Below are 72,089 nucleotides of genomic sequence, written 5' to 3'. Positions count from 1 at the left end.
TATTGAAAAGGTAAAAAACAGAGGCCCACATCTAAAATGCTAAATCGCAAGTTGTGCATTCATCAATCTTTTTCTTATTTTGAAAGTACTTAGTCAAAATAGCCTTTGTAATCTTTTAATGAATTTAATTTTACATCAAATTAAAATAGTCATTCAAAAGTACATTAAAATTAATTTTATATATATATATATATATATATATATATATATATATATTATTTAATTTTTATTTTTTTATTTGTCAAATTCAATATTTATCAATTTAAAATGGTCAAATATTTTAATATATGATGTGAATTTTCTTTATTAAATAAAACTAATGCAGATTGTTTCTATTTTTATATTGTATTTTGCTACTCGCTACTTGAGATGAATAATCATAATATTTTTGTAGTTAATATATATAATATTAAGTTTTTTTTTAGGATTGATTAGGTTCCTTTTTTTGGGTTGAATTTTCTTTCTCCAAATTTTTTTTTTGGCAACTTTTTTTTTCCTTAGCTTCTTTATGTTTGTATATATACTTGTTACATTGTCACGCTATAAAAATTGCGCTCGAATTTAGAGACCAACGGAGTTAGTAGTGAATTTTTCGATAATTATGAGTGAAAATACGTGTTTAAAATAAATTATCATTAAATTTAAAATTTTGTAACTAAATCTAACTGTAAATAGAGGCACAAAAATAAATTTTATTAGCGTCAAATTTAGTATGAAAAATTTTCGACGGTAACATACATAAATTAGTGAAACACGGCATTTAGCCAATAATAAATGTCTTACCTTTAGATGTTTTTGCTAATAAATCCAACCGTAAATTTGAGATAAAATCTATCAATGAAAAAATTTGTTGCGTCACCATCCATCGTTGCCGTTTAGCTCCATCATTGTCGCGATCAGCACGTCACTGTCATTACTACTAGAGTCTCCGTGGAAAGCCTCCGCCACCGCTGACGGTGTCCCTTGTTGTCGGAGGTTGTCCTCACGTACGTTGCCGTCATCACCGCCGATGGTGTCCCTTGTTGTCGATGGTATTTTAGTTAATTACTAATTTTTTGAGTTAATTGTTATCTAAGTTAATTTGTATTGATTATTATTAATTTTTGAGTTAATCTTAATTTATTAATTTTTTAAATTAATTTTTAATTTATTGTTGATTATTATTAGTTTTTTTGAGTTTGTTAATAATTTATTAACCACCTGTTTTTTTTTTCATGGTTGCAAATTGTTAACCTTTAGTTGCTGTTACTTTGGGGAATGAAAGACTTGGAAATTGGAATAGGGGTTACTCGATAGAAGTGTGTGTTAAATGCCATATATTTTGTTGAGTTTGATTGTAGTTAGATTAAGGCACTCAATTTGAAAACTTCAAAAGTTACTTTTTTTTTTTTTATTTATAAAAAATTATATTAATAATTTTTAGTATAATTTTTTAGATATATTTTTAATTTTTTTAAAAGTTGTTCTATTGTTTATTTTTTTATATATTGGTATAATTTTAGTGTAATACTCAATTATTAAATTTTATGATATTTTTTAAAATTGTTGGAGTAGGACAATACGACTCCTTTGTATTGACAATATACTCCATGTAAACCCCGCTAAATTAATAAATAAATAGATAATAAATTAAGTTTTAATAAAAAAAATTAGAAATGTAAATCTTATACTAAAATAAAATAGAGCTCATTAAAACAAGAATTTTAACACTAATTTAAAAAAAATGGCCTAAAATTGAGCCGAACTAATTAAACCAAACCTAAATCGGACCCATAAGTCCAACCAATCCACTCAATTAAGTGAGCCGAGCTCACTTATCCCTCCTCTGCATGCAAAGAACGCTGAAGTTCAGCACAAGGAGAAGAAGGAAATCAAATTCACAAAAATCCTTGATTTCATTTAAATTCATATAACTTTTGATTCGGAGCTCCGATTGCCGCACCGTTTGCGGCTACGCGTTCGCGTTGTCGAGCTCTACAAAGCCCGGAACCTTGTGAGGTAAGGAAGCCACGTTTTCTTCCTCAATTTCTTCACTTTCAGTTTCGAAATCTATGAACAAAGAAAATTGTTAAATTTTTTCGGTATTTAGGTTCAAATTAGTTCGAGAAAAATATTCACTCTTGCTTATATGGTGTTTGGGTAAGGTGAGAATTCTAGAACCTTAGATAATTCTTTAATTGTGTATGTTAGGTATTGAATTTTGAGTATGTATGTGTCATATATGTGAATTAGGTTTGTGTATATGTAAATTGGAGTTTGATTGTATACATTGGAGACATGGTGGAGGTTTGGTGACAATGCTTAGGTGACTTTGGACCTTTGGGGCTATGTTTGGTGCCTTTGGTGGTGCCTTGGGAAAGATACGTGGAAATCAACCAAGGTATTGTTTAGGTTTCGCATATTTAATATATAATGTTCTGTGAAAACTTAGGCTAGATGACCATAGGATAGGTTGAATGCATGATTGTACTTAATGCTTAGTAAAACTTATGAAGGAATTTGAATGAGTATGAGAATGGATTGATGGTTATTACTTGTTGTTGATGTTGGTGATAAAATGCTATATGGAGAATTGATGATGTTTGCTAAGGTATGAGGGTGAATATATATTTTGTGATGGATTGTTGATGAAACTTGTTAATTTAAGTGATGAAATTAGGGATGAGAATGTGTATATAGGATTATAATTGATTGAGGTAGGATTTGGAAGTTTTGGTATTTTAATTGGTATGTTGTTATATATATATATATATATATATATATATATATATATATAGAAAGTGGGATTTGAGTTTAGTTTTAATGAAAATGAGGTTTTGAACTTTTTGACCGAACTTCGGTGAGCCATAACTTGGCTTTCGGATCTCCAAATGATTTCAAATTTATTTTGTATGAAAATTGGGTCCGTGAAATTTATGCCGTTCGAAGAACGGATGAAAAATGTTTTAAGATGAAAAAGTTATGTGCGTCGGCAGTTTGGGGTTTAAAATGGTGAATCTGTAGATTTCAGACTTAGTAAAATTTTTGGTAAAACGTACGCCCACGCGTACGCGTGACATGAGAATTTTGCGTACGCGGAACCCTCATTCGCATGTGGTGGCTACTGCCTCCCATGCATGCGTACGCGAACAAGCCAATGCGTACGCGTCAAGGGCCAAACTTACACGCCCACGCGTACGCGTGCGAGTGGCCTCTGTTTTTTGCAAAACTGGTTTTTTTTGTTTTTAAACGGAATTTCAAATTTCTAAACTTCTATTTTTATTCTTTTAGTTATAAAATATAATAAGAAGCCTAGTAGTTAGTTGAAGTTAGGAAATAGAGGTAACTTGGGGATGAAGTAAAGGTTAAAAGTGATGAGTTGTATGAGAAAGATGTGTATGTATGACAACTATATGATGCCATGGCTATCATGGATGTTATGTAATGAATATGAATGGTTATGAATATTATGCGGCTTATGAATTTAATGTCATCTGAGATACGAGTTTTCTTGGGTACAGAGCCGTGACTTGCTACAACGTGTTCCAGGTTGAGACTCGATACTCTGTTGACCCTACGTCGTAAGGGTGACCGGGCACGTATAAATTTCCGGGAATGAATATCCCCCATTGAGTAAGTTATATATGAATGTATGAATGAAATGAGAAAAAGCTATGCATAGACTCATGGGGATGTTCGACGAGAGACAGTCTAAGGGTTTCGGACTTGTCGGGTTGGCTGGATAACCGACAGATTAGCCTCATCAGCCATAGGACATGTATACATCATGTGCATTATGTTTGTTTGTTTGCTATGCATTATTTGGAAGTGCCTAATTATATATATATATATATATATATATATATATATATATATATATATATATATATATATATATATATATATATATTGTTAATTGCTATATTTGTTACTTGCACTACTTGTCTCCTACATGTGCTTGCAATTGTCTGTTTGACTGTCTGTGCAAACTCACTGGAGACGGAGGAACGGAGAAAAGGTGGTTAGGGTAAGGTTAAGATTAAGTTAAGCTGAGTTTAGATTTTCCTTAGAACACCTACCCCTTTGTTGTTTCTGTTTAGTACTTAAGCTGTATAATCTGAGTGTCGGCGTTTTAGGATTGCCTTTGCCATTCCCAAGACCTTATATATTATATGTGTGACACATTTACCATGCTGAGAACCTCCGATTCTCACCCCATAATGTGTTGTTGTTTTTCAGATGCAGGTCGGGAGGCTCCTCGGTAGGCATCTGGACTTCTGAAGCGAAGTGGTTTCTGAGTTTCTTTTGCTATTTGGTTTATGTATATATATACCTCGCTTTCTCTCCAACTAACTTGTTTATTTTGTTCCTCTTAGAGGTTTAAGGAGAGTTAAAGTTTTATCTTTGTATTTTGGGTATTTTGGGATATGTATATAAGTATGTATATATTCTCCGGCCAACCTTGGTTTCGCAGGCTGAGTTAGGAGCTAGTTATTCTGTATCCTTGACTCTTTATTCTCTCTTTTGTCTATTTATACCTAGAGTAAAGTATCGTTTTTGTCCCCAACGTTTGGGGTAAGTCTCAAAGTTGTCCCTAACGTTTCAATCGTTCTATTTAAATCCCTAACGTTTCAAAATTGACTCAATGTTGTCCTGCCATTAGGGATCCGTTAACAGAATTGACGGCGGGACAAAATTGAGACGATTTTGAAATGTTAGGGACTTAAATCGGACGAAAACGTTAGGGACAAAAACGATACATAAAAATAAATTTTAATTTAATTTTATCTTTCAATAATATTATTTTTTACTGTACGTAGTATTCAATTATTTTTTAATTACATCTAAATAAATTATACTTAATCACATTACTTTTATTTTAAATAAATTTATTTTTTATAATTTTAAAGAATTTTGATATATTAGAGACAAAACGTATAATTTATATTTTATTGTATATATATTATTTTTTTCTGCAAGTTTATATACTAGTCATTTTACAAATATTTTATGATAACTAAAAATTTTTAAGAGTAAAATAAAAAAAATAATTTATTTAAATGAAAGTAATATGATTAAGTGTAATTTACTTAGATGTGATTAAAAAATAATCGAATACTATGTATAGTAAAAAATTGATATTATTGAAGGATAAAATTAAATTTTATTTCTATGTATCATTTTTGTCCCCAACGTTTTTGTCCTATTTAAGTCTCTAACGTTTCAAAATAGTCTCAATTTTGTCCCGACGTCAATTCTGTTAACGGATCCCTAACGGCAGGACAACATTGAGTCAGTTTTAAAACGTTATGGACTTAAATAGAACGATTGAAATGTTAGGGACAACTTTGAGACTTACCCCAAATGTTGGGGACAAAAACGATGCTTTACTCTTATACCTATGATCTTCAGGTTTCTTGGCACGCAAGAAATCTCGTTTCCGGAGCGTTGTGCTTTTTATTTTGCGATTTTGTTTTACCTTTTTTTCAAGACTCCTAGTTTATTATATTCTTTCTGCTATTATATGTATGTATTTTATTTTAGAGATCGTAGCGCCTCGCCACCTCTATTTTACATCCTAAGTGTAAAATTCTGTGTGGTATGGTGTTATACCCCACTTGTATTGTATATTTTAATTAAAATATACAATATAAGGAGGCTTATTATCAATACAAGGGAGGCGTATTGTCTTACTCCCATAATTTTAAAAAATATCATAAAATCCAAGGATTGAGTATTAAACCAAAATTTTTTTAATATACAAAAAAAATTAGTCATTTTCTATTTTTTAAAAATTATTTTATCACGCTTATTTATTACACAACTTTAAAACAAGTGCTTCTATAATAAGTTATAACTTTTTAAATACAAAATAATTTATTTATAATCTACTTTTAATATAAATTCTTATATTTTAAACTTTTTTTTAAAAGAATTTAATTAAATTGTTTATCCAAACTAATTCTAATTATGTAATATCTGTAAATAGTTTTTACTTTTTATTTTTGTTTTTTATTTTATTTTATTTTTTGCTTATACTAGGTAGTATGAATAATCAGATCCTCCACAAAGGAACTATTAAATCAAATATATCATGCATGTTGCACAACCTTTCATTCCAACTTTAGCGAATGTTAAGTCTATGCTGCTTGTTGGTGGGGTTGAAGTGAAATCAGACATGAAGAAGTTAGAGAAAGAAGGCGCTAACATACTAGTTGGCACACCTAGGCGGTTCTATCACATGAATCGGATGGAGTTCCGGAATTTCAAAAACTTTGAGGTACATATATTTTTCGGTTTTACAGTTAGTTTTCAAGGATGATTATTGCATGTTAATTCACAATTTTAGCAACAAACTCTTTTGTTTATATTTATAAAATTATCAAACATCTCTTACAACGAGCCCCTTAAAATTTACACTCTTCTATTTTTTAATGCATCATATAATATAACCTCTTAATTTATATTCTGCATATTAATATTTAGGTTAGAGAGACAACACGTAAATTTAGGACAAATATTTATTTGTAAACTGTAAATTCTACAAGATTAAGGAGTTTATGTACATTAAGGTAGTGCCGGAGCCACATGATAAGAAAAGGGGCCATGTCCCTCTAATTTTAATTTTTTATATATAAATTATATATAAATTTTATTTTTTTTAAAATTTTATTTTAGTATTATTTTATTGTATAAATACTTTTAATTTTATCTAATATTTTATCTAACTCATTAAGAATGTACGTGTGAAAAATAACTATTTTTGATGAGATGTTTGTTATAAATTTGTTATGTACTAAAATAAAAATACAAATATATGAATTTGTAATTCTAAAAAGAGAATAATTAACAAAATTACAGGAAATATATATTCACACTTCTATTTTGACAATATCATTTTTTTTATAAATTTATACAAACATATAATTTAAAAAATTATGTATAGAGAAATATTATAAAAGCTAGGTGACAATATTGTTACCCAAATTATTTAACGTGCAATAATCATATTGTCAATTTATATTCCAACAAAATATACTAAAATTTAGTTTTTCTAATCGTGAGTTATTTTTACATAATATTGAATATTAGAATATATTAGGATCAATTAGTTTTTATTAGAATTATTTAATATATTTAAATATTTATGATAAGATATTACGTTTTTATTATTTTAATTCTCTTAACATTTATAAATACTCTTTTATATTATATCATTCTACTTAACTTGAATACACATATTTTTTCTTTAGGGTTAAGTACGATTTTAGTTCTTAAGGTAGGGGTTAAAAATTTTTTTCGTCCCCAACCTTTTTTGCTTATAAAATCATCCCTAAAGTTTAATTTAGTTTTAAAAAATCGTCATTCGAACCAAAATAATTGTTCTGAAAATCGAATCGAATCGACCGATTCAACCAGATTAACCAAAAACCAATTACCAGATCGATCCGGCTAGACCTATAAATTGTTTGGTAAAAAATCGATCATAGAACTAGTCGAATCGGTGGTTAACCGATAAACCAATAGAATTGGCCGATTTTTTGAAGGATTTTCGGTTCGAAAAATTTTTTTTAAATGGCGCCGTTTTATCTTTAGAAAGAAACAAAAGAAAAAAAAAAAGAAAACCCTAAAATCCTAAATCCTCTTCGCGACTGACTACACTCACAGTCTCACACAGTCCTCTCTTCTCTTCTCTTCTCTGAACCAAACTTTGAAATTGAGAGAAGAACCCTAGTCCTCAATCACGCACCCACTAGAAAAAAAAGATAATATCAATCTTAAAATATTATTAAACTAATTTTTTTAAATAACAAAAAATAAAATAATATAACATATATAAATAATAATTATTAATTGAAATAAAACATAAAAATAACATATATATTATTTATTTATTATTTAATATGGATATACAAATCAAATATGTGGATATAGATCTGATATACATGATCTGATTCAATTAGATTATAGATTCTATTAAATTATGTTGTTGATCGGATTATATATGCAAATTACGGATCGAATATAGATAAATACTATAGATTTATGGATATGATTCAATCCATCAACACCTTACACCACATTTCTTTAATTGTCTTTCAACAAATGAGGGTTGTTGCTTTGTTTCACTCAGAAAGAAACAGCACCTCAGGAAAATGAGAAATTTGCATCCCTTTGATGATGTTGTGAACTATCAGGTTTCTCAAAACCCCGGTAGTTCCATGTGTACATCTTCATGACTGTTGGGGTGCCCATCTTGGGATGACACCCTGCTCCCCTTCAGCAAGATTTGTGTTCTGAAATTCTTTTACGGCCGAATCTAACAAATAGTCTCTCTCTTGCTTCCTCGTTTCTTGTTAGATGTTTTAGTTTTAACCTTTTTCTACTTCCTCCTTTCATATTATTGCTACCGCCCAATGTGAGTTCAACATTTGAGACAATTTGCATTCCTCCATGGTCTTGTTTCACTGCTGGAATTGGTTCGGGTAAGGCATAATTAGTGTAATATCGTGTATTGGTGGGAGGTAGGACGTGGTGGTTGTGTGAGGGGTCTGGTTCTGTATTTTGGTTTAAGTTTTGATGTTATTGCTTAGTATATTGAAATGTGTGGTGGTCAAGATGAGGTTCAATATGGACCAGGGTTAATTGGTTTTGGGGGTTTAGTGGGACTTTATTTGTCTCATTACCTGCAAGGTTTGAAAAACTTTTTAGGAGGTTTACAGATGTTGTTTTCATAGAAGGCTTGTGTTGAATTGATTCACGTTTGGTGTTCTTTTGGTTTGAGTTTTTTTTTGGTCTTTAAGTCTCCATCCTATTTAAGTGGCTCTCAACTCTGAGCTCCATGCCTCTTTTACCCCTTGATCTGTTGCAGCAGCTTCAATAAATTTAAAGCAATTTCTGCTTTCATGTCCTATGTATTCGCAATAGTAGCAGTAAAGTCCTATTTTCTCAGCTGGATTTTAAAGATGGATTTATAGGGACTAGAGATTTTGATTGATTGTCTAAGGTTTTGGTAATATCTAGGTTCACCCTTACTTTCATTATTCTATCTTCCTTCCCTTTCATACTAAAAGTGTTAGCATCAATAATCTCTCCTAGTCTTTCTCCGATTTTTCTTGCTGCATCCTTAGTCTTGCAATATTCTGATAGTCCTCACATTTGCACCCACATTGGAATCCGTGTGAAGTCTTCTTCTTCTATTTTGACAGTTGCACTCCATCGTTTTTCTTGAATCACAAACTGTTTAAAGAGTCAAGGGGATCCCTTTTCTATCTTTATGCCGTCAGATTCGCGTTCGAAAAAGAACTGAAATACATTGTCACCATGAGCTTTGACTCGAAAGCCATCGGGAGGGTTTCAGATTGCACTAAGTGCTGCCTCCATTATGCCCCCACTAAAGCCTCTATCCGCCATGAGTCTTCCTATTAGACTTCTTGAGCAATTTTCAATTCCTTCACGTACATCTTGCTCTTCCATGTATACTATCTCCTCTTCTCCTAATATGAATTTTGTGTTTGCCTTACTTCCTCTGGTGCCATTTATTGGTTAAATAAGATGTCTTTTTGTGATGAAGAACGAAGTGAAACTCTTCCACAATTTTCTTATTGTGATGCAGATTAATGGAATCCTCAATTGAAGAGAAAACAAATAGGATCTCTCCCGCAATCTTCAGTTGAGATGCAGTAGAATTATGCCTCACTAATAAACCAATGTGGCATAAAGGTGAACGTGTGTTCACAAATTAGGATTCTCCAAAGAATAGCCCTAGCACAGCACAACTAGCCCTAGCACAGCACAACTAATATACAGACAATTTTTAAGATATAATAAAATATAATTAATTTATATTTAAAGTGTAATTATTGTTCGAATTTTTTATTTTAATAAATAAAATAAATATGATAATTACGGAAATAAATATTTTAAAAAATAATTATTGAAATAAATTTTTCTCTCTTATTTTGTTTATAAGACATGTGAACGTGACAAGTGTATATCTCGTTTACAGATACGTGCAAGCCTATCTCGTTTACACTGTAAACGAGATATGACTGGGAGACGTCTTTAAATAGATGTTGTTCACCGTCTTTGATCGGGTCCTGTTTGAACTTTTCAACGACTTTCTCGTCTCTTTTATCCCTTTCTAACCATATTATCGATACATACGACGATAGCGCGCGCAATTGGTAACGATGGAGACATCAACAGGTTGAACGAGACTTCGCATTATATCGGGACAGCCGACTTTGAGGTTAGTTTTGTGTTGAATTTTGTGCAATCCTGTACAGACATTTTTGTATGTAGCCATGGTTAGGATAGTCGCGAATAGAAATAGGTTGCTTGTAGAAATTGAAACTCTATTTAATTGTGGAAGGTTATTACTACTACATAAATATTAGTTTAGAACTCTATTTTACCTATGGTAGGTTGTTACCACTTATTATAATATTTTAGTTAGGTTTTTTTTAGTACTAAATATATTAAAATCAACAGAATAATATTTGTTTAAAAACAAGTAATTAAAGATGTAAATATGTTCTTAATTAGAAATATCTTTAACTTAAAAAAATATTTATTTAACTTTAATATTTTTTATACTAAAAATATCATATTACAAAAGTTTTAAAAAACTTAAAAATAATATAAAAATTTAATAAAAAAATATAGAAACTTATTTAAAAGTTTTAAAATATGAGGACTGTTAAACATCGAAGACCCAATTAAAGTTTTAAAAATATTTCTTTATAATTCTAAATTTTTTTCTTTAGAGGTCTCGCCTTCTACTCCCCCGACGAGTGAGTCATACCCTTCTCCACCGGAAGCTATCGTTCTGTATCTGGTTGAGGCTGGATTTGGCGACACGGTGCCTCTCAGAGATTTCACATTTGACAAGTTTCTGATTATGGCACTCGTGGAGTGATGACATCCGGAGACCCACACGTTTCATCTCCTGTGGGGTGAGGTCACTATCACCCTGCAGGACGTGGCGTACCACCTAGGACTACGCGCACACGGGCTCCAATCGAGGGATGCCTCCGTGACTTCGGTAGGTGGTACTAGACGGAGACGTGGCAATTGGTGGAGCGGCTGCTGGGTGCTAGGCCTCCGGTGACTCTACAGCAGGCCGCACAAAGGAAGGAGTCGTTCACGCTAAAGCTTGTTTGGCTGTAGGACCAGGATGCTGACGGAGGGGTTGGACTATATCAACAGCAGTATGACCTTATAGATGAAACTGCTATCCAACTGCTAAACAACTATGCGCTCCACCAACCCTTTGGACCTCCCTAACGCAATAGAAAAGCATTGGTTTAGCCATATTTGAAAACTACTAAATATATTGCACAGAAGTACTCAAAAGCTCAATTAAATTTGAACTCATCAGTATCAGAGGTTCTATCGAAGGGCAATACAGAGACTCCATTGACACCTATTCGCAGCTTGACGGCATTGCACATGGTACTATAATCGGTCTAACTCGATCACTCGGTACTCAGCAGACCAGTGAATACTGTAGTTTTTCACACCCTGCAGTACTGCATATCGGCATTTGAACTGTGGCCGGTCCGAAATTCTACCCCACCGTTTAGGTTGTAATCCTCTTTCTCCATGTTGAAAAACAGAGTTCTCTCATAGTCTCATGCATGGCATCCAGATCCAGACTGTGATAGTGACTTGGTACTGCCAATAGCGTCGAAATTGGGTGGGGGTGGAGGTAAGACATGGCGCGCCACAATCTCAGCAGGCGTCTCCGGTACAAACTCTTCCTCCTCACCCCCTTCGGAAGAATCACTGTCGACACTATCCGCCACGTATTCTTCATCTGACTCTTCGTCACCCTCCTCCACCTCTTCCACTGCAATGGCGACATGAATGGGTGGTGGTGCGAGAGGTCAGTCGTCTTGTACATAGGTCGAGTGTACAGAACCACCACGACCAACATCTCCAACCTCGACAGAAAGATCCATCACTTGTTCCGCCATGATTCTCCCATGGATGTCGAACATAAGCCGCACATGCTCGTCCCCTAAAAGTCGAAATAGTCGAAACCGGAAAACTCCATTACCCATGGGTGCCAACAACCTATACCCCACCCTTCCGACCTCCCTCGTTTTTGTACCACCGAGGTTGCTCAATATCAAACTCTTCAACTCCGACAACGTACTTACACGCTGAGTCCGCAACAGTATCGAATTGTCACATTCAAATATTACTCCGTTGTCGCTATTTTTCATATGACAATTGGGGTAAATACACCCAACTATGTACACGTTGTTACTGACCATTGTTGCCTTATTTTTGTGAGAAAAATTGGACAGAAAAAGATATAAAATGTGTGTGAAGAATGCCAAGAGTTATCCATCTTTTTTATAGCTGCTGAAAATTTGTCTCCCCTATAAACGAGATATACACGTATCACGTTCACGTGTTTTATCTCGTTTATCGTGCAAAATTATCTCATTTACAGTGTAAACGAGATAAGAGAAAGGAATTTATTTCGGTAATTATTTTTTAAAATATTTATTTCAGTAATTACCATATTTATTTTATTTATTTAAATAAAAAATTCATTATTGTATTGCATCAAAGAGAAAAAATAATGAAATTGTATTTTAAACTTAATTATCTTATTTAAATTATGATTAAGGATTTAAATTAAGTGTAAAAAAATATAAAATATAAATATTTAACTTAATCACAATTTTTATAGTAGTTACATATTTAATTTAATCCTAAATAAAATAAAATCTAAATTAAAGAATTAACCTATTTTATTTTCTCAAGCATTACATCTTCTTATAACTTAATATAAAAAACAAAAAACAAAAGAACATTGATTTGATTGTTATATCAAAATAAAATCATTTAAAAAGTTTATACGATTTTTTTTATCAAAATAAAAATTTATATCAAATTAAAACCATTTATAAAAAAGGTCATTGTGCTACTTTCATAAATTTTTTTTTATATTTGATCACTCTATTTTTATTATTAAATTTGTATTTAATATTGTGTGTAGTATGAAATCTCAGTTTTAATTTTATTTTTTTTACATGAAATTTTGTTTTCTATTTTCACCCGCTACCATATTATACATAATAAAACACCAAACACTAACTATACAATAATTTTTTTGGCATTGTCATTATTTAAATATTTATTTTTTTGTGTAAAAAAATTATATTTTTTGAGTTATTTATCTATGTAGACAATCTCCTTATACATACACCGCTGCTATGTGCCATAGTTTATGCAAGACAATATTCCTTCATAAACTCCTATAGGCTTTTAGTCAGCAAAATTTTTTTGAGCACAAAATCTCACGTAAACTGTTATATCTTGTAGTGAATAACGTCTTACTAGAAACCACTAGTAATTTTTATAAATATGAAAAAGTTATAATTTTATCTATTATGTTAAAAAGTTGTAATCTAATAAATTTAATTTTCAAACAATTTATATACTTAATTTGTCCTAAAATTAAGAATAATAACAAGTATAATAACCCGTGCCATGCACGTGATAAAATTAAAATTATAATTTTAAATTAATCTATTAAAATTAATTTAAATTGTAATAATTTAATTAATAAATAAATAATATGATGTGCATTGTTTATTTTTTTAATATGGTATTAAGTGTATGTATTAATTTGAATGTAGCTATTAAATGTATAAAAATTATGTTTGAATTATGAATTCTCTAAATAAAATTATCTTGTTTAAAATATTTAAATTATGATTTCAATAATAAATTATAATTATGATTTAAAAAAGTTTTTTGATATGATATTATATTTTTTTTTCCACTTCATTATTAATATACTAATATTGCAAGTCTAAATTACAGTATCTTACTAAATTTTGACTGAAAAAAACATATAATTACGTGTTTCTATTATTCAATTTATTTATTACACCATGTACTAATATTAATGGTATTTTTTAAAAAATATATTGATAAAAATAGATATAATATAATTATAAATTAAATATAACATAAATAAAAAAATATATAAATAAATACTAAATCAATATGCTTACCAATGCTTTTGTTAAATTTTGTAAATTAGAGAATAATTATGTATTCAGTTGTTTGGTGATCATATAGATAATCAAGTAATTATATTATAAATTGATCCCACAGCGGACATCTTATTTTTTTTTCTCATTTTTGAATGAAAGCGAGAATTAAAAGAAATAAGTAGTAATACATAAAAATAAAAGATTTTGCACTACAACACATAATTATTACCAAAAGATATTTTTCATATTAAAATATTAAAATTTTACATACCGCAAATCATGAAAATCAATCACAATGTATTAGTCATTTCTCTCTACTTTTGACCATGATATAAATTTTTCTTTTCCAGTCAAGAGTCTAATAACATCTAATTTAACAAAAAAATTGAATTAAAAGTACAAAATTAAGGACAAATAAGTGAATAATATAAGAAATTATAACTTTGTATGTGTATAAAATAAAGAGAATTTACTCATTTATTTTATGTTAAACGATAAAACTAATAGTAGTATATTAATAAAAGGATATACTTTTAAAAAAAGTCATAATACAATTTCAAATATTTTAATAAATATACTGTTAAAATTATTGTTATCAATAAAATGATGCTATTATACAATTTTTTGACGAAACTTAAAATTAAAAGGAAAAAAATTTTGTGTATGTGGGTTAATATAAATTAACTATGTACCAAATAAGTAGAATCGTTCATTTGTTTGTTTCAATATATCATCATGGGCAAGCGAATTAAAATGTATCATCCGAAATTTTACGATCGTCAGCCGTATGTACTATACATGACTAATTCTTAAAAGATATTTTGCACGTGTGTGCAGTCGGAAGATCGATATATTCCACTTGATTTCTCAATCTCAAAATTTGAGAAGAAATAGACATTTCTTTCTACCAATTCATTTTCAAACATTTTTATCAAATAATTCTTAATTGAACAATGAATTTTATCGTATTGGAAAACAATTTAAATATAAAAGTTATTAGCATCTACAAAGCTATTAAAAAGAATTGTCTTTGACATGTGGAATGGTGTACTTATAAAATTAACTTAAAATACGAACTACAAAGATTTATAAGAATTTAATTTTGATGCACTAACAGTGTAAAGTAGTTTTACGCGTGCATCCAATTACGTAATAACATATCACTAAAAATAACTATTTTTCACATTGACCGCGTGAATGGTCATCCAAAAAAACGGATATGATTGCACGACTATGTAAAACGCTTTACACTGTCAGTGCATCAAAATTAAACTCTATTTATAAACTGAATGCTTTAGCTCTTAGATTTAGACTCACGAATCGCAAAAAAAAAAAAAAAAAAAACTATATATAACCTTTAGTAGTACAAAAATAATTATAAAAATTAATTATTAATATCAATATCAATTTACCATCATTAACGTTAGTATCATATTTATGGCAATTAAAATTATATTTTTATGTTTATTTTTTTATTTTTAATTATTGATATCTTAATCCTTTTAAAAATATATTTTGCTTTTTTAAAATATAACATGTGTGCTGTTTAGACCTTTTCTATTATTATTATTATTATTATTATTATTATTATTATTATTATTATTATTATTATTATTATTATTATTATTATTATTATTATTATTATTATTATTATTATTATTATTATCAATATCAATTTATCACCATTAATGTATGTATTAATTTGTCACTAATTATGCTTGATTAAAAATAATAATAAAAAATAATAATTAAAAATATTAATGATTGATAATTAGTATTATACAATTAATATAATAATTAGTATCAATTTGTATTAACGTATGTATCAAGTTGCACAATGATTGAGAATTAGAATTATATAAATTAATATAATAATTATAATGATTAAAGATATGTAATGATTGACAATTAGCATAATAATATATTAAATATTAATTTTTATATAATTATAAAAAAAAGATATTTTCTTAAAATAGATTGAGAAGAGAGTAAATATAATTAAATATATTGAAAGTAATGCTTTTATTTTAAAGGAAAAAAATTCATGAGAAGTTGATATCTCACCTCCAATATTTTTAAAAATACACTAATATACCAATAATACTAATAGTTAAAAAATAATTGTGAAGACTTACTAATAATTAATATCTAAAATAAGTAAACTAAATAACAATAATTGAAAAGAAATATTTAACAAATGTGAGAAATAAAAATAAAAGAAATTGGTAAATAATAAATATAAATATATTAAAGAATGTATTAAATATTGATTTAATATAATTATAATAAAAATATTTTCCTAAGTTAATATAATTATGCATTATTCATTAAATACTAATTATAATATTATAATATAATTATAATAAAAAAAATTTTAAAATAATTTATTTAAAAAAATATAAATTGGTTATTAATAACTGGTGCTATTATCATATAATTATCATATCATAATAATAATATTATTATTATTATTATTATTATTATTATTATAACTGGGAAAAATATAAGGCGGCTAAGAAAGAGACAAAAGTGGCTGTAAGTGAAGCAAGAACAAGAGCATATGAGGGTCTCTACCAGTCTTTGGGCACGAAAGAAGGAGAAAAAGGTATATATAGAATCGCAAAGAGTCGGGAAAGAAGAACGAGAGATTTGGATCAGGTTAAGTGCATAAAGGATAAGGATGGAGAGGTGTTGGCTCAAGAGGAAAAGATTAATGAAAGGTGGAAGAGCTACTTCTACGAGTTATTTAATGAGGGACAGAAGACTCTTCCGAGCCTTGGTCGATTATGCACAAGGGAAGAAGATCAAAACTTTAACTACTATCGAAGGATTCGAGACTTCGAGGTAAAAGAGGCTCTAAAGCAGATGAAAAATGGCAGGGCAGTAGGACCTGATAATATCCCGATTGAGGTTTGGAAGGGTTTTGGAGAAAAATGCATCAACTGGTTAACCAAGCTTTTTAACGAGATTTTAAGGTCAAAGAAGATGCCTGATGAGTGGAGAAAGAGCACCTTGGTACCTATCTACAAGAATAAGGGGGATATACAAAGTTGCGGAAACTATAGAGGGATTAAGCTTATGAGTCATACTATGAAGTTATGGGAAAGGGTGATAGAACGGAGGTTGAGAAAAGAGACACAAGTAACAGAGAACCAATTTGGATTTATGCCAGGCAGATCTACCACTGAAGCGATATACCTATTAAGAAGGATGATGGAGAGGTATCGTAGTAATAAAAGGGATCTACACATGGTGTTTATTGATTTGGAAAAAGCGTATGATAGAGTACCAAGGGAGGTCTTATGGAAGGTTTTAGAAAAGAGGAGAGTAAGGATCGCATATATTCGGGCAATTAAAGACATGTATGATGGGGCCACAACTAGTGTGAAGACTCAAGGTGGTGTGACAGAGGAATTCCCTATTGGTATAGGATTACACCAGGGATCATCCTTAAGTCCATACCTTTTCACATTAGTCTTGGAAGTACTCACAGAGCACATCCAAGAGCCTGTGCCATGGTGCATGCTTTTTGCCGATGATATCGTCCTTATGGGAGAGTCAAGGGAAGACCTAAATAAGAAGTTGGAGCTATGGAGAAAAGCTCTAGAAGTGTATGGTCTGCGCATAAGCCGTAGCAAGACGGAATATATGGAATGTAAGTTCAGTCTGAGAAGGGAAAACTCCAATATAGAGGTGAAGATTGGAGAAAACATCCTGCGAAAAGTTAAAAGTTTTAAGTATCTTGGGTGCATCATACAGGATAATGGAGAGATTGAACAGGATGTAAATCATAGGATCCAAGCAGGTTGGTCAAAATGGCGGAGTGCATCTGGTTTTATATGCGACAAAAAAGTGCCTTTAAAACTTAAAGGTAAATTCTATCGCACCGCTATAAGACCGGCTATGCTGTATGGTACGGAGTGTTGGGCGGCTAAAGGGGAGCACGAACATAAGTTGAGTGTGGCAGAGATGAAGATGTTGAGATGGATGAGTGGTCATACGCGATTGGATAAAATAAGGAATGAAGATATAAGGGAGAGAGTTGGAGTAGCACCCATTGTGGAAAAGATGGTTGAATCGCGTCTCAGGTGGTTTGGACATGTGGGAAGAAGACCGATAGAACATCCAGTCAGGAGGGTGGATGAGATGGAAGATGGACAAAGGGCAAAAGGCAGAGGAAGACCTAAGAAGACCATCCATGAGGTGGTCAAACGAGATCTACATGTAAACGGTCTCTTTGTAGACATGATACATGACAGAGCACAATGGCGTCGTTTGATTCATGTAGCCGACCCCACTTAGTGGGACAAGGCTTTGTTATTATTATTATTATTATTATTATTATTATTATTATTATTATTATTATTATTATTATTATTAAAAATATTTTCAATTTATAATTGATAAGTAGCTTAATAATACATTAAATATTAATTTTATATAATTATATAATAAAGATATTTTTTAAATTAGTATAATTATGCATTATTATTTAGATGTTAATTATAATATAATTATAATAAATATATTTTTTAAAGTAAACTTAGAAGAGAAATAGTGCATCTATTTTAACAAAAAAAATAAATTCACAAAGAATTGACACCTCACTTTCATTAGTTGGGAGAAAATTCAGTTTTAGTATATTAAGTGAATAGTTGTGCTTGAATCATTGTTAATATATATATGTAGTATTTAATAAATCCAATGAACTAATGTGTAGCAAAGTAAAACATACAGGAGTATATATGCATTGGGATATGTTGTCAAAAGCAAAGAAGAAAAAAGAAAAGGAACGGGATGAGCCAACTACAGAAAAAAGGTAACATCATAAAAGGACTAAAAATCAACCGTTCAGTTGAATCAATCTAAAATAATAATGTTGCATTTTTTTGCATCTTCGTTATATTATTTGCTAATAAATAAAATGCTCCTCATTTTTGCATGTAACAATAGAGCACACGAGACAGAGATTCAAATACAAATAATTAAAGAAAAAAATTTTGTTGAGGAAAAAAATGAAAGAGAGAAAGATATTCATCAACACATACATATATATTATTGGTCACAAATACAATAGGATGATTGACTTGACCAAAAATTGATTTATCGCACAACATTAATTTGTAAATATCGTTACGTGTTAGGTAAGCATTGAGAATAATAAGAAAGGACCTCTTTTTTATTAGAGTGCTGCCGAAACAACAACGTTAATAATAAGCCTAAAACCAAAGAAAAAAAGGAAGAAGAAGAGAAGATGGTGATGAGAATCGAAGAGTAAAATAAACAATTTCGTATGCAGCTATTATTATAGTTTGTAAAATTGTTTAGGACAAAGAAATAAAAAGGTAAAATGAAAAACCACCTGCCAAAAAAAATGAAAAACCACCGTTAGGAGACTTTAGGTATTTATATGTTCGAAAATAAGAAGGCCCGTCAGAGTAATTTATTATTCACATTATAATCTCTTACCATGATTCTAGTAACATTCATTATTCCCATATCTTTTCTTTCTATTATTATTTACGAAAGTCAAATATAAGTATTAATTTTTAGATAATTATGATATTTTAAAATATTATATTTACAACACTAAATTAATCATTATATATATATATATATATATATATATATATATATATATATATATATATATATATATATATATAAACTTATTTTTAATATATATTTTATCTTTGAATATTTTTTTCCATTTTTTATCAATATCATTATAATATATTTTTTTTGCTACTAAATGTCATGGTTATTAATTATGTATATGTAATAAGATGATCGAAATCTGACATACAGTTGATAATTTAATAATATTTAATTATTTTTAATTATTAATTTTATATAAAAATATCTATAGTAAATTATACCGGAGAAAGTAATTTTTTTAACTAAATTAATATGTATTTATTATTTTATTACATTCAATTAGAATAAATAATAAATCATCTATTTTGTTATGCATCTTATAAAGTAATGAATTAAAGTAATTGATAATAATTGATTGATGTAAATTATAATAAATTGTGTGATATTTAAATATCTAATCAAATCAATTAGTTGATATAATTAATTTATCGTAATGAATTGAATTTAATGAGTTAAAATAAATAAATCAGAAAACACTCTAAAAAACATACCATATCAACTTCATCGTTAAGTATAAATACCCAATTTTTATATAATATAATAGATAAATTATTATTATTATTATTATTATTATTATTATTATTATTATTATTATTATTATTAATTGATATCAATATCAATTTTTCACCATTAATGTATGTATCAATTTGTCATTAATTATGCTTGATTAAAAATAATAATTAAAAAATATTAATAATTGACAATTAGTATTATACCATTAATATAATAATTTAATAATTAATATTTATATTCTTATTGATAATTAATTTAATAATGCACTAAATATTAATTTTATATAATTATAATAAAGATATTTTCCTAAATTAGTATAACTATGAATTTTTTATTAAATGCTAATTATAATATAATTATAATAAAGATATTTTTATAAAATAAATTTAGAAGAGAAAATAGTATATTTATTTTGGAGGAAAAAAAACTCACGAAGAGACACCTCACCTTCGTTAGTTGGAGAAAAAACTCAATTTTAGTATATTAAGTAGATAAAATTTTAATAATAATACACGGATAATTGAAATAGTTTATATACAGATTTTTCAAGTTATTATTATTATTATTATTATTATTGGATAATGAATAAGAATTAGAATTATATCAATATTTTTAAAATTAATATAATTTAAATAACAAAAATATTTAAAATCAATATGCATTATTAATATCATAAGATTTGATTATTTTATGATTAGAATCAAATATTTTTATCATGATTACTACGACTGGTGCAATTATCATATATTATTATTATTATTATTATTATTATTATTATTAAAAGTATTTTTAATTGATAATTGATAAGTAGTTTAATAATGCATTAAGTATTAATTTGATATAATTATAATGAAGATATGTTCCTAAATTAGTATAATTATATATTGTTCATTAAATATTAATTATAATATAATTATAATAAAGATATTTTTTATAAAATAATTTAGAATAGAGAATAATGTATTCATTTTGGAGGGAATATGGAGTGACGAAAGATCGACACTTCACCTTTATTAGTCGAAAAAAAATCCAGTTTTAGTATATTAAGTAAATAGATAATCATCTTTTAAATAAGTTAATTCTAGCAACCTAATGGCCAGTACAACGTGACACAAGACACCTCAAGGTTAAAAGAACGTGGTCCGTGTAAAAGACAAGTGGCCACTTATTACTGCTCAAGTTTCAGAATAAAGCGGAAAATCTTTCGTACCTAAATTCTAATTAATTTTTCGGGAATATTGATAAATAGGTTCATCTTGAATTCTTGATACATCATCAAACTAAAATAATCAAATAGTTTGTATTAATTACTATTATTATCCTCTGTAATTTTTTTCCTTTTCAACATGGCCATGGATATCAAACCTTCGCTACTCTCTTCTCTAGTGGCGCTGCTCTTCCTTTTATTTGCTCAATCCTCAAATGCAACCAACAAAATTGTTGAAGTGAACAAAATTTGCAACATAACCGTAAACCCTTCACTTTGTTCAAAAATTCTAAACTCAAAACCCGGTGGTACAAACCGTGCAGATCTAATTACCCTTGCAAATTACACAATTGGTGTTGTTCGTTCCAACGTTACAAACACAATTAGCCTCATTAAGTTTCTGATAAGAAATTCAACTAATTCAGATGCGAAGAATCATTACCAATTGTGTTTGACACATTTCGACGAAGAAGGCGCATTACACGAGGTGGACTACGCTGAGAAAATGCTGAAGGCAAAGGATTACCAAGGTGTTAATGTTGCTGCTTCTGGTGTTAAGACGGTGGTTGATGGTTGTGTTTTTGGTGATTCACCAACTGATCCTGTTTTTCCTGATCATTCTTCGCTACCAAAATATGCTGAATATGTAAAGCAAGTTGCTGATATTATTACTGCCATTTCTAACTATTTGATGGGTATTTATAAGTAATTGTAGGTTAATTAATTCGGTTTGTACTTCTTAGTGACGGATATTATGTAAAAGTTACTTTTAGTAATGAAATAAAATTATGAATTTTTAGTTTGACTTACATGTGATTATGTGAAATACATCTCACTGATAGAATGTGTAGTGTGTGTCAAGAAAGAACATAATGTTAAAATTTTTTACTAACATAAAATATATTGAAAAGGAAAAAAACAAAGGCCCACATCTAAAATGCTAAATCGCAAGTTGTGCATTCATCAATCTTTTTTCTTATTTTGAAAGTACTTAGTCAAAATAGTCTTTGTAATCTTTTAATAAATTTAATTTTGACGAAGTTTTATACTTACATCAAATTAAAATAGTCATTCAAAAGTACATTAAAATTAATTTTTTAAAATATATATTTTATTTAATTTTTACTTTTTATTTGTCAAATTTAATATTTATCAATTTAAAATGGTCCAATATTTTAATATATGATGTGAATTTTCTTTATTAAATAAAACTAAAGCAGATTGTTTCTATTTTTATATTACATTTTGCTACTCATTACTTGAGATGAATAATTATAATATTTTTGTAGTTAATAATAATATATATAAAATATAATATCATTTTAGGATTGATTATTTGATTAAGTTCCTTTTTTTTTTGGTCGAATTTTCTTTTTCCAATTTTTTTTTTTGCAATTTTTTCTTTCTTCTTTTTTCCCTTGCTTCTTTATGTTTATATATATATACTTGTTACGTTGTCACAGTACAAGAATTGCGCTCGAATTTAGCTACAGATGTTACCAGGGTTTAGTAGTAAACTTTTTTATGACTATAAGTGAAAATACATTTTTGAAATAAATTATCGTCAATTTAAAATTTTGTAACTTAATCCAACAATAAATAGAGGCGCAAAAATAAATTTTGTTAGCGTCAAATTTAGTATAAAAAATTTTTCACGATAACATATACAAATTAGTGAAACGCGACATTTAAACAATGACGAATGTCTTACTTTTGAATTTTTTCGCTAGTAAATCTAACAGTAAATTTGAGATAAAATTTAAATGCAAAATCTCTCTCTCTCTCTCTCTCTCTCTCTCTCTCTCTCTCTCTCTCTCTCTCTCTCTCTCTCTCTCTCTCCTTGAAAAAGGTTGTTGCGCCACCACCTATCATTGCCGCTTAGCTCCATCATTGTCGCGATCAGCATGTCACTGTCATTGTTGCTAGAGTCTCCATAGAAAGCCTCCGCCACAGCTGGTGATGTCTCTTGTTGTCAGAGGTTGTCCCTACGTTGCCGCCATCACTGCTGAAGTCCACCATGTCAAAGGTAAGGTTGTCTATTTTTTTTCTTTTAGTTGTTTGTTATATTACACCTAAAATTTACTAATTAAACCTTAACCCTACCACTTAGATTTTACTTGCCTCCTATTACCACCACGCTTTTATTATTTTGCAGTCATTATCATAGGTAATTTTAATTTGTATAGTTTTTATTTTTTTTAGATTTTTTATTTATTTAAGATTTTATTAAATATTTTATTAATGAAGTGTGTGATTAGAGTTTGTTACATTAATTTAGTATAATTAAAAATTAATTAAATAATATTAAATTAGGTTAGATGTAATTTAAACTTTATTATGAATTAATGGTATTTTGGTTGATTACTAATTTTTTGAGTTAATTGTTATCTAAGTTAATTTGTGTTGATTATGGTTAATTCTTTTGAGTTTGTTAATAATTTATTAATCACCTGATTTTTTCATGGTTGCAAATTGTTAACCTTTAGTTGCTATTACTTTGGGGAATGAAAGACTCGAAAATTGGGATAGGGGTTACTGGATATAGAAGTGTGTGTTAAATGCCATATATTTTGTTGAGTTTGATTGTAGTTAGATTAATTATGTAATCTGTAATGTTTTTGACTTTTTGTTTTTTATTTTATTTTATTATTTTATTTTATTTTTTTGCTTATACTAGGTACTAGGAATAATCATATCCCCCACAAAGGAGCTATCAAATCAAATATATCATGTTACACAACCTTTGATTTCACAGTTAGTTTTCAAGGATGATTATTGCTTGCATGCATGTTAATTCACAATTTTAGCAACAAACTCTTTTGTTTATATTTATAAAATTATCAAACATGCATCTCTTACAACGAGCCCCTTAAAATTTACACTCTTTTATTTTCTAATGCATCATATAATATAATCTCTTAATTTATATTTTGCATATTAATATTTAGATTAGAGAGATATCACGTGAGTTTAGGACAAATATTTATTTGTAAACTGTAAATTCTAAAAGATCGAGGAGTTTATGTACGTGTGAAAAATAACCATTTTTTGTGAGATGTTTGTTATAAATTTATGACGTACTAAAATAAAAATACAAAGATGTGAAATTTGTAATTCTAAAAACAGAATAATTAACAAAATTACAGGAAATATATATTGACACTTCTATTTTTGATAATATCATTTTTTTTATAAATTTATACAAACATATATATAATTTAAAAAATTATGTATGGAGAAATATTATAAAAGCTAAGTGACAATATTGTGACCCAAAATATTAATTAACGTGCAATAACCATATAGTCAATTTATATTCCAACAAAATGTACTAAAATTTGGTTTTTGTAATGGTGAGTTATTTTTACATAATATTAAATATTAGAATATATTAGGATTATGTTAGAGCACAATGCAATTTTATAATTATCAACTAAGTCAGTGAACATCAATAGAATTGGAATAAAATGGAAATGAAATTGATGAACTAAAAACAATAATAGAAATTCATTCTCCCCACTTTGAGTTAGGGATGACTCCCTCACTAACTGTTTAGATTGTTTCTACTTTTCTCTCTCCTTAAATTCCTATCAGATTCTAATAATTTTGTCTATTATTACCATGCTCTCTCATTCATTTATCCATTAGTCCCTAGTCCAATATGGCATCTTTCGCTCTCTTTTGTTAACAATTGGGCCAGTGTTGCTACTCTCTTCTTCTTCCCTTGTTGAATTTAGCTGCTGAGATAGGCTTGGAATAGTGACTGTATCAACTATCCCCTCCCCAACAATGACCTTGTCCTCAAGGTCAAGACAGAAAACATCCTCTATAACTCCTCTTTATTCACCTAAGTGGTTTCATCCCTCGATGTTCCCTCCCAATCTACTAATACTTGTTCAACTGGTTGTCCCTCCTTGATCACCGTACGACGTGCAATAATTGCAGATGGGAGAGGCTGAAAAGCAGCGGGTGCACCCGCCAGGACGGGTACCTCTGTTGGTGGCTCTCCACAAAACTTCTTCAACATAGAAACATAGAAGACGGGGTGAATGGTGCTGCCGGCAGGGAGCTCTAATCGGTACGCCAGCTTTCCCACAGGTCGTTGCACTCGATACGGTCCAAAGAATCGTCTCCCCAGCTTTGGATGCTCCTTGTGGAAGAGGGATATCTGCCGATAGGGCTTTAATTTCAACAAAATCCACTCTCCTTCTCAAAATTCTTGATCGCGGCGATGCTTATCTGCCTGTTTCTTCATGCGGCTTCGAGCCTGGTGCAAATAGAAGCTCAATTCATCATTGAGAATTTCACGGGTCCTCAAGAAGGAGTCAATTTCCACCACGGGAGAAGTGCCAGGAATGTAACCAGGGAGTAGGTTCATGGGAAAGCCGTGGAGTGCCTCATGTGGGGTCATCTGGATGGTAGAGTGGAATGATCCATTGTAGCAAAATTCAGCCCAAAGGCAAAAAGGACGTCCATAATTGTGGCTGAGAATGGGTAAATGCTCGAAGGTACTGTTCCAGGGAACGATTTGTCACTTCCGTTTGACCGTCGCACTGTGGATGGTAGGCAGTGCTATAGTGCAAGTGCGTTCCGCTGTGCTCGAACAGGTTGCGCCAGAATTTGCTGAGGAAAATAGGATCCCTGTCCGAGACAATCACCGAAGGAAAACCATGAAGTTTAACAACAGCTGCAATGAAAATTTTGGCCACTGAAGAAGCGGTGAACCCTGCCCGTAGCGGCTCAAAGTGAGCTGTTTTACTAAAGCGGTCCACCACCACCATTATCGCAAAGTACCCGGCTGATTTTGGCAATTGCATTATGAAATCCATGGATAGCTCCATCCAGGGACCTTTAGGAACCGGCAAGGGGTTGAGGAGGCCAGCTTACTTTGCAGGCACATATTTTGTGGTTTGACAAGTTTCACATTCCTGAATCAGTTTGTGAATGTCTCTACGAAGTCCAAGCCAAAAGAAGACACTACCAAGGGCCTTAAAAGTCTTTAGTTCCCCTTAATGTCCCACCATGGGTGTAGAATGGAACTCCTTGAGTAACTGATTGCGCAGACCCTCAAAATTTGGCACCCAAATTCTGCCCCGGTAAGTTAGCAACCCTTCTTGGAATAGGAATTCAGGGTTGATGGACCCTTGGTTATATTGTGCTATCATTGATTGGGTTTCTGGGTCTTCTGCAGTGGCGCTCAAGAGCAATGGCCATAATGTGGATTGCACAGTTGAGAATGCCTGGAATTGCACCTCTGGATTCCCATCACCCTGTCTAGATAAGGCATCAGCAGCCTTATTAGTCTTGCCAGAACGATATATGACCTCAAAATCATATCCCAAAAGCTTGGTAAGATAGAATTGCTGCTCAGGGGTCAACATCACCTGTGACATTAATTCACGTAAGCCTTGGTGATCTGTCTTGATACAGAAACGGCGCCCTAGTAAGTAATGCCGCCACTTCACCACTGCTTGGGTAATAGCGTACAATTCCCTGATATAAGCTGATGCCACCTTTAATTTTCTACTAAGTTTCTTAATAAAATAAGCAAGAAGATGCCCTTGTTGGGACAACACTGCACCAATCCCTTGGGTTGACGCATCAGTTTCAATCGTAAATGGCAGATTGAAATCGGGTAAGGCTAATACTGGAGTACCAGTAAGGGCTGACTTCAACTCCTCAAATGCAATCTCCACTGCATGCTCCCAATGAAAATTATTGCGTTTGAGAAGTTCAGTGAGTGGAGCAGCCAGTTGCGCATACCTTGCGACAAACCTCCGATAGTACCCAGTGAGGCCGAGAAAGCCCTGCAGTTGTTTCAAGTTCACTGGCTTGGGCCATTCAACAATTGCCTTAATTTTGGAGTTGTCAACCTGCACTCCTTCCTTGCCCACCACATGGCCTAGGTATTCAACTTCTTGTTGGAAAAATGTACATTTAGAGAGCTTGGCCACAAATTGATGTTGTTGTAGGACTGCCAGTGCTGTTCTTAAATGTGCAATGTGTTCTTCCTTGGATTTGCTATAAATAAGCATGTCATTGAAAAACACTGCAATAAATTTCTGGATGTACGGCCGAAACACCTTATTCATGGTTTCCTGAAATGTCGAAGGGGCATTGGTAAGACCAAAAGGCATCACCATAAATTCGTAATGGCCAAGGTGCGTACGGAAGGCGGTCTTTGGAATGTCCTCATCCCGAACTTGAATCTGGTGGTAACCCGAACGCAAGTCAATTTTGGAGAAATAAGCAGCACCAAATAGTTCATCGAGAATTTCATCAATAGTGGGAATGGGAAACTTATCTTTAATGGTAATGGCATTAAGGGCTCGGTAGTCAACACAAAACTGCCAACTGCAATCTTTCTTGCGTACAAGTAGCACAGGACTAGAGAAGGCGCTGTGACTTTCACGGATTACCCCGAACTGCAACATTTCCTCTACTAGCCTCTCAATCTCTCCTTTCTGATAATGTGTGTAGCGATATGGTCGCACATTGACTGGGTCAGCCCCCAGTTGTAAGTGAATCTGATGCTCAATTTCTCTTGGAGGTGGCAAGGTTTCTGGTTCTTTGAAAACTTCTTGATATTCAGATAACAACAATTGGACAGCTTCATCCTGTTCAGTTTGTGGCCTTGTAATTGAGGGATCAATGACTCGCAAGTGCAAGAAGGAAGCAATGACGTCAGCCGATACCATTTTATTCAAAGCCCGATTGCCCACTGCCCCAGGTTGGAATAGCCTCTCACCCTGCAGCTTAACCGTGAGATCACCCACCTTAAATTCCATGGTCAAGTGCATATAGTTCATTGTCACGTCACCCAATTGCATCAATCGTTGCACGCCCAGCACCACGTCCGCTCCTTTAATATCCAAGATAAAGGTTTCCAAATGAAATCCATACCCTTGCATGCGCAATGGGATATCATTGCACTTGGAAGCACACCCGATGCACTCACCATTGCCCACATAGACATTCAGTTGATGCACCGGAGTCAATGGTAACTTCAATCTCTTGGCAATGGACTCCTTCATGAAGTTATGTGTGCTGCCACCATCAACGAGCACCATAACCGGCAACCCTTCACACGTTCCTGCCACTCGGATAGTCTCCGGGTGGTAAGCTCCAACCATAGCATTGAATCTGAGAGTTCAGGGGAAGAATGGAGTGGTTCATGGTCCGAGAGTGGAAAGTCACTTGGTCTGTCTCTTTTTAGCTCTTCTAGCTCCTCACCACCAACGAGCAGCAAGTAAGAAGACTTGCATTTATGACCCGTAGAGTATTTCTCATCGCAATAGTAACACAACCCTTTATCCCTTCTTTGTTTGATCTCGGCCGCCGATAAGCGACGATGGTTGGCGGTCACTGCAGTGGCTGTGTTGCTGGCCTTACCCAAAGATGTCACGTGGGTAGGAGGGTTTCTTGTAGTGCCAAATTGAGATGGTGAGACTCCCTGCCGCTGCTCAACCACCGTGCGGTCTCAAATTCAGTACACCCGCTTGATTCTTCTGCTCATGCAGCTTTGCAAGAGCCACGACTCAACATATGACCACGGTTTAGCCAGCATCAACTCACATTTCAGCATCTCTGTCAGCCCAGCTACAAACAAGGATGTCAGCCACTCTTCACTTAGCCCCGTTACCTGGTTGGAGAGTTCCTCGAATTGATGTTGGTAAGCCGAAACGGTAGTCACCTGCTTGAGTTCTTTCAAAGCCGCCTTGGAATCATGGAAAATGTTGTGGCCGAAACGAACACAGAGTGCTTCCAAAAAACTCTCCCAAGTATGGTTAATAGAGTTGTTGATGCACCATCGATACCAAGTGTATGCTGGTCCCATCATGTGGAAGGAGAGCATACGAACTCTCCATATCTCCGGCACCGAATAGAGCTCAAAATATTCTCGTGCACGGAACGTCCACTCCTCTACCTTTTCACCATCAAACATGGGTAGCTCTGTTTTCATTCCCTTCGGCCAGTTCGGAAGTCGTGATTCCGCTGTGTACTCCGATAAATCGCCGGGAGTCCCACGATCAGTAACAACCTGCTTCAGCTTCAAGGAATCCCGAAGCATTTTCTGAATGTTCTTCACTGACGTCTCGACGGAATCGATACGCTCCTGGGTACCATTGAGCTGAGCCATGGTCTCAATCTGGCCCCGTTGCAGTGCTGCGATCTTCGAGCGGTTCTGCTCGCATACATCCTCCAAACGGAAGATGGGAGTTCCTGATTCCATGATAGAACCCTCTCAACGAAAGTACCAAATGTTAGAGCACAATGCAATTTCACAATTATCAACAAAGTCAGTAAACATCAACAAAATTGGAATAAAATGGAAATGGAATTGATGAACCAAAAATAATAACAGAAATTCACTCTCCCCTCTTCGAGTCAGGGATGACTCCCTCACTAACTGTCTAGATTGTTCCTACCTTTCTCTCTCCTTTTTTTTCCCTTAAATCCCTATCAGATCCTTACAACTTTGTCTATTATTACCATGCTCTCTCATTCATTTACCCATTACATAGTCCCTATCCCAATATGGCATCTTTCGCTCTCTTTTGTTAACAATTGGGTCAGTGTCGCTACTCTCTTCTTCTTCCCTTGTTGGATTTAGCTGCTGAGATGGGTTTGGAGTAGTGACTGTATCAGATCAATTAATTTTTATTAAAATTATTTAGTATATTTGAATATTTATTATAAGATATTACATTTTTATTATTTTAATTCTCTTAGCACCTATAATAAATACCTTTTATATTATATTCTACTTAACTTGAATACACACACTTTTTTCTTACTACTCCCTCTTACCTTTCTAACATAGTATCCGCCCATAGTATCCTCTTTGAAGAGGATATGTTATTTTTCTTTTGGTAAAATCATCGTATTTTTCACATTTTTTTATGTCATTTTTTCTTGTCTTTTGTTATGTTTTTTATCTTTTTTTTTTTATCTTACCGATTAGTCTATCATTTCTGTTTGTATCTTTCTATGTTTAATGAATTAAACACCATTATCATCCGCTACGTACCTAGTTTCATAGAAAAATCAGATTTTTTCATCATCTTTCGACAGTTCATCATCTTTTTTACAGTTTTGTCTGCACTTTTCTTCCGCCAGTTTCGCCTGTGCTTTTCTGTAGCATTTTTGGTCTGTGCTTCACTTGCGACAGTTCTGTCTGCGTTTCCCTTGTAGTAGTTCTGTCTGCACTTTTTTGCGGCAGTTTTCTTTCCGACAATTCTGTTTCTACCCTTTCTATTAGTTGATGCAATTTTTTTCTTTATTTTGTTGTTTTAAATAAATTTCAAACTTTGAGGGGGAATGTTAGAATATATTATGATGATCAATTAACTTTCATTAGAATTATTTAGTATATTTGAATATTTATTATAGCGGCTTATAGGATATTACATTTTTATTATTTCGATTCTCTTAGCATTTATAAATATCTTTTTATACTGTATTATTCTACACAACTTGAATACACACAAACCTTTTTTTAGTACTCTCTCTTACGTTTCTAACATAGAGTTAGAGTATAATTACGATCAATCAAGATCAATAAATATCAATTATATTTATTTAGCTTATCTGTATATATAGGTATTACAAGAATCAAAACAATAAAAATGTAATATCCTATAATATACAGATATGCTAAATAAATATAATTGATGCTAACTGATCTTAATTTATCTTAATTATACTCTAACATTAAAATCTGATAGGACAAAACATTTTTAAAACTAATTTCTAGAGAGACAGTGTTGGTTTGGATTAATTTTTTTGAACGAAAAAGTATTTTTTTTAAATAAAATATTTTTATTTAATTTTAAACCTATTTACTTTTTCTAAAAGCTAACAAAACTTTGCTTAAAAAAAACAAAAGACGTTTTTAATATTTAAAAACTTTTTTTAAAAAATATATCCAAATATAAAAAAATTTATTTTTGTCTATTAATTTTCTTTCAAATACTACTAAAAACAACATATTAGCTGCGATTTTTTTTTCCGAATTTTGATTGAAAATTGCAAATAATTTTGTTTCCTGCGACTTTTGCTCCTAATTTAAATCTGCAACATTTGAGCTCATGGATAATTATTGCATGCTGTGGATTTTGGAATTTGCAGCTAATTTACTAGCGACTTTTACTGCAAAAAACTTGTAAAATTTGCAGGAAATTTTGTGAAAAAATCAAACACTTTTGTCTAATTTTGATGCAATTTTAGCTACAAATTTTTTGTATGTATGAAATTTGCAGCAAAATTCGCAAGTAATTATTACATAAACTTCACGACTAACAAAATTTGCAAAAAAGATAGTAGCTAATTTTTTTGTAACAAATTTTGTAGACAATTAATCTATAATAAAAATCGTAAGTAATTGATGCAGCCAACTGCACAAAAAATAAAATCTGCAACAATAATTCGCAAGTAATATTTTTCTCTTTTTGATGCAAAAAATAGCTACGATATTTGCTATAAATCTTACAATTTGTAACAAAAATTTTACATATTTTTCATGAGTGATAAATTCGCAATAAAATTTACGATAATTTTTTTTAAAAAAAATTTACAAGTAAATTCACATTTATTTTATTATTTTTTAGTAGTAGAAAAATAAAAAAATAAATATTTTTTTAAAAACTAATCCAATCTTACCATGACAATAAAACCTTGATCAAATTTGGAGAACCAAACTATTTAAAACACTTTTTTTAACTATGATAGCTTGTCTAATGTCATACTAAGTGACGGTTAATGTTTCATTTTAAATTTCCGCGATCCGTTGAAGTCATTGACTGGTCAACTAGATTAATTAAATCTGAAGGATTAATTGATCAATTTAAAAACTGAAAAATAGCAAATTCAGAGACTAATTTACTTAGGTGGATATACAAAGCAAATGCACCATAAAAGAACATCAAAAAAAAAAAAAAAAAAAAGAGAGAATACAAAGCAAATGCATCATAAATGCCGATATACTTAACAGTTAACACTAAAAAGTCAAAATGTCAACCTTTTGCATTGACCCCGATGTTTTGCATGTCACATATATATTACATCCATTCATTGATTCTAGTGCTCATCGTGAGATACCAATCAAATTGTTCTTTGGTTTTTGCGCTATAATCAAATTTGTAATAAAATTAGTTCTTCAATTTTTAAATCTGGGTATCAACTTAGTCCTTCAGTTTTAACCAGTCAATGGACGAGTTTTCTTTTTCCCACAAATTGACTAATTTCTTATGAAAAATGTTATCTACCATATGATATAATATTAAATCTTAAACGACAAATTAACAGGTCAATATATATTTTATATTTTATTAAACATAAATAATTGACTTAATAATTTAAGAATTTGCGTACTAAATTATTGATCATAATAAAAGAGAAAAGATCAAATTTATTATTTTCTAAAAAAAATTATTTTTTTAATAATATTTATTTACGATGTAAATTCAGTTATTATTTTAATTATGTTCATGTAAATTTATTAAATAATTTAATATATATTTATCTAATAATTTTTAATTATTAATTTCACATAAAAATAAATTAAATAAATCTTTACTTCATATTTATCTCATGGGATATAAGACCACTAGTCAAAACTTTTACTCCTAATATGTCATTGTGACTTTTCAATTTCCATGTAGACTCGTTACATATTTACATTGCATTTACACGGTCACGGTCACGGTCAAAAGAATGTTGTCCGCATAAAGCATAAGTGACCATTTATTACTCCTCTAGTTTCAAAATAAAACGAAAAATCATTGGTACTAAAGTAATTTCGTTCCAACATTCTAATTAATATTTCGGTAATCATTCTCCTTATTAGTAGTAATCCAGAATGTGTCTCTTCAAATTTTTTTGTTTATAAATAATCAAATAGATTGTATTACTATTATTATTATTATTATTATCAAACATGGCTATGGATATCACAGCTTCGTTACTCTCTTCTCTAGTGGCGCTTACTCTTCCTTTTATTTGTTCAATCCTCAAATGCAACCAACAAAATTGTGGAAGTGAACAAAATGTGCAACACAACCCTAAACCCTATAAACCCTTCATTTTGTTCAAAAATTTCTAAACTCAAACCCCGGTAGTGCAAACGGTGCCGATCTAATTACCCTCGCAAATTACACAATCGGTGTTGTTTCGTTCCAATATTACCAACACCATTAGTCTTCAACTGATTCAGATGCCAAAGATCATTACTTGACGCATTTCGGTTACGACAATGGCGCATTATGCTGCTTCTGATGGTGTTATGGCATCATGGTTAACGTTCGTCGTGTTTCTAGTGATTCGCCAACTGATCATTGTTCGCTACCGAAATATTCGGAATCATAGACTTGTATTCTTTGTTGTGTTGGTTGGGTCAGGGATATTGATTACTATGCATTTTTGGGATTTAGAAACAGTTCCATATACCAAGAGAACCCGCTGCATTTTGTTATCTAATGACATGGAGAGGCAACTTGGTGAGGCTGAATTCGAGATAAAGAAGGCGAGTTTTAAGGGAAGGATCTTGCCTCCCATACACCCTGAGAGTGTGAGGATAAGGATGATATCAATGGAAATCATTGATACCTTGCAGAGAGGGTTGAGCAAGGAACAAGTTTGGAGTGATGCTAGTGCTTATTGTAAGGCAGAGAGTGGTTGGCACAAGGAAGATGAAATCCTTGATGACAGTTGGGTTCAGCAAAGTAGAAAGAAAGGGGCAGCTGCCTCGCATCTCCATGGATTGAATTGGGAGGTGCTTGTTGTCAATGAGTCGGAAGTCAATGCCTTTTGGCTACCTGGTGGTAAGATTGTTGTATACACCGGATTGTTAGAGCATTTTAAAAGTGATGCTGAGATTGCTACTATAATTGGACATGAGGTATAATTGTGCTTTGTTTAACTAATTCTTTTTTCAGTTTAAGATTTGTAGGAGGTTCTTGAAAGATATCTATGCTTATTTGTCTGTTTTTTCTTCTTAATTAGGTTGGTCATGCTTTGGCCCGACACACCGCTGAATATATGACGAAGAAATTGTGGTTTGCTATCCTGCAGTTTATTCTTTATCGATTTGTCACCCCGGAAATCGTCACCATAATGTCTTCTCTTTTCTTGAGCCTACCATTCAATCGACTGTATAACTTCGTTCATGTCTTTCTAATAAGTCAATTTCCTCTGTGGTTCTTTGATTATACTTGTTGCATTTTACTTAACATTATGTTTGTCATGGGCTCATGGCTCTCTAAATAGTGTAGAATGCTGTTGTGGATTGCTTTAGTGCTTTATTCCACATAACATATTATTAGTTCATAGAAGGTTTTGATAGTTCCAAGCAAATAAGAACTCCATTTCATTTACCATATGCTTTACCATCATTTCAATTGAGTAAATGATAGTTGATATCTTTTCTGAATAAAATTTCTGAGTGAGATGGGACTTAATAATTCATTTGAAACTCTGGTGTTGTGATACAGTAATCAAATTTTGACATGTCTTTCCTCATTCATCCTCAATTGTAGTTCCCTTGAGACATTATTGTGTGCCATCTATCAGCATGTCAATGTTGTTTTAAATTTCTGATTATACTTAAATAATCATGCATGCTCCTTGTAATTGTTCTTCTTGGTAGATATTTTGTTGAAGTGGAAACTTTTCCTTTTTTAAATATTTATAACTAAATCCTGTTTTCAGGATGGAAATGGAAGCCGATTACATTGGCCTGCTCTTAATTGCTTCCGCCGGATATGATCCACGGGTGGCGCCCACAGTGTATGAGAAGCTGGGAAAAGTCAAGGGTGAGTGGGCACTTTGGGACTATCTCTTCACTCATCCATCTGGAAGAAAGAGAGCAGAGTTGCTCTCCCAGGCCAAAATAATGGAAGAAGCATTCACCATATACAAGAATGCTAGGTCTGGAAGATGTATTGAAGGATTTGTTTGGACCAACATAACTTATATTGCCACACCAGAATCAACAAAGAACCTGTAGATGAAACTTAAAAGAATTCTGTTTTAGCCAAAAGAAAAGCTAGACAATTTTCTGTATGATGAATTTTGTCAACAATTTAGTTTCATAGATAGATGTTTGTTACGTAAAGTGTTAATTGCACAGCGCTTCAAAGAAAATTATTGATTAGATCATCTGTTCTAACATCTCAAAGGTGTTTCTAAGGTAGAAGGGACTATTTTTTCATGTGTTCAATACATGTTAGTGGCTTATTGCAACAACCAAATCAAGTGTATACATGCAAGGTTGATATTATCATGCTTACAAAGGGTTATATGAAACTGGGGGCAGGATAAATAATTAGGAGAATAGACTTTCACAACCGGTTAAAAGAAAGGAGGAAGGATGCTTATGGGTTCAGCCTCAATAGGTGGAGATGATGGTATTGATGTTGACAAAGGAGGTGGATGAGAAACAGAAAAATAATGTTAAATGCCATATATTTTGTTGAGTTTGATTGTAGTTAGATTAATTACGTAATCTTTAATGTTTTTGTTTTTTATTTTATTTTTTGCTTATACTAGGTACTAGGAATAATCATATCCCCCACAAGGGAGCTATCAAATCAAATATATCATGTTGCACAACCTGGTGAAGTGAAATCAGACATGAAGAAGATAGAGGAACTAATTGGCTTATTGGCACACCTGGGCGGTTCTATGACAAAATGAATCGGATGGATTTCTTGGATTTCAAAAACTTTGAGGTAAATATATTTTTCGGTTTCAGTTAGTTTTCAAGGATGATTATTGCATGTTAATTCACAATTTTAGCAACTCTTCAGTTTATGTTTATAAAATTATCAACACCTCTTACAATGAGCCCCTTCAAATTTACACTCTTTTATTTTCTAATGCATCATGTAATATAATCTCTTAATTTATATTTTGCATATTAATATTTCCGTTTTTACCATATAATCAAATTCCTAATAAAATTAGTTTATCAATTTTTTAAATTTATCAAGTTAGTTCTTCAGTTTTAATCAGTCATTGGATAAAATTTTTTTTTCTTTCGTAAATTGACTTAGTTTCTTACGAAAAATGTTGTTATCTACCATATGACATAATATTAGAGGACAAACTAACAGGTCAATAATATATATTCTTCAATTTATCTCACGGGATATAAGACCACTAGTCAAAACTTTGACTCCTAATATGTCATTATGACTTTTCAATTTCCATGGAGACTCATTACATATTTACATTGCATTTACACCGTCAAGGTCAAAAGAATGTTGTCCGCATAAAGCATAAGTGGCCACTTATTACTCCTGAAGTTTCAAAATAAATCGTAAATACACAAATCTTTGATTAGAGTAATTTCATTCCAAAATTCTAATTTTCGGGAATCATTCTCCGTATTAGTAGTAATCTATAGTGTTATCTCTTCAAATTTTTTTTTGTTTATAAATAGATTCACATTGATATATACATATGAACAAACTAAAATGAATTTAAATTCTCTAAATTTTGAATTTTTTTTTTAAAAATAAAATATGATTTATTACCATTTATTTCATAAGTGAAATCAAGAGAAAATATGAGAGAGGTAGGAGATCTCATTTTATTCTTTAAAGTGAAAATCTCAAATTTAAAAGATCCAAATTCAACTAAAATAATCAAATAGTTTGTATTACCATTATTATCCTCTGTAATTTTTTCTTTTTCAACATGGCTATGGATATCAAACCTTCGCTACTCTCTTCTCTAGTGGTGCTACTCTTCCTTTTATTTGTTCAATCCTCAAATGCAACCAACAAAATTGTTGAAGTGAACAAAATTTGCAACACAACCCTACACCCTTCGTTTTGTTCAAAATTCTAAAGTGGTACAAACCGTGCAGATCTAATTAGTAATTACTCTTGCAAATTACACCATTGGTGTTGTTCTTCGTTCCAACGTTACAAACACAATTAGTCTCATTAAGTCTCTGTTAAGAAATTCAACTGATTCAGATGCGAAAGATCATTACGAATTGTGTTTGACGCATTTCAATTCCAATATCTGATCCTGTTTTTCCTGATCATTCTTCGTACCCAAATATGCTGAATATGTGAAGCACGTTGCTGATATTATTTGTGCCATTTGTAACCATTTGACGGATGATTAATTGATTATAAGTAATTGTATTAGGTTTGTTAATTGGTCTTTTACTTCTTAGTGATGGATATTATTATTATTATTATTGTGTAAAAGTTACTTTAAAAGTAATAATGAAGTAAAATTTTAAATTTTTAGTTTGACTACATGTAAAATACATCTCTTTGATAGAACAAACAAGAAGTATAAAACACGAGATTGAAAAATATATACAGATTACTATCAAGTATCAACAACATAAAATATTAGTGTTTTTTTTTTCTAACATAAAATATTTTGAAAAAGAAAAAAAAAACAAAGGCTCATATATGCATTTATTACTTAGCTTAAAGACTCATTTATATTATTTATATGAATTATTATTTTTTTTTCTAATCCTATTATACTTTACATATCATTGCAAGTAATGCATTTATCATTTTTTCTTTCTTATTTTGAAATTAGTCACAATAATCTTTGTAATTTTTAATAAATTTAATTTTGATATAATATAATATAAATGAGTTTTACATATACAGTCAAATTACTCTTTAATATTGACAACAATTTGGAGGACTCTGTTAATTACATCTAACATTAAACTATTTAATTATGCATTTCATTTATTTCCTACTTTTTCATTTGTTCAATATTATTAATATAAATCAACGAGCTATAACTCAAATGGCATAATATTTTCATATTCACTTAAAAGTTGCGAGTTTGAATCCCCCTCATAACTTTTAAAAAAAATATTACCCATATAAAATGGTCAAATATTTTAATATATGATGCAAATTTTGTGTTTATCAAACTAAAGCATTTTGTTTTTATTTTTATGTCGCATTTTTCATTTTTTCTACTCACTACTTGAGATGAATAATCATAATATATTTTTTTAGTTAATAATAATAGAGAAAATATTAAGGACTACTAGTTTTAATTTATATTATCCAATGTTTTTAGTTAGTAGCTCAACATCTTATTTTAAATATTATTGTTTAACTAATAACAAAAAAATAATATGATAAAAAAAATATGCATGATTTTACAAGATAAAAGTCAAACATATCTTAGTTGATGAAATTCAACAAAAATTGAATATCAATTTTGGAACAAACGAAGAAAACAAATCGAGTTTATAAAAAAATAGGTTTAATTATTTTGTTAATTTTTTATAATTTTATTAAATTTATAATTAATTTTTTATATTTTTTAAGAGAAATATTTCATTAATTTTAACATTTTGACATAAAATAAAATTAAAAATAATTTAAAAATTTAATTAAAAATTAAAAAATTTAATAAAATTATAAAGATTAACGAAATAATTTAATATTTTATATTTGTATTATAATATTTAAATATAATCTAAAAAATAAACAAAAATAATTACTTAAAAAATAAAAATAATAATATAAAATCAAATAAATAAATTCAGATTGAATATTTTTATAATTTTACTTAAAATTTAATTTATGTAAAAACTTTTAATTTTATAATTATTAAATTTTAAATTAATTTATATATTTTATAAAATATATATTTTAAATTAATTTCTAAGTCTAGTTTTACATAAAATTACATGTCAGTATCACCGAATCCTTTCCCTAAAGAGTTATCTAAACACAGATTTTTCCTTCTTCCGAGGTCTGCGGCACTGTTGAGTGTTGAGGTCTAACGTCCTCCACTTTCACTCTACCCTTTCTTTGACGCTGAGGCCACCTTCTTCTTCTTCCATTCTACCTTCTCTTCGACGCCGATACCACTCTTCCTCTTCTCTGCGCCGACGTCCGACTGCGGAGTCCATCGTCTTGTCTCCTAAACGCCGACTGATACCACTCTTCTCTGCGACGGCGACGCCAGTCTCTTCTCATCGATCTCGCTGCCTCTCCTCCATTTCGCCGTTGCTCCTCCAGTTCGCCTTCTGTTAGTCGGTCTCTCTTACTGGTACTGGTTTCTGCTTCTGTTTCTTGTTTATTACATTGTTTTTCCTTGCCGCGTTGTTGCGTGTCTTGTTGCTGCTGCTGCTGGTGTTTCTTAAGCAGTGCTGCTAGTGGTGCAGCTTCTGTTTTGAAACTTCCATCGTTGTTGTTGATGCTGCCGAAATCCTTGTCGCTAATGATGTTTTATTTTCTTAATGAAAATTTTATTTGAATTTATTTCAGTAGAAGCAAAAGCATGAATTTTGGTTCCATTTTCAAAATTCAACTCCAATGTCATCACCACAAATTTTGTCTCAGAACTTGCTACAGTTTCATCTTGTGTGTATACTTCTTAATTTTGTCATAATGCTTTGTAACTTTAAATTGAGTTATTTCTTCTATTAATGGCATCAAATCTTGGTACACAAACAACAGAAAAGAATTACGGTTTAAATCATAAAAGAATGAGATAGTTGCTTTCATGATTGAAGATGTAATTGAGAATAGTAAGTTTAAACTTGAAATGCCTGTGTACACATGAAGAGTAAAGTTAATGCTCCGTTGAAGCTATGATTATGTATGTTCCACATATATTATAAGAATAATATTTGCAATTGGATAAATGCAAGGCAAAGAATTGTCAAAACTTGCACATTGGATAGAATTTTTATAACTTGATCAGAATAGTTTGGAATTAGACTGGATATGATGTTAGAAAACTATTGAAACTGCCATTGGAACTTCCAGAAGAATCTAGTTTCTCAGAATTTCTATTTCATATGCTAATAATTTGTTAAGGTGTTACATGTTGGGCCCCTACCTCTTGCATACAAGACTAAGACTTGGTTTGGTAAAGCTTTTCGAAGAGAAACTTCTCATTTTGCGTTTGGTAAATAAAAAAGATCACGTGCTTGTACTTGCAGCTTTTAAAAGATAGAGGTGCTTTTGAAAGCACCTAAGGTGGAGTTTTTCAAAGATGACTTATGCAGTTATGCTTATCAAAATTAAAGAGTTTAATATAATCATATCCATTAATTAATATCCAAATTTAATTTTTATATTAACGTCTATTATAGAATTTTTAAATTTTAAAAATGATTTCACCAAACACTCTTGTTGACCCAAAGTTTATTTGGTAAGGATAATATGCGATATGTTGATGCTACGGATATGTATATGTTGCTCCACCTATCCTAGGTTTCCTGAGCTAATTTTCAGACTACTTTAGAAACCAGCCTGATTTTTCTTATTAGCATAGTAATATTAAATAATAAGCAAAGGATTGAGCAATAGATTGAGATAGGTAGAAAAAGAATGATTCAAATCACTTGTTTAATGACATATTGAACCTTATCTATTGAGCAAAAACTTTCTTTTTGTTGTGTTGTAGAATCATACTTGATTATTGAACTTTTACTTTGTCCATGCTTGAGGGAAATGACATTTGTATTTGGGTAAAGTACTATTTTAGTCTTCAATGTTTGGGCTAAATCTTAATTTGGTCCCTAACGTTTCAAATGTACTAATTTTGTCCCAAAAAGTTTCGAAAGGATTCAATGTTGTCCCAAATTAGGATTTAAGCCAAACACTGACATTTTGAATATATTATTATACATTCTGAAGCAAAAATGCTCTAATCATCCTGAAAACATCCCACACCAACTTTGGGGCCTGCTCCCATAGTTGCTCTATTAGATTAAGTAATACAACAGATTTTTACTATAATTTGGTGGAATCCGGTTGAGGCCCAGTTCAATTGGTTGGATCTCTGAACTTTTGACCTGGTTGCTTGAGTGGTTTGATGTCCAATCTGGATTTTAGAACCTTATATGTCCAATCTGAGGGTCATTGTTGGTTTTATATGTAATAATTGGAGAACATCTTCAAACGAAAAATTTTAACATATCGTGAAGCTTTAGATTATTTTACAAAGAAAGAAACCTCAAGTAGATCCAATTGACTCCCTTGTGTCATTTAATTGCGTTTCAAATTTCTAATCGGGAACTTGTGTTGTTTATTTACTTGTTGAACTTGTGGAATTGTGCAAAATATGTTTGTTATCAGCTTATAAGTTTTATGAATTTTGGGGTGCCGATAGCTTTAACTGTATGTGGTTGAACTAGTGACTAAGTGCTGATTTCAATAACTGCTTATTTGCTGAAGGAGGCAAGCGGTGCATTTGTTGTTCAAATACTTCGTTCATTTTCTTCTCTCCTCATGAAACCTTTTTACATGCTATGACCATTTGCCACCTTTTTTTCACTTCATTCTTATTTCATATGATGGACATTAATTTTGGGCTTGTATTCTGCATGATGAACATGTGTTTAGGTTAACATGTTTTCTTCTACAACTTACAAGTTGCAAATTTGTTGGCTTTGGTTGACTTATTTCAAATTAGCTCAGCTTTAACTTTATTTTTGCATTTTATTTAATTTCTTATTTTGAGCTATCCTATCCACATTGGTAATACTTGCTGGTTTCATGTGATATACTTTACTCATTCTTGCTAATATCCTGCTGCAGGTTGATAGAGGCCGAAAGCTAAAATTTTATTCTTCAGCCAACAGAAAACAATTCACAAGCTTCTCACACAACACATGAATATCTTACATCCTTTTGCATGCCTTCCTCTATGCAATGCCATTGCAAGCACCAATCCTTTTTCCCATAACAATCAAATCATGAAATTTTCATTGGTTTCCCTACAAAGCTCTAGCTATCCAAGAACTTGGACTCCCTTATGCTGTTCTAGAGGTGGGATTACAAACTTGAATGGTGAGGACTTCAATATAGATCTCATTAAGGAAGATCTTGCTGATGATGATGGTAGTAGTGAGACTTTGGCTCAAGAAATATATGGAAGAAGGAAAACAAAAGACATTGATTTAGAGGGGTTAAAAGAAGATAATGATGTTGGTGGGTATTATGGCCAAGGACCATTTACAGGTAGGCCAGAGAAAGATCATGAGAGAGATCCAGAAGTTGCTGATATTCTTGGGAGTTTACTAGATGATCCCCAAAAGGCTCAATCCAAAGTAAGTAACTCATGTATTAGATGGTGCCATAATTTCTAGCATTGAGTAGTAAGATGTTATCTTGGTACTAGTAGGCGTTATTTAGATCCCAATGTTTTAAGGATGGCCTTCTTACATTTCATATTGAGGGGGAAAAATGGATCATCCTAGTAAAAGGATCAAAAAGAAAAATATGGAGGAGTAGCTTCAAGTTTCTTTGAATTTTGTTGCTGTTGATAGAGAGAAAAAAAAAGAGAACGGTTTATAAAATTCGTGTCTCACCACTACGTGATGGAACCGGTCCTATAAAATATACATTGAATTGTAAATATAGATATATTTGCAAATATACAAACATCTATATTTATCCTAAATACATGAGTTGGGGTTCTAATTATTGTACCTACAGATTCCGACAGTTAAGCTGGGGATATTGTTTGTGTTTATGTCACATGAACTATTTCGATTTGCAGATGGAAGACAGAATTAGGAAAAAAAGGAACAAAATACTGCACACAAAGACGGGATCAGGAGTACCAATGAAAGTGTCCGTTAACAAGTATGTTTAAACATTCAAATGTGTGTCATGTGTTTGTACTGGGCAGCATGCAGTTTCCTGTTTCTTGTCAAGTTTTCAGTTTTTCTCAGTTTTCTGTAAGAGAGTTACTAGTGTTTACTTTATTGATGTTTTATTTCATTTATTAAATTATAAATTGTCATTATATTCGCAGTAATCATCTTACAATAAGGTGCTTTCGTTAGAGGGATTGGGAGCTTGCATAATTTGTTGCATTGAGAAGTTTTTGCAAAGTTGTGAGGATTTATCATTATGAAGTTCTAAAGATGTATAGTCGAGACATTGAAATTATTGGTGTTAGTAAATTGGTATAGTGATTGGATTGGTCAACTTATTTATACTACTCTGTCATTTTCTCTTTCCTACTATCGTGTATGACACTAGAGCAGTATTTCTGTTGGTCAAAAGTATATGATACGATTATACTTAATAGTGGTATAATTTTTCTTATTACAGGTAGTATAGAAGGAATTTGACAATAAAGACCATTGAAAAGTTTAAATTGTTTCATGTAAAACCATTCATGTGCATCTAAAGCCATTGACTGCTCTAGAACTCTAGTTCCACGATTTCTATTCTGGTCATTTGTAGTTCTTTTATTGTTTCCCTCAATTAATTTCTTCGGTCTTTGGATTCTTTATTTATTGACACTATTCGTGCCTCTGTTAATAAAGCCCTTTTATCTAGTTTCTCCACTCGGGTTGTTTGCCAGTTGTCACCTTAGCTAATGGTTATAAAAGGCAATCTCAAAGGGGTTGGCACTGCTCATTCCTTATCATTTCTGGTTTTTCATGTAATCTCCTTTCTTTTAGCTCTTCTACTCATTCTCATAATTGGTTAATCTCTTTTACTAAATACCATCTTTCTACAAAATGAGAATTCATTCTGTCCTTTACTTTTCTGGGTCTCCATGTAATCTCCTTTTTCTTAGCCGTTTAACTCATTCATATAATTCTTAGATCTCCTTTACCAAAGATTCTATCTTCCTACAAAACCATAATTCATCATAACTGATTGGCGACGGATGTGAGTCCTGCTGCTATTGGCTCTAGCAGGACTTGGTGCATGTACTCTCACCTTAAACCCTTGTATAGCCATGCCCAATTTGTCATCTTATCCTTGCCAAACTCCAAAGAATGGTACCTAGCCTATCCTCTCTGTCTAGCTTGCTTGGTAAATCATATCAACTAGGGGTACACACTTTTGGTCCTCCTAATGGAGTAATAGTAATGTCATGTCTCCCATTGTTTTAGTTGATTTGATGTTTTAAGTTCCAAGTTGTACTGTGTCTTCTTTTGGGTCATGATACTTTGTCACTTTTTATTGTTTTATTTATGATCAATTACACTGAACTTGACTATTTTTAATGTCGAGTAGATTTACGTTATTTTTCTAATTTTTCAAAAATATTTATCAACAAAAATCAAAACTCAATTTGGAGTTCCTTTTGTGTAGTTCTCATTGCATGGGTGAATTAGTGCTACACTGCCGTACCATGCTCTCCTCTTCTTGTTCCCAGTTTCTTCTTTTTTTGGGCTGGGGTGGCACAGAGGTGCTGTTCTTGCTTCCTGTTACTCATTTAATCACATGCTGTCTTCTGTTTTCAGTAACCAAATCTTGTATTCCCTTTCTGTAACTGTATTTGGGCCACTTGTTTTGTTCTCAACCATATCCTTCATCTCGACAATATTTCCACCTGATCCTCTTGTATTTGCTTTGTGTTGGTATCAGTTAGTGACTTCGGTAATATTGGGTGCCTATAGTCCCTCATAGGGTAGTATGGGATAAGAAGAGTGGTTTCCTTCCTTAATAGCTAGCTTTTGAGGTGGGGTTCCCTACTTTTCTTAAGTACTTAATAATGGTTTTAGAGCCTAGTTGTCAGCGCCATGGAAAGGGCTACTCTAGGCTGGATTAAGGTGAATATCGAACACTGATAACTGATAGCCAAGTGGCTATCATTGGTCAATGTCGATAGAGTGAAGCTGCTTTGGACGTCAACTCTCCAGGGGCGGTGTATTGTTAGGGACTTGAGTATTATGAGATGCCCAAAGTTGCACATCGGGTAATATGTGATGCTTGATATTGTATTTAAGGAGTGGTTCTTCCTCCTTAATAGCTAGAATGTGTGGTTCTCTACTTTGCTTAATTAACAGTATCTGTGTGATATAATAATTAAATGTTCATTTTTCTTATTGGCTTTTGACATTGGTGTTTTCAGATTTGATTTTTCAAACTCATATATATGGCTTGAATTTTACAATACACCACTGGAAAAAGACATCTCCTTAATATGTGATGTAAGGAACTTTGTCTATGTTGTTTTTGCATATTCATCATGATGCATATGCTTCTGCCTGGATGTTTTGTTGAATGTGGGTCATTGCAGACTATTCGATCGTGGCATATTGTTGGACGTCTTGGTGGATGCAATTCGATGAACATGCAAGTAAATTTTTCTCTTCTTCCAAGGATGCAATACTCTCTTTTAATGGAATTTAGGCTTGATATTGTTGCTTATAGAATTATCATTATTCCTGCAGCTATCACAATCTCCGATCACGAAACGGCCAAGTTATGATTTTATTCAAGGAGCTAATGTGACGCCAACTACATTTTACAACATTGGGGATCTTGAGGTTCAAGACAACTTGGCTCGAATATGGTGCAGAACTAGTTGTATAGTCTTTCCTTGTTAATAACTGTTTGTAGATTAGCGGGATTTAAAGTGCAAATACTAATAATTTTTCGTTGTGAAATGACAGGGTAGATATTGGAACCAGTGAACCGCTGCTTTTGGATGTCTTGATAAATGCATTAACACAGATAAGTTCTGAGTATGATTTCTACTTTCTCTCAATTCCATTGATACATTAGTTTAGTCGTTTACAGTGAAAAGAAAAACTACAATTCTGCAACACCCCAACTAAAATCATCTGGAAACAAACAGTTTTTTATAATTTGCATGAGCAATAACAGTAGTAAATAGAGCTTATTCATTAGGTCAATGCTTGGTTGATATCTAGAAACTATAAAGCAAAAAATATGAAATGCCAACAATATCTGACTTGGTTAGTAATCCCTGGAGATTATCAAGTTACCAGAAAATTTTCATTTCTTCTACAGCTGCATGTACTTGAGTTAACAGACATCATAATGTCATGGTCTCCTGGCTTATAAGAGGCTAACTTCAAATCTATATCATATTTGCACTGAATATTATTAGTGAATAGATGGAGTCATATTCTAAAGTTTAGTATTTGGGTCCTGTAAAGAGTAAGTTTTTAAAGATAGAAAGCGAGAGCTGAGTCACCATTGGGTTGGTAACTTCTGCTGAATCAAACTTTTTGTTGCTCCTCAAACTTGAACTTAAATGATTTTGTCTGACCTAGGAACAAAAGCTTAATCCAGGCTAACAAATTCTTGTAGTTCAACTTTTAGGGTGACTTATGGAGTATTAGAGAAGATACCTGTCATAGGATCATTACTATGTTTGCCTATTTTGAATAAGAGAAACAAGGTGATTTCTTGAGTTTCAGAAGTAGTGGAAGGTATTTTCTCGTGAACATACCATGATAGTAAACTTTGTACCAAAGACAAGAAACAAAGCACCTAAAAGGGACCAGAATACACTGACAAATAAAACGGCACTAGTGACATGTGAAACAGTAGTGTGGAGGCTGGCTTGTGGATCTCATATCCCAGTGAAATGCGTTGATTGAAGATATTCAGATAATGCACGACTGATACTCTAGTGGTGGACTTGGTTGCTCAAATGGTGACACTTGGAGGACTAGCTAATTCCGCTTGCAATCTGGTTTTGCACTTACCTTGACAATTGAGGGAGTTGGGATCACAGATCAAGGTTGTCAAGGGTGTATTTTCCTCCCGAGACCAAACTTAGCTCGAGCATTGATGCCAGCTTGAGGATACATGAGGATCATCACGCTCATTCAATCTTGACTCTCTAGTTATCTCTGTACTACTTATCATTGTTCCATATTTCAGTAGGAGTGGCAAACACCAATTGAAAAGATTATGAAGTTTTCCTTTGGTGTGGCACTTTGGATACTTGGTGGGATCACTCGCTGGGATCACTATGTCCTTTTACTGCATAATACAAGCAAATGCTGGGAAATTGGGTGATATCTCACTGATATTTGCATCTCCCTTGCCCTTCTATTACTGTTTCATTCTTCCACTTTCTCTAGATGCCAGGTTCTTACAGTCTCCTTGATGGCTTTTCTTTGTCTTCTAATCCTACAAAAGAATATGGTCTCTTGACTCTTTTGGTAGTTTTAGTTATAAATTCTTCCAACTTTTCACTCATTCCTCCAATACAAGCTATTTCCATCTAGTCAAAATTAATATGAAATTATGAATACATGTTCCAGTTCAAAGGTCTAATAAGACTATCTCCCCTTATTTGTTTTATGTGGAAGGCAAATTCAGTGTCAAATTCACATTTTCTATTGACTTGGTTTGTTAGAAGAAAAAGAGCCAAAATGTTTGCAGCATTGTGCATTTTTCGCTACTATTTGGACTATTTGATTGGAGCGTAATACATGTACTTCCATGACAGATTTTCTTACAAGAACATTTTATGGGATAAGATTAGATGCCTAACATCTATTTGGTGTAAAACTCATGATCTTTATAATGGATATTCTTCTAAGAAATGTTGAGAGATTGAAAAGTTATGCTTTATAAATAAATCTTATGTTGTTTTGCTTTTACTTTATAAAAAAAAAAAAAAAACATGTTTGACTTGTTTGCTCTAATCTTATTCTTTTCGATACTTATTTATTTATTTATTTTACGATAGTTTTGTTGGAATCAAGCAAGTGGTCTTTGGTGGGGAAGAATATGAGAATTGGAACGAGAATATGACATCAGAGGATTCAGGTTTTAGTGTTCACAAGATCTGAACCCAATTTTCTGCCATATTATTTGATAGAGGCAAGTGAAGAGGAAGTCAGGAAATACTGCATCGTATGTATTTGACAAGCAGTAAGCAAAAAACTAAATAAATAAAACCTTTTAGCATCTCTGGTGGCTGTATGTATTAGTTTTTTTATTTTATTTTATTATTGTGATTTTTTTATGGCCGCCACTATTTCCCAGGAACTCGACCATTCATGAATATCAATGTCAAAGACGTGTGATGGAGCTCTGGGATTTTGATGGCTCTGGAAATTCAACCATTAATGAATATCGAAGTCAAGACATGACAGACGAGATAACAGTTCTGTAATTTAGTTATCGGATTTGTTGTTACTAAGGATAATTAATCAAAATGAACTTAATTTTGATTTGATGTAGTAGCTCTTAATGAAGTAGTGGAAAAGTTTGACAGCGTTAAAGGTTCCGTGGAGGAGAGAAATGACTAAAGACCCTTTCGGTAAGATTTCTGGGAATGCTACTCCCAGCAATCACGAATCCTTCTTTTTTTTCTTTGAAAATTTATCCCTTTGTTTGGTTGATACATAATTATTGGAACAATTAATCCTGGAATATTTTATTAATTTTCTGAAAAAATGTTAACAATCTATCTATTTTATTATATAAAAATTGGATTTTTGCATTTAATGATAGAGCTAAAGTAGCATGTTTGTTTTAGAATTTGTTTCTTTTAACTCATTAAATACAAGTTATTACGATAAACGAATTATATCAATTAATTAATTTGATTAGATATTTAAATATCATATAATTTATTATAATTTATATCAATTTGATTTGGTAGTATTTCTTAATTTATTTTTTTAATTTATTAAAACAGATTTATTATGTGTATTAATTAATTAATTTGATTAATTTATTAGTCATTAAAATAATAGATCTATGGCCAATGAGATAGTTTAAATAACATAGTTTTTCTATACTCACCTAGAGGTCGCGGGTTCGAGTTTTTTTTCTAACTTTGGAAAAAAAATAAATCTATGAATTAAGGACTATAGTTATTCAAATTGAATGCAATAAATATAAATTAATTTTGTTAGAAAATTATGATCTTTTGGTCTACTATATATAAATGGCCACATAAAATTCTAAGAATCATCATTTTTATCGTTCTTGTTATTTCAATTCTTTTTTTTTTCTTTATGTATAATTTCTTTTAGAGTAATTATCCAAATCAGTTCCGAAGATTTTAAAATCGGACGTTTTAATCCCCGAAGAAAATTAATACACAAATCAGTCTCCATGGTTACTCTCCGGTGGCCAAAACAATATCCAAACCCATTTCTCTGTTTTATGCCACCGAAAAAAGCTGAAGTAACACGGTTACTCTCCAGCGTGTCTAGCAACATGTACAGGTATCATAGAAGGACAAATTAGTCCCCAGCCATCTCATGAAAACGGTGTCGTTTAGGGCTTGGCACCAGACGTTGAGTTTTAGTGGGAGACACAAGGTCGCGCTTCTTCTCCTCTACCTCAACCCCTCTCTACTCGAATAGAAACCAAACCCACACATTCTTCAAACTTTTACAGAGAAGGTGGTTGTCATTGCATCACACCTAATCTCCCAGAGCATCATTGTCATTATCGTTAAAGAATTCGATTTTCAACGCTAGCATTGGGTGACTCTGTTGACATGTCGCTCCCAAAACGGCAGCAACGATTGGCGCACAGGACCCAATTGAGTGGATGTAACGACCGTTGAACACGCTCATTGAGGAATGTGAGTTTGTATTCTCTTCTTATGTTGAATAGATTTATGGAATTTTAAATTAGTTAAGTACAATGCTGAATGTCACCATTACAGAGTATGTTGGATTTTGAGTTTTTGTTCTGTGACAATTATAGAGTATAATGGTTTGTTGTTATGTTGTGACTGTATACTGTTTGGTTAGGGTTCATTTACAAAAATTCTCAAAATAGAGTAGTTTAGGGTTTGATGATTTTGTTTGTTGATTTCAAGTATGTTGTACTTGCAGTTAGATGGAGGATTATGTAGTTCCTGTTTTCCACCACGGTGGACATTTTGTAAGGGATAACAAGGGAGTTCTTCTGTATATTGATGGAAAAGTTGACAAATTTTTTAAGATGGATATTGACCTCATATGCGTCTTTGACCTGGAAATTCTGTTCAAAGGTTTGGGCTATTTGGATTACAAGGTTATGTACTGGTTTGATTCTAATGCTCCTGACTTGGAGAGGGGTTGCACCCTATAAAAGGAGATTTGGAGATTAATCATTTGCGTGAGAATAAACAGATGAACTAGAAGACTGATGAGTTTTATCTATATTTCGATCACCCGATAATGGTCACTCCACTAGAGGACATCAATTTGGACTTTGATGCTAATGCAGATGTTGAGGAAGAGTCTAGTGATGACAGATATGAAACAACAGAGGATGAACCATATAGACCACCCCCAACAGGATTTGAGAATGAAGATAGTGACTCAGACTGTTTGATTGTGAAGAGAAATACTAGAAAAATTGGCAAAAAAATAGAAGATGGTGTAGGAAAGAAGATTTCACAGAGAAATATAGGTGCAAGAAGGAAGGCTTCAATAGAGAATAAGAAAGCTACAGCTAGGCCAAGCACAATTAAGCCAAGTGTGGGTGTCTAAAAAACTGCCAAGACAAACACTAATGGAGCTACTGGTTCTGGATCAGAGTATGCAGGTCCAAACAAGTCTAGGGCTGTTGTTGCTGCTAGGCCCAATGATGCGAGCATCTTTCCTATCTTTTACTATTGAATTTACATTCGAATTTGTTAAGTTTAATCAAGATTTAAATACTTTTTAGCCACTATGAATGCTACTTTGATTTGTGTGCAAATTTGGGTTATTTCAAGTAGCATTCGGATGGATTTGACAGAGTTTGTGTAGAAGAAAATGATGCTGTCAACCCTTACCTCCTTGTACTCCAACGAGCATAACTTGAGCTACAAAGGTCCACATGACGCGGTTTTAGTGGCATTGGAAAGCTAACTTCCAGAGATTTTCATGATATATAATAGTATACACTTTTTCTTTTGAAATTATGGCCTTGGTGGTGCCTAACTTGGGGTTCTCCAAGTTAGACACCATGATCACCTAACGCCTCCCAGATGTACTGCCTTGGTGGCGCCTAACTTTGGGATTCTCCAAGTTACACGCCAATTAAAAGAAGAACTAGCAATTGCATGCGGCCAATGTGGCGCCTAACTTGAAATTTTCCAAGTTAGGCGCCAACCTTGAGGAATCCAGTGGTCCCATTCGTCCTCCAAGCTTTTCATTCGAAGATTTTATTTTATTTTGATTAAAACTTTATTTTATTTATAAATAAGAAAAAATATTATTTAGTTTTAGAAAATATATTTTATATTTATTAGGATTTGATATAAAAAGGAAAAGATTCAGCCCTTCGGGCTAACTTCTTTCTTACGCACCTCATTCTACAGTTTACAGTTTTTAGAACCCTAGTTTTCTCTCCGAGCCATGAGCAACTAAGCCTCCACTGTTAAGGTTAGGAGCTTTGTTTATTCTATGGATTGATACTATTACTCTTCTATTTTAATTAATGTATTGATTTCAATTTCAAGAATTTTTTTTCGTTCTTCATCTTAAGGATTTGGATAGATCAGAAGAATAACCCTTATTCTATTTGAGTTCTTATAAACCTTGGAAAAGTAATTTACTTGAACAACAGTTTGAAAACAATTCCTTCTAAATCACTAATTATCTGGACTTAACGGGATACGTGACATATAATCCTCTTATATTTGGATAATTATGATTTCTGTGGTACATAAACTAGAATTGGAGTTAAACCTCTAATTGAAATTAAGTGACCAAAGAATTGGTGGTTAACTAGGTTAGAGGAGACTAAATTACTAAGAAATTAGGGTTTAGTCACATATAGTTTGCCATGAATTGAATCTTGTATGATTAAAATAGTTGATAAGAAATAAAAATTTGGAAGATAAACAACTCTGAAACCTTAACTGTTTTCTCCCGTATTCTTCATATCAATTTATTGTTTGCCTTTAATTCTCTGATTTTACCGTTTAATTTTTTCGGACCTTAACATCATTTTCTACTTGTCTAACTAAGTCAATCACTCAATCATTGTTGCTTGATCCATCAATTCTCGTGGGATCGATCCTCACTCACCTGAGGTATTACTTGATACGACCCGGTGCACTTGCCGGTTAGTTTGTGGACTTTAAATTCCACACCGCTCAACACTAAGGCTCTAAATAATGCTGGACAAAAAGGTCATGAGTCAAACTCATCTGGCCCAACTGCAAATGGGCCAAATACTGTCAGAACAAGGGTTGGATTGCTAAATTCTAGGGCTGCCAGTGCTGCTGATCTTGCCAATAGTAGTGGTGAAGATGAGACTGAGAAAAATATTGAAGAAAAAGATCTAATTTTTTAGTATGAATCAGAGACATTGTTGACTTCGAAAAGTTCTGAAGATGAGAGAGATAGGTATGAATTCCCTCAATTTAATGAAGGTGTTGGATTTTGGGGAGTTATACTTTGAGTTGGGAATGGAGTTTGCCACAATTGAAAGTTTTAAGAATGCTCTTAAGGATCATGTAATTTTAGAGGGGAGAAAAATTACGTATATAAATAATGATCAAAGGAGGGTTAGATGTGATTATGAACATGAGGTGGAGAGGATTAAAAAGCCAAGAAAGCCATGTTCTGTGTCTAGTATGGTGAGTAAAATTTGAGTTAAAGATCTGCAATTTGTGTTACTGCACTGTTAGGTTTGCTACCACAACTTTGTTTACTCTTTGCATATGCTATCAGTAAATTCTGGAGCAACAATTCTCTAAAGTGCAAAAGCCAAGCAACCTATCATTACACCACATTATCTTGTACCAATCCAATCTAGCACTCCACCTCCTATTCCACCACCTAGACTAAATCAAGGCGTCTCGAAAGAAACAATTGCAGCGGCAAGTAAGGGCACTACCTCAAGAATGTTCCAGTTTATTCCCAATCCTTGGTTCAAGCATCCGAGACAGAAGTGACTGAAGACAAATGATTATATTTTTTGATGTAATAGTTTGGTTTGTATTTTGGTAATGAGCTTTTAAATTGATGGACATAAACTTGAAATACTCTTAATTTAGGGATTGATGAGAGATTAGTATAGATGAAACTTTTTTTGTGGATTATGTTTCGGCTCATGTATGGCTGAATTTTGACTTTAATTTAAGTTGTTACTGTGACAATTATGTTATTTTTATTAGGTTGAATCTGTGACTTGCATCCTATATTTTGAAGTTGCTATTTGACATTAAAGTAATATATTTGCTGTTATAAGTAATGGTGCTGTTATTTTTTTCCATTATTCATTTCATGCTACGTATCATCAGTGAACTTATAAGTAATGGTGCTGCTTTTTTTTCATTATTCATTTGACTACATGATATAGCAATATGATTTTGTTGAATTCACAAAAGTCAACAACCAAACATTTTAGAATAAAACTTTTAAGGTGATATATTGCATAAATTTTCTTCTTCTCACAAGAATTTAGATCACAAAAAAAGCATACAAATTTGCAATGCACGTTTCAGTGAACTCTTAAATAAAAACTAACATATAACTTACAAAATAGCTATTGTAACTGACAAAATCAACACTAACGCTGCAAAGAACATGATAACAAGTACTATATTCGTACATTTACTCTTGCCTTCAGCTTTTGAGACTACATTTTTTTGAATCTCTAACAAGTCAATTCTATTTTGCAACTCCATCAGTTTGTGTTCCAAACCAGCATTATTGGTATCATACATGGGTGAAATATTAGCAACAATCTCACCACCACTCATGGCAACATTCTTCACTGAATCATCATTCTTTAACTTAATGTCAAAAATCTTATCAACCCATGCATCGAATTTGCAATGAGATAACTTTTCCTGCTCATCACACTAACACAGCTCTTCAACACAATTCTTATAGAACGTAAATTATTCGAAATCCTACAATTATTTACTTTATATAGTGGGCATCCAATCTACCCGAATTTTCATGAGTTCTTGAAGTGGAGATTATTGCATACAAACCGCATAGGCATTTTGTGTGTTGCTCTTTGGAAATTTCAACTTTGCTTAGGTTGCCGATGTCATCGTCTCCAATACCGCTGCAACTATGGCCACCGCCGAGTCTCCCACCATGGCGATTCGAAGGCGACAAGCTTCCTTTGCTTGGTGTCATTGCAGCTACTGATAAACTAGGGTTCCAAAACCTTCAACGAAAAAGATGTTTTTATTCGAGTATGTAGATAGGGGTTGAGGTAGAGGAGAAGAAGCGCGACCTTGTATCTCCCACTAAAACGCAATGTTTGGTACCAAGCCCTAAACGACGCCGTTTTCATGAGGTGGCTGTGGATTAATTTGTCCTTCTATGACACCTATACATGTTGCTGGACATGCTGGAGAGTAACCGTGCCACTTCAGCTTTTTCCGGTGGCATAAAACGGAGAAATGGGTCTCGAGATTGTTTTGGCCACCGGAGAGAAACCATGGGAACTGATTTGTTTATTAATTTTTTTCGTTGACTAAAAGGTCCGATTTTAAAATTTTTGGGGACTAATTTGAGTAATTACTCTTTCTTTTATGTATAAATGTACTCAAAATGAGAGGGGACCGATGAGTGTTTCATTGATTATTTGTTTGACGAATACTATAGCTCAAAATATCTCAATTTAGGCATTCTACCACTGTCGATAGAAGTTGAACATGTAGTAGTTCAAGGTGGCCACCAGTGTATTTTTTATACTATTGGACAGAAGAATATTTATTAAAATGAATATACCCATTGTAATGAATTTTCTTTTTCAATGGTTAGATTTTTATGTCAATCTTGTAAATTCTTTGAAAGCACAATACAATAAAATAGGTTAAGATTAACATCATTAGAAACTAAATTTAATTGTTCAAATCAGTACCACTAATTATGTTAATAAAGTAATTTTGTAATAATGATAAGATTTACATTTTAATTTTCTCGAGTAAACTCATTTCAAAATGTAGGAATTAGACTCAATTACACTAAAATTTTGAAGGTAATATAGAATTTCACAACAAAATTAACGTTTATTAAATGAAATAAATTTATTTATGACTCTTTAAATAATAACCCGACTTAGAAAAAAATATTAATGTCATCGTTCTTATTAACTAAAGCATAATATTAGGTAGTTGATAGTTTCATAAGCGAAAATTATTAAATAATAACGTAAAATTAACATTGAACAAGCAATAAGAATTCATAAAAAATCTATTATATATTACCAGTTTTATAATTAAAATATGTCTTATATCATATTCTCATCTATTTTATTTATTATCTATTCTATTATATAAAAATCAGGTTTTTACACTTAATAATGGAGCACTGATGTGTCATGCTTCTAAGAGTGTTTAACGATTTATTTCTTTTAACTCATTAAATACAATTCATTACGATAAATTAACTAGCAACAGAGATCCAATCTGAGCCGATTTAAGGAGGAACACATAGATTTCATCTGCACTGTGTCTTTAAGGTAATGAACCTAAGTCAGATTTGGAACCCTAACAATGGGTCTAAGTTGATCTCGCTTGCATTGAGGTCTTAGTAGGTCTAAATATATCTTGTATTAATATTTTGAGTCATTATTATAACACATAATATACTATTTAATATTATAACAATTAGTATATATAAAAGTTAGATATATTTACAAGAGATTTTTTAATTCAAATTAAAAAATAATTTTTTAATTCAAATTAAAAAATATTTTTTTTAGTTTTAAATATTATTTACTAATATAGTCACCAAAAAAATATTATTTACTAATATAATAAAAAAATAAAATAACAATAATCACTCACATAATTAAAATATATAATTCTAATATATACGTGACACTATATATATCAAGGATTACTATATATGATAAATAACTTTTTTTTTGTAATGACTATTTATATAATTTATTGCACAATTTTTCTCATCTTAATATTTAATGAATTTAAGATATAAGATATTATTTAACATATAGAATAAGTAACTTAAGTCATTATCTAGGATAATAAGTATAATAATATAAATACCTACTTACTTATTAGTAGTGAGAAAATAAGTAAATAGTATAAATTGATATTTTTTTAGCAAAAAAGTAATAATAAATATTATTAATTAAGTTAATTATATAATTAAAAAATTATGAATAATTTTTTAAATAATAATAAAAAATGAGATAACTATTCACATATTATAAAAATTATGAAAAAATTTGGTACAATAAATCAATCTTTAATAGATTATACATTAGTCTTGTTAAAAAATAAGACAATTAATATATTAGATATTATTATCTACATACTAATATAATATATATTATCGATTATTCAGGTTATAATTAATTTTAATCTAATTTTTGATAACTAAAATTTAAATGACTAAAAATTATTAAATGCTAAATATTTTCTACCTAACTAATTTTATTTTTGTTATTGAAATTAAAAAAAGATAAGTTGTTAAATTTGAGTAAGAAAATAAAAAATATTTTGAATTTTATCTCGCTAATCAAAATTAATTTTAAGATAAGAAATTACTTTGTACATTATATGTAGGATAGTGTAGTTATTTACTATTCTTTAATGGCAAATATTGTCAAATAAAATCGTGTAAGAAATTAAAAAGAAATATATTTACCAGTTCAGAAAATACTAATTTATTCTTCAATAGAATAAATTATATATTGAATAACAAAAATTATTATTGGTTTCTCTTCACACTAACTAATACTCAACGATAATATTTTGGTATACTATATTACTAAGAAATATTAATCAATCTAATAACTCTTGTAATGACATAAGTCTATAAGTTTAAAAATTTAAAAATCATGTGATAAAATGTGAAGTTTTAACAAATAGCAATGTTGATCATATTGTTTTGACTTCAAGAATGAATACGATACCAACAAATAAAATTATCTCAGATAAATTTCAACAAAGACAAAAGTCTATAAGTATATTGCTATTTATGAGAAATTAATTTATTTTAAAGACATACAAATTTTTTCTACGAATTTTCTAACTCGATAGGCTGAGGACTAATCATATCCACCATGTATTGATGCTCTGTTTATTAAGGATTTTACCGCTAACTAAGCATCTCTAAAAGAGTATTTTTAGAGTATCACTTTTGGTACTTTCAAGAAGTGAATTGATTTAGAATTGAAATCTGCATTGGAGTTGATATATGAAATGAAATCGGTATCACCTTGATGGAAAATCAATAAAATATTGGACTCGTATAATTATGTTGATAAAATAATTAAAAATAATATAAAATTCTAAATAAACTAAAATTAAGCATTGAAAGAACAAATTTTACTTTTAATTTTAAATTATTATTTATGACATATGGTTTTACAAATATTTTTGTTGAACTCAAAATAAAATTAAAATTAGAATTAGTATTGGAGATGCTTTTATAAATTATTACACATATAAAATCAAATTTAAATTTTAAATACTTATTTAAATAGACAAATAAAATGACTATTCAATTAATCTAAATAAATGAAGATAAATATTAATTATTTTTAATATTTTTAAGTTATAAAATATTTATAATAATAATTATTATATATATTTTTTGTTTAATTTTTTAATAAAAATTTTTATATAATTTTATGTATTATTTTGTATAGGGCACAAAAATATACAATAATTCAGTATAAAATATCACTTCTAATTCTCTCACATTACTTGACACAACAAGAGAATAGACACTGCATTTTTACACATGGAAAAAAACAAATTTCTACAAGTAGCATCCGCCTTTTAATGCTGATAATTAATGCGTTAGTTGCATTGGTTAGAGGGTCTTCTATTTGGTGCATGTGAATCATGAATCACTTTAGAAACATATGAATTTCAAGAATAATTTCAACGACCGACAAGTGGTCGTCGAACTTGGGAGTATATTGTCCACAACTAGGAGAAATCTTTAGTACTATTTATTTATTTATGAGTTTAATTAATATATATTCTTAAAATTACTATTAGTAAAAACATTTTAAAATCTTTTTAACAAATATAAAATAAATATATTAAAATTTTAAATTTTTATATTTTTAATATGTTTTTTAATAATTTTGTTTTAATTTATAATTTTGTCTTATACTTTAAGACAAATTAACTAAATTCGTTAATTTATTTACGTGGACAGGATTATTACAACGAAAAATTTTGATAGAAACGTGAAGGAGAGAGAATAAATTTCTAAACAAGGCATCATAATGTATACGTTTGAATAATGTAATATATCAGAAAAATGATACCACTTAAAAGTACTGAAACTTAGTAATATATAAAAAAAATTGAAAAGAAATATAGCAAACTTATGATAGTAAATAAATTCTTTATTACATTGGATCGGATTTAATTATTGGTATATATTTTACGGCTCAACTAGGTATCTTTTAAAAATCGTACAACATTCAGCTTTTTATTACAATAATTAAAAAAAATTAAAACAAACACAACTAAAAATTATGAATAGATTTATTGTCTTTTTAAAATTAAATACACATTCAAAATACAATCTAAAAAAACTGAAATTTAAAATTTAAATTTTAAATTTTTGTTTCATATTTAATATATTTAATTATTAATATATTATAATTTAAATACATATCTAAAAATCAAATTATTCAAAATTCAAAATTTTGATTTTAAAAATATAAAATAAACCTTAAACCATCAAATTATTAATTAAACTCGTACAAAACACTCAAAGAAGCAGAGAAGTCACGTTTGCGCCATGTCGAAAATTCAGAGGCGCACATAGAAAACTCAGAGGTGCACATCGAGAAGTCATCCTCCGCTGTCGTTCATCCTCTTCCGCGCTCATCCTCAACGCTGCCTTCCTCCTTTTCGGCGCTCATTTACAACGCTGTTTTTTTAATGTTTAAATTTAAATTTTAGATTTATGATTTTGGATGTGTTTTAAAAATATTTTCTGTATAACATCATAATTTTAGATGTGTTACAATTATTTTTTAATGTTTAAATTTAGATTTTAGATTTATGATTTTGGATGTGTTTCAAAAATATTTTCTGTATAACTTCATAATTTTAGATGTGTTACAATTATTTTTTAATGTTTAAATTTAAATTTTAGATTTATGATTTTGGATGTGTTTTAAAAATATTTTTTGTATAACTTAATATTTTAGATGTGTTACAATTGAAAAAGAAACTACAATTGAAAATATTTTAGTTTATGTATATAATTATATTCGACCATTCATAATTGTATTATTAACATTTATATTGTATTATTAAAGTTGACTGATTTTAGATGTGTTTTAAAAATATTTTGTATAAAATATCATACTATCAGATGTATTATAATCGAAAAATAACAACACAATTTTAAATTAATTGTTGATTATATACTTTATTTGCAACAACTTTATTAATAAAATTAAATAAGATCAACCTTGTTCCAATTAAATCAGCAGAGTGTTTTTATGTTTAAATTAAAATATAATTAAAAATGTTGAACATGATATTTCTTAACAAATTACATAAACACACGTCTGGAAAATAATGATACCCCTTTCACCAATGCAAAATGAGAGATGGAGAATTCAGCTGGCAGCGTCCTTTTTTATTTGGGATTCACTAATGCGTGTGAATATCCCGTAGAATAAGAAATTTAAAAAACTGTATCTGTTACGTGACGAAAGTAAAGCAAAGTCACCGTAACCACCAATGAAGTGGGTGGGTTTTAAAATTTAAATTTAAATTAAAATCTAATTATAGATATGTATCTACAAAATAGGAACATGTTACACTAAAAAAATAATTAAATATTATTTAAATTTGATTAAAGGCTGATTAATATTGTACAACTAACATTTCTCTATATTTTAATATTATCTATATATATATATATATATATTCTCTTTTCATATTTTTTACGGGAATTATTATAATTTTTCTAAATTAAGAAATAAAAAGAAAGCTATCGTTAAGAGTTTGCCAAATATTCTGATGAAACTTTAAATGATGTTGTAAAAGCCACATTGTAATTTGTGGCCTTGAAAATTCTAAAATATACGTGGTTGCAAAATATGGAGAATTTATTAGGAGTTATAAAATTGTTTTATTATTATATTTTAGTCAAAGATAAAATTAAACATGCCAATTCGGATCCCTGGCATTCTATTACCAATTAATGTTAGGGGTGGCAATATGCACCCTACCCGCGGGTACTCAACCCGATTCCATCCGTTCGGGTAGGTTGTTAACCCGATTCGCAGCGGGTATGGTAGGGTGCGGGTAGGATTCTCGTGCGGGTTGGGTTCTCGTGCGGGTCGGATAGGATGCGGATTGAGCTTCAACTCTATCCAACCAACCCGCACTCTATATATGTTTATATTATATACTTATATAAAAATATGTTTTAGGCGGATGTTGAATCAAAGACCTCTCACTAAATGCAAAAGATTCTTAGCCACTAAAAGAAAATTATTAATTGATAATTTAAATTTTTTTGTACATAAAAATCAGTTCTATTTTAAATTATTATCAAGTTATATAATAATGTATATTTTTTGTAACCCGCGAATAGGATCGGATACTCGCGAGTTAAGAGCGGATAGGATTAGGGTTGGGATATTCTCAACCCGCAAATAGAGTAGGGTTAAATTTATATAAAAATCTCAATCCGCGGGTAGAGTTAGGGTTGGATTCAAACTTTACCCTGCCCTACCCACTTTCAGTTTGCCACCCCTAATCAATGTAGTGTCGTGAATGAACTTTTCTATAAAGAGAGAAGGATCTGTATTTCAAATGACTTGCCATTCCACAGAGCAAGTATTTCCTTAAAAAGTAAAATACAAGTCCTTTTTAGATTTTTTTTTTCTCATGTATATTTTGGTTCCAATCTTTTGTCATAAAAAGAGAATTTTATTCTATTATAGAAAAATTAAATGCGTGCTCTTAATAATTGCTTGTTAATTAATTCTACTTTCATAAAGAGGTATTGCAACGAGTCATCTTTTCTTTCATATGATCACTCTTTTCCTAAATATGTTATTTCAACAAGTTTAATTTCTTATATCTATGTTAGTTCATTTCTTTTATTTTCTTAAATCTCAAGTATGTAGTAGTGTTAGTTGTATTGATATTATAATAACTACTACTAAATATGTATGACAAAAAAGTCATATTAAAAAAAAATAAAGATAAACAGTTTTTTTTTATTAATATTAACTAATTAATATTTTAGGCTAATTTTTATTTTAAAATTTAAAATTGATCAAGTATTAACTAAAAATATTAAATTTTGTTAGTCATCTTGCTAGAAAAAATATGATATTGTTACTGAAATTGTGTGTTTTTTTGTTACATGCATGCATCAGGTTTCAGGTTTTGAAAGCATCGCAGTTGTTGAATATGGGAACGAAGAAGAAGAGAAATAATAATGTGGTAGCTGGCATGGATCAAGATGAACTAATAATGGATCCAAAGCTCTTAGCTGATGACGATAGTTGCTTTTGTGACTTCAATGGAGTTGAAATTCACCACAAGATACAACATCCTTCTGCTGATGAATATGAATTATTATCTCATCCTACTATGATTCTGTTGCATGGTTTTGGAGCCTCAGTATTGTCATGGGAACAAGTGATGAAACCTTTGGCTGAGGTTAGCGGTTCAAAAGTTATTGCTTTTGATAGGCCAGCCTTTGGCTTAACATCAAGACCAATTTCTACTTCTACTTCTTCTTCAGTAAAAGCTCTAAATAATTATAATCCATACTCAATGGCATTCTCAGTTCTTGCAACCTTGTCCTTCCTTGATTTAGTAAACACTGCTGGCAACGCTATTTTAGTAGGGTATGTTATGTCATGAATTGTATTTTCTCTTTTTGTCTGTTTTAGTTGTTAAGTAAATATTTGAAAAAGTCTAGGTCAACACTTTTATTAAAATTTAAGTAGCACTTAATACAAAATTTACTCCTTTAGCACTTCTCGTAAATATTAACAGAGATAGTTTACTCACAAAAAGATATCTCAATTTAATATAATAGGTATTTACATTTTAATTTTTATTTTTATGTATAGACATTTTTATATGAATAGCACAATTTTATATATTGTTATTTTAATTACTACAGAAATGTGTTTTAGTGAAATGTAAATAAAATTGAGTAAAGAATAAAAATTTTACTAATTTTCTTACTTATAGAAATTTAAAATATGTTATGATTAATTATGAAAAAATAGTGTATTTTTTATGGATATTGAGATATTTTTTTTAACTGAAATTCACAAATTGAACAGTTTTATTCTAGAAATAAAATTTAAAGTCCAATTTGGGGTAATAGAGAAATCTGGACCTCAAATTTGTGTGGATTGAAAATTTTTTTAAAGAATAAATAAATTGATAGGTCAGTTTTGTGGAAAAAAAAATTAAAACTTTGTGGTATCCACACTAAAAAAAATACATCAAGTATCTATATTATTAAAAAACACCACTTAAATCACAATGCTAAAAATAAAAAGTCTAAAAATTCACATGATTTATTTTTTGTTTTATATCTTTTTCTTTTATAAATAAAAAAAAATTTTCACTTTTCATTAACAATCACCTCTTTATTGTAATATTATCCTCATTATTATAGTTATGAGTCATTGGCTATAATGGGTCACGTAGTTAGCATGACAATGTTTTTGTAAAATTTTTCTTTAAAAAAATGAAAAAAATATTTTCTATAAATACTTAAAAATAAAGAATATTATTAATGGAATATAAAACAATATTAGATTATTATTCATAATTAATAATTAATAAGAAAATGACATCACTACAACTGATGTTGTTGCAGGCATTCAGCGGGTGCAGCAGTAGCAGTAAATGCATATTTTGAGGCTCCTGAACGTGTTGCTGCTCTCATCCTTGTTTCCCCAGCAATACTTGCTCCTCTTAAAGCTGTTACTACACCCAACATTATTATTAAACAAAATCTACCAATTCAACATAACTACTCTATAAGCAAAATTCCAAATTCTGTGCTTTATAAGATGTCCTCCAAGATTGTCAAGTTCATGGCACATGCACTAACACCAATCATGAAGGAAATCATACGTTCGTCTAGGAAATTCTTTTATGCCATCCTGCGTTCATCCCTTGCTATAATGCTGGTAATTAAATAATTAATTACTTATAAATTGTTTAATTGAGATACTATATATACTATACTATATCTAAGCTAGTTAATTAATTTTTCATCATGATATATATTGTCATCAGGTGAGAGTGCTTGTTGATAAGTTTGGTACTGCTGTAGTTCGAAATTCATGGTATGACCCAAACCAGGTCACGGAGCATGTCCTTAGTGCTTACAAAAAGGTATAATCTCTCGCTCTCATTGTGATTCATTTCTTTCATTTTTATATCTAGACATAAGTTTAGTATTATGTTAATTTTAGGCACATTAATAAGTGCTAGAATCTGTATATAATAATTAGAAGGTGATAAGTACAAGAGTTTAACACTGATGAACATGATTAGTTTTTGGTTTTGTTTGGTTAATTAGCCCGATTACAATTTTTTTTTTGAATTTTTGAAAGGCAATTCCTCGGAAATTTTTATTTTAATTTTTTTAGAAAAGTAATTTGTTGGAGACGAATGTATTTTTTTAAAAAAATAATTTGCAGGAGGTGAATAGTATTTATTTTTAAAAAAATTATAATAAGGTGATAATTAAATTCTCGAAAATGTTGACATTGGACTAATTAGTCTTTGAAAAAAAATACTAATGAGGTCCTCCAAGAAGTAAACGGTGGACATATATGTCCTTCTCTCAATGAATAGTGCAAAACAAAATCGAATTGTCCATGTATTTCATTATTTACAGTGGTGTATGTCTCGTACTCTCGTCACATGAGCAGAAAAACGATATAGTTTTTGACAATGAAACATCTTTTGAGTATTTATCACAAATTCTATTAAAACAAATAAAGTTTCGTTCCAAAAATTGTTATGTACGGGACTATTTTTCATAAATAGATACGTCAGAGTAACTAACAGTTTATATAAGCATCACCGTTAAATTTTAGTTGATAAATTGATAGAAAGACATTATGTATCCACTATTTACTATCCTGGAGGACCAAATTGATAATTTTTTTTAGGGACTAATTAATTGGTACGAAGTCGAAATTTTCAAGGATCTAATTGTTATTTTACTCAAAAAATTAAAATATTATTTTAATTCCTAAAATTTAGTTTAATTCGTAATTTCGTCTCTAATTTTTAAAACATCTTACTGTTATCCCAAATATCGTATTTTATCCTATTTTAATTTTAAGGTCAAAATTAATTTTTTTTTTAAAAAAATACTATTTCTTCTATTATAATTTTCATCTAAGATAATGGTAAAAATCATAATTATAATGGTCATACTCATAATTATAGTGATTTGAGAGTGAAAATAGAAAAAAAAAAAAACAAGAAAATAAGAGAATAAAAATAAAAAATATTTTTGAATAAAAAATTTTAGTTTTGACTAAAGAACAAAAATAAAATAAAATATTTTAAACGTTTTAGACAAAATTAAAACTTAAATAAAATATTAAAAATTAAAATAATACTTTATTTTTTAAAAACTAAAAAGTTAAAACGAAATTTATTGGAACGAATTGTATTATTAATTTTTTAAGAAGTTTTTGAAAAAAGAATTTGTGGAGCGAGTTGTGTGAAAAACAAATTCATCCCGGTGCACCATAGTAAATCACCAAATTGCATGATTCTTTCGCAGTTCACCTCCTGCACCACCATCACGTGCAAATTAATTTGCACACATGATAAATTAAACTTATATTTATTCAACAACTTTTGGTCATTTAATGCAGCCATTGATGACTAAGGATTGGGATAGGGCACTGTTAGAATACGTTGCAGCATTGCTTCTGACCGAGGAGGAACCTAAAACAAAGCCTTCACTTAGGCAGCGGCTTAATCAAATATCATGCCCTGGTAAGATTTATCTCATTCATGTCACTAATAATAACCACTAATCTTATATCGATATATCACTGATCATGTATATATGTATTAAATGAACAGTGCTGATTGTGACTGGTGACAGCGATCCATTAGTTCCATCTTGGAATGCAGAGAGACTTTCACGCATCATAGCAGGATCATCGCTTCAAGTAATTAAGCAATGCGGTCATTTGCCGCATGAAGAAAAGCCTCATGAGTTTATTTCAGTTGTTGAAAACTTCCTAAACACAAGATTATAATTAGTGGTTGATTCAAATGAGCAGCATGAAATATATATAGCTAGATTCAGATGAAGGAGTAGTGATTTCATGCTCTTATTGTGAAATTCTTAATTGGAAGCTATTGAAGCTCTGGATGTGAAAGTCACATAAACTAGAGAAAGAGAGAATGTGGTCGAAAAAACTAACAATTCTAGTTTTCACTTTCCATTAAATGACATTGGATGAAAAATGGGTTATATACTCGGAACTTATAACTATCTATATTGTACTAGGAAACGTATATGGAACCAAAAAGTTATCAGCAAAAAACTAAACAAAACCACATTAATTTATATTAATAATTAATTAATTTTAAATTTTTTAAATTCAAAATTTAAAATTTAATTAAAACCTAATTAAAACTATAAAAACTTTCCTCTTCTCTTTCATATTAACCTACTCACCTCCAACAATCACACACACAAATCTCTCTCTCAGGTTCTCTCTGCCTCCTCACTGGAACTCACTCCTCTGTAACGGAATATGTGCTGCAAGGTGTCGGTTATCATCTCATTCAAATCTCTACCGCAGAGCCTATAGAACTTGCTGCTAGCACTGCAACTGTGTGCTCCCAGGCACTGCCAACAACTAAGAAAGAGATGCAGAAATTTAAATAAAAGAAAATAAAAAGTAATGCTAAATTTTTCTTTTTTTCGTTTTTGTTTTTTTTCGTTTTTTTTTTTTTTAGCTGGACTAAACAAAAGAAGAAGTATAAGAGATGAAGGGAGGTGGACGGACAAAGGAGGGGGGCTCTCGGTTGGGGTGGGGATTTGGTTTCAGATGTGGTTTTGAAAGGATGAACGGGTAGTTGAAGAGAAGGGTGTTGACAGCAAATTACACACTTGATCTTAGTCAAAAGGAATTTTTAAATAATTACATAAATATAAAAAAACATCCATTTAATATGGAAAAAAACATCCTAATATTTAACAAAAGAAATATTCAGTTATAATTTAAAAAAAAATTATGAAATTTTAAAGAAATAGAGACATTCACATTTGTAATACAAAAAAAAATTCGAAAAATATATAAAAGAACATCCATTTAGTATGAAAAAGAAACATTCTGATACTTAGCAGAAGAAACATCTATATATATTAACTCGTAGAAATTTTAAATTCATCCAAACGTATTTAATTGGTTTTTGGCTAATACCATTTTGGTTCCCTAGCATTACTCATTGTACTAATATGTGCTTATTGCTTCTGCACTCACTTCTTGTATGTGTATTAGCTATATTACCTATGTGACATTTTCCTAAACGGTCAAATCTAAAAATATTTGGCAACTTACAGCGAGAATTGTATAAGAATGCACTTAGTAATTACATAAAATGTCTTAATTACTTACATTGACTACAAATGAAAGAACGAAAAAAAAAAACATAAGCATACAGAGACTCATACAATGAAGAAATTATATGCATACAAAAACTCATACATTTTCCTTTAGGTTGGGATCGAAAATGTTGAGCATTCCCAACTCTTTTGGTCTTTACTGGTGACAGGCAAAAGTTTGACGAGCTCATAAATTATTTTTTCTCTTGTCACATGACAATCTACTTAAATATGTTGGTACGCTCGTGAAAGACTGGATTGACGGCTATATACCTTGCAGATTGACTATTACAATAGATTGGGATGGATTTGATGACTAGAACATGTAGGTCAGCAAGAATTAATGAGATCCGTCGAGCTTCACACGTCGTAAGTGTCAACGCCCTATATATACTCCACTTCAGATGATGATCTAGCTACAGTTGTTTATTTTTTTCTCTTCCATGAGATGAGTGAAGTGCCTATATAAAAGCAGTAGCCAGAGACCGATCTTCTACTATCTAGACATGCTGCCCAATTAGCATCTGAGTAGCAAGAAAGGAGCAGGTCTGAGGAGGCAGAGAAGAAGAGACTTGCTGCTAGGGTATTCTACAGGTATTTGAGATCAAAGAGTTGCATTGTACTGAGCAGTGGTAGGACAATCCAAACAATGGCTTAATTTTCCAATTGCGAATGAAATGTTTGGCCGTGTTGTTGTGAGATAGACGAGTCTACAAATGAGGCGTCTATAAATTGACACGTCTGGGAATGCTAGTGCTGAATCCTTGGCCAGTTTGGTTGCATAATCCATTAGAGTTATGGCAAGCTTGCGTTCGATCATTTTCTTTGGTGAACTGCAATACCAGTGCTTGATCTAGCTATCTCAAAGCCCGGGAAGTACTTTAAATTGCCAATATCTTATATTTTGAATACTGCATGTAGCTGTTGTTTGGTGATGTTGATCTCTAATTGGTTATTGCCTGTGAGGATTAGATCATCTACATAGACAATAACTACAGTAAAAGCACTATTATTTGATTTAGTGAATAAAGAATGATCATGTTTGGATTGTGAGTAGCCTAAGCGCAAGATTAAGGAAGTTAGCTTGACATTCCATTGCCGACTGGCCTGTTTGAGGCCATAAAGTGACTTGGTTAATTTGCAAACCATGCCAGGTTTTTCTACGTTGAGGCCTAGAGGTAAACTCATGTAAACTTCCTCATCTAGATCGCCATGGAGAAAAGTCGTATTGACGTCGAGTTGCTGAAGTAGCCAACCCTTTGTTGCTACTAAGGCTAAGAAAATCTAAGTGTAGTCATTTTTGCAACTGGGCTGTAAGTATAAAAGAAGTCAAATCCTTGTCTTTCTTTGATTGTACCCCTTTTGCTACGAGCCTCGCTTTATGTCTCTCAATGTTACCATTGGGTTTCAATTTCAACTTGAAGACCCATTACAACCTATTGGTTTCTTACCTAAAGGTAAATGAATGATCATCCAAGTCTTATTTGTATTTAAGGCTTTCAACTCAGCTGAAATATCATCTCCAACAAGATTTTGTCAAATCTTTTTCATAATGTTGTGGCTCAATGGACGATGCAATGTTCACAGACAAAGTTCTATGTGCAGTTGAAAGATTATGATATGATAAATGGTTAGAAATTGGATACCTACAATTGGTTGTGTTTGCTATCTCTTTGGTAGTTTGTATGCAATAAAAATTCTCTAGATGAACTAGTTTCCTTTTTATTCTTTCAGATCTCCTAAGGTGTTGTTGTGTGATTTGTTGTGAGTGATCATGATGAGATAAGTAATGCTATTGTTATTATGTGATGATGCTGCATGTGAATGAGTTTGAGGGCTGAAAGAAATTGTGGCAGGCATATGGTGTGAAGTAGTTTGGGTGTAAGTGAATATGTCATCAAAGTTAAGTGATGCATGAGGTTTTTTGTGAGCCAGGTCTAATGATGTCAAATGAGATGTTGCAACTTTACTTTCTTTAAAAGGGAAGATGTTCTCATAGAAAACAATATCTCTAGATATTATCAATTTATTATTGGTGATGTCAAGCAATAAGAAATCTTGTGTGCCTTCTTTGAAACCAAAAAATACACACATTTTGGCTCTAGCATCTAGTTTAGTGTAATGAGCTGACAGTGTGAAAATGTATGCAAGACACCCAAATACTTTAAATTTTTTAAAATTTGTAGTTTTGTGATAAAATATCTTAAAGGGGCTCTTGTTATCTAGTAAATTGCTGGGAATTTGGTTGACAATTTGAGTGGCATATTTTGCTGCCAAATCCCAGTAACAATCCGGAACACAAGACTTGAAGCAAATGCTGGTACTTTCTTTCGACAATCTCGTTCTGTTAAGGAGTTTCAAAACATGAGGATTGGTGTATAATTTCCTTTGATTTGTAAAATTCATGCATTTGAAATTCTTTGCCATTGTCAGATCTAATGCATTTAACTTTCTTTTCAAATTGAGTGTAAGTAAAAACTACAAACTGTTGAATTAAAACTGCAGCATCAAATTTCAAATTTATTGGAAAAATCCATGTATATCTACTATGATCATCAATTATTGTTAAAAAAATATTTGTTTTCTTTTGTGGAAGTAACATTGATGGGACCAAATATCTACATGAATGAATTCAAAGCAAGATTGAGCTTTAGGAAAACTGTGAGGAAAAGGTTTTCTTTTATACTTAGACAAGTGACATGAATTGCAAGGAAGAGTAGTAGCATCTTTATTAAATTTGAATTTTAAAATTGTTGGATACAAATGTTGCATAGAGTGCAATTTATTAAATAGAATATTACGTAGTCTAATATACCAAAGTTATTGATCAGTGTGGTGTGTGACTGGTGAAGTTGCTGCTATGAGTTGCATAGCTATGTGATCAGTCAATTTCTTGGTATCTGTTTTTATTGCATCTAAACCCTCAGTGAACTCAGCTGCTCCAATCATCTTCATTATATGATAGTCCTATATCTCACAACCAAATTTGTTAAAAATAATTGGCAATCAATTAACTCTGTTAATTTTGAGACTGAAATCAGATTTAATGTAAAAGATAGAATGTAAATAACATTAGTGAGATACAATGTGTTAGAAATTTTGCCTATGCCTGAAATTGAAGTTGTGACAATGCTTTTGTTTGGAAGCCTAACTCTAACAGGATTGATTCTTTGGTGTGAATGAAATGCAGCAAAAGTATGTGTAACATGGACAGTGACTCCTATGTCAATAACCCAAGAGTCACTATTCTACGATAAAACGATGGACATATCACAGAATTACCTTCATCGAAGGACTTAGGGTCTATGACATTAGAAATGTTGTTCACATTATGAGAAGTGGTGGCTCCATGGTTTTGTAGCAATGTCTGTAGAGCTTGCTTTTGTTCTTGTGTAAATGAGGCTTGGGAGACACTACTTTCTTTCTTGTAGATATCAATAGTGTCATTATCTTTCTCATTAATTACCTCAGTAATGATGTTCTTATGTTATGGAATGTCTTGGCTTTGAGTTGTGGAGGGATCGGATGCCATGCTTTATGTAGCAATTATCCACCAAATGGCCCTCTCTGCCACAAAATGAGCATTGCCTGGGAGTGTTTCTTCCTCTATGCTTCTGCCTCTGCCACCTCTACCATCTCTTCCACAACCTCTGCCTCTAAAAGGGTGTGACTATTTTAATTGCTAATCACATTGATTTGCAAGTTGGAATTCATTAAATATGAATCAGAAGCTTGTCTCTCTTGTTGTATCAGCATCGAAAAAACTGTATCTATTGGTGGGATGGGTTTCATCAGCATTATATTAGACCTAACTGTGGTGTATTGTTCATTCAATCCGCGTAAGAATCTAACAAAAAATGTATTATCTCTATAGTTTTTAACAGTGGAGGAGCAGTTGCAATTCGAGGCACTAATGCACGTGGGTAGAGGTCTATAATCCTCCAATTCTTCCCAAATGCTTTTCAACTTTGTAAAGTAAGGTATTATGGCTAGGTTACCTTGCTTGATCGAGAAAAGGTCCTCTTCAAGTTCTCAATTTGGAATACACCACCTTGGTAAAATCTCTTCTTTAAATCTTCCCATAAATTGTTAGCCACACCATTCCAAATCACACTATTTCGAATATCTTGGTTTAGAGATAAGTTGATCTAAGAAACTACCATTGTATTACACCTTTCACATGCTTCATAGGTTGGATTTTTTTAATTGGTGCTGGAAAATAACCATCAACAAATGCAATCTTATTCTTTGAAATTAGAGCTTGTTGCACCAATCTTGACCAAGAATTATAATTCTTGTGATTTAATATTTCAGATATGAGGGGGTTACCTGGACTATTACTAGGATGAAGAAAGAATGGGGATGAGGGATCCATGATAAGATTGGCTGGAGGACGAGGAGAATTTGCTTGAAATGTGTTGATTTGAGCTACCAGATAAGCTAAGGCATTGAGATCGATGCCACTGGATGCTGGTCGTGTGTTAATTGTTGTAGGATCCATGACTTGAAATTCTGAGTAATGACCTCTAGAAATCAACGAATCTGAAATTGGTGTAGATTCAGACCTTCTTTTCTTGATCTCGTTGATCAGAAATCCTTTATTTTAGGATGTGTGATGTGTGAAACTAGGCAAATCTCATTAATCTCTACGGTATGAGAGTTCAAGAAAAGAGGAGAAATCAAGAAGATAGAAAGAAATTGAAAAAAGGGAATAAAAATTCAGAGAAAAAATTGTTGAGTGTTGAGGAGAAAAATCATATTAAAGAGAGTGATCGAAATGATTGCAAGTGGAAGATAAGCTTGAATCGAAGGAGAAAGATAAGCTTAAATTGAAGGAGGAAGATAAGTTTGAATTGAAGCTCTGGGGTGAAAGTCACATAAATCAAAGAAACAGAGAATTAGGTCGAGGGAACTAACAATTCTAGTTTTAACTTAAAAACTGACATAGTGTAACGAGTCTATTTTGATCCTTTCCTCACCAAATTTATTAGAAATGTACAAGCAACTCTATGAAGCACGGATTCGCTCATGGTGTCGGCGTATTTGTGTCGGACGCGAATCCGACGCTGACATGCGGTGGATACGTCAAAGGAACGTATCGGCGGCGTGTCTTCTTCCGGTGCAGAATTTTGGCGAATCCGAATGAGTTCGACCTAATTCAGATGTTCATGAGACGAATCTTTTTGTTGGGCTGCAAATCTACAATTGATTTTGTGATTTTATGGCCCGATTAACCAATTTTTCTTTTTTAATTTTAAAATATTTTAAAATAAAAACAAATCAAAATTTAAATTTAAAAATAAAATAATTAATAAATCAAAACCTAAATCCACTTACCGTGTGTTTTTGGTGACTTACTTACTCACTAACTTAGCCATTCTTGGTTCTATGCATTATATTGAAGAAGAAGAATAGAAGATACAGAGGATGATGGACTTGA

The 72,089-nt window shown here is 31.1% G+C and overlaps 4 protein-coding genes across 10 annotated transcripts; all 4 read left to right on the top strand.

Annotated features, from left to right (window-relative positions):
• Positions 1 to 21,520: 21,520 nt before the first annotated feature.
• Positions 21,521 to 22,090, top strand: LOC112754181 (pectinesterase inhibitor 2-like). Its single transcript, XM_025801754.3, has one exon. It carries the CDS (start codon positions 21,521 to 21,523, stop codon positions 22,088 to 22,090), a length of 570 nt encoding a protein of 189 aa, XP_025657539.1.
• Positions 22,091 to 33,634: 11,544 nt separating this feature from the next.
• LOC112754178 (mitochondrial metalloendopeptidase OMA1-like) lies at positions 33,635 to 35,550 on the top strand. Its single transcript, XM_025801753.3, has 3 exons — positions 33,635 to 34,279; positions 34,384 to 34,532; positions 35,089 to 35,550. Exons 1-3 carry the CDS (start codon positions 33,635 to 33,637, stop codon positions 35,384 to 35,386), a joined length of 1,092 nt encoding a protein of 363 aa, XP_025657538.1. The 3' UTR covers positions 35,387 to 35,550.
• Positions 35,551 to 39,089: 3,539 nt separating this feature from the next.
• On the top strand, positions 39,090 to 48,593 carry LOC112755701 (uncharacterized). Of its 6 annotated transcripts, none has more exons than XM_072197644.1 (10): positions 39,095 to 39,438; positions 41,940 to 42,451; positions 42,904 to 42,989; positions 45,226 to 45,304; positions 45,394 to 45,453; positions 45,548 to 45,669; positions 45,770 to 45,841; positions 46,544 to 47,222; positions 47,830 to 47,996; positions 48,129 to 48,367. In XM_072197644.1, the coding sequence occupies exons 2-8, from the start codon at positions 42,014 to 42,016 to the stop codon at positions 46,578 to 46,580; spliced, it is 894 nt and encodes a 297-aa protein (XP_072053745.1). In that variant the 5' UTR covers positions 39,095 to 39,438; positions 41,940 to 42,013; the 3' UTR covers positions 46,581 to 47,222; positions 47,830 to 47,996; positions 48,129 to 48,367. The 6 variants fall into 6 exon arrangements, with proteins under 6 accessions (XP_025659744.1, XP_072053745.1, XP_025659745.1 ...); XM_072197645.1 differs by having other exon boundaries at positions 39,097 to 39,438; positions 47,830 to 48,014; positions 48,129 to 48,593; XM_025803959.3 differs by lacking the exon at positions 46,544 to 47,222 and having other exon boundaries at positions 39,090 to 39,438; positions 47,830 to 48,014; positions 48,129 to 48,593.
• A 12,194-nt stretch (positions 48,594 to 60,787) lies between these two features.
• Positions 60,788 to 65,530, top strand: LOC112754177 (uncharacterized). 2 transcript variants are annotated; one of them, XM_072197643.1, is made up of 6 exons: positions 60,788 to 60,867; positions 61,401 to 61,877; positions 62,870 to 63,185; positions 63,295 to 63,393; positions 64,899 to 65,022; positions 65,113 to 65,530. In XM_072197643.1, exons 2-6 carry the CDS (start codon positions 61,435 to 61,437, stop codon positions 65,289 to 65,291), a joined length of 1,161 nt encoding a protein of 386 aa, XP_072053744.1. In that variant the 5' UTR covers positions 60,788 to 60,867; positions 61,401 to 61,434; the 3' UTR covers positions 65,292 to 65,530. The 2 variants fall into 2 exon arrangements, with proteins under 2 accessions (XP_072053744.1, XP_025657537.1); XM_025801752.3 differs by having other exon boundaries at positions 60,831 to 61,877.
• Positions 65,531 to 72,089: the final 6,559 nt, after the last annotated feature.

The sequence above is a fragment of the Arachis hypogaea genome, chromosome 6, assembly GCF_003086295.3.
Source record: "Arachis hypogaea cultivar Tifrunner chromosome 6, arahy.Tifrunner.gnm2.J5K5, whole genome shotgun sequence".
In the NCBI taxonomy this organism is placed as follows: Eukaryota; Viridiplantae; Streptophyta; class Magnoliopsida; order Fabales; family Fabaceae; genus Arachis; species Arachis hypogaea.
This window is presented reverse-complemented; position numbering and strand designations above follow the sequence as displayed.

What these genes read in the sequence shown, in the direction of transcription:
- LOC112754181 (XM_025801754.3), top strand. Translation starts at nt 21,521, where the DNA reads ATGGCCATGGATATCAAACCTTCGCTACTCTCTTCTCTAGTGGCGCTG.
- LOC112754178 (XM_025801753.3), top strand. Translation starts at nt 33,635, where the DNA reads ATGGCGCATTATGCTGCTTCTGATGGTGTTATGGCATCATGGTTAACG. An exon ending in CTACTATAATTGGACATGAG is followed by an intron (nt 34,280 to 34,383) that starts GTATAATTGTGC and finishes CTTCTTAATTAG; the next exon opens with GTTGGTCATGCTTTGGCCCG. An exon ending in AGCCTACCATTCAATCGACT is followed by an intron (nt 34,533 to 35,088) that starts GTATAACTTCGT and finishes TCCTGTTTTCAG; the next exon opens with GATGGAAATGGAAGCCGATT.
- LOC112755701 (XM_025803959.3), top strand. Translation starts at nt 42,014, where the DNA reads ATGAATATCTTACATCCTTTTGCATGCCTTCCTCTATGCAATGCCATT. An exon ending in ACATCTCCTTAATATGTGAT is followed by an intron (nt 45,305 to 45,393) that starts GTAAGGAACTTT and finishes GGGTCATTGCAG; the next exon opens with ACTATTCGATCGTGGCATAT. An exon ending in GCAATTCGATGAACATGCAA is followed by an intron (nt 45,454 to 45,547) that starts GTAAATTTTTCT and finishes TTATTCCTGCAG; the next exon opens with CTATCACAATCTCCGATCAC.
- LOC112754177 (XM_025801752.3), top strand. Translation starts at nt 61,351, where the DNA reads ATGATATTGTTACTGAAATTGTGTGTTTTTTTGTTACATGCATGCATC. An exon ending in CATCCCTTGCTATAATGCTG is followed by an intron (nt 63,186 to 63,294) that starts GTAATTAAATAA and finishes TATTGTCATCAG; the next exon opens with GTGAGAGTGCTTGTTGATAA. An exon ending in TCCTTAGTGCTTACAAAAAG is followed by an intron (nt 63,394 to 64,898) that starts GTATAATCTCTC and finishes CATTTAATGCAG; the next exon opens with CCATTGATGACTAAGGATTG.